Source organism: Musca vetustissima, unplaced genomic scaffold (genome assembly GCF_032173495.1).
Source record: "Musca vetustissima isolate MV318-11 ecotype Yass unplaced genomic scaffold, APGP_CSIRO_Mvet_v1 utg141800, whole genome shotgun sequence".
In the NCBI taxonomy this organism is placed as follows: Eukaryota; Metazoa; Arthropoda; class Insecta; order Diptera; family Muscidae; genus Musca; species Musca vetustissima.
Window position 1 is genome coordinate 7,906 of NW_026888464.1, and position 72,089 is coordinate 79,994.

A 72,089-nucleotide genomic window follows, 5' to 3' on the forward strand; every position below is an offset into this window, starting at 1 on the left:
AAAAAGTTGGCAATTTGCGATCGTGAGTCGTGTGACATACTGGTGGCACATGGGCTTTTTGGCTTTGGCTAAAGGAAAAAAGAAAACTACAATTGTTTTATTCATTTTATGCGGACCTTTTCGGTTAGAGAATTTTAAGGCAATTTGGAGGTAAAGGTTTTTTTTGGTTTGCAAATTATGCAAAATTTTTTGTTCGAATTTTCAATATTTTCTTTAAGGAGAAACAAAATATTGGATCAGTATGTTAGAATTTTCTTTTTTTAATAAACTATCATTAGATGATATCAGCAACGTACACAGGATTTCATTTCGGCGGGGGGGGGGGGGGGGGGGGCCGGTAGTACAAAATGTAAAAATCGCTGTGGCAAACATAAATTTACTGTGAAAAAAATTCATTTCGGGGGGGGCCCGGGCCCCCCTATCCGCCCCCCCTGCGTACGTCCCTGGATGATATTGATATTTTCTGTTGGGCTTTTTTGTACCCTTAATCATACGAGGGAGGATATAGTAATGTTAACATTACATTTGCCAACCAGCGGAATATTCGTCGGACGACGAATTTATATTTTAGATCAGAGTAAAAGTCTATGTCGACATAGGTTTATGCCGGTCGGTCTGTCGGTCTTCAGAAATTTAGTTTGAAAAAATCAAAGCTTATTGTCCTGATTGGTCTTTGAAAAGAAATATTGAAAAAATCTACTCTTATTGGTCTGGACTAGGAACTTAAAATTAGCAAAAAATTAAGGGAGATCAATGTATGGGGGCTACTAAACATAACCACATTTTTACTTACCTAGCCTGCAATACGACAGAATTATATGTGTCTGTCTTAACACAGTTTTCTTCAAGTTCATAATTTTATAGATTTACGTTTCGGTTTACCCGGTTAATGGCATTCATCGTTAATCGTGTAGTGGCTTATGGTCACCATTGTTGTCATCGCGGTCGTCGTTATCGTTGTCACAGCCATCATCACAAATCGCACTGTTTTGTCCGTTCCACAAAGGTTGTGTGGCTCCAAAGGCATTCTTTGCCAGCATTGGAATCGTGCCTTCGGAAACGGTTCATTATTTGAGTGACCAGACAACCTATTTTTCTCTTTTCTATATATTTTTCATTTTTTATCATCACAATTTTTGGTTAAAGGCTTCTCATTTCTGGTGATTTTTTTCTTACCCGAACTATTGAAAAATTTATGCATAAATCATGTATTGTAAATATGGCTAACAATATAGGTGGATAGATAGGTAAAAGCGTTAGTCTGCCATAAGCCTCAAATAATGACAATTTTTCGTTGCCGTTGTTGTTGTCCTCTTCATTGTTGTAAACTTTTACTTTTTCCAATCAGGCGTCCAGGCTGAGCTTAACAGAAAAAATAAGCTTGATTATATGTCGATTTTTTCGTTGGTGCTTTGTTGTTTGCATATATTTTTGTCGTTTGGTTGTTTGTTTGCTTTATGACACAGTGACATATTTCTCTTTCTCTGTACATAGCTGCGATGAAAAAGAATAGCTGATCAATTGCAGTTCGTTTTTTGGAGGATATTGGCTATGTCCATAACAGAGTCGTCATAAACATACATGGGGATTTATTTTAAGTTTCGTTATTGAAGATTCGTATCATATGGTCGTCTATTGGCGAAAATGAGGTTATATTTAATGGTGTCCTAAGGTCAATATGGTCTGAGAAGAATTTAGTTTGAACTGGATTATTTATGGATTGGATTATTTATAGCTTGGAATTGCCATTAAAGCATACAATGTTGTAAACTATACAAGTGTGACCATAACAACTATAAAATACGATCTATGTTATAAGTTTTGGTGCGACCCAAGTGTTTGTGACGCCACGAAATAATAATCCTTGACCAGCCTATGATTATCGATCGTCATATCTCAGTTATGGATCAATAGTCTCAAAATTGTGCATGTTAATTCGGTTCTGAACAAAAACAACTTCGGTTGATATATTGGGGATCAAATGGATCTTTTAAGAAATTTTCAAATTATGTGAAAGCTTAGATTAGTTTGGGGAATGTGAAATCCATTATTTTTTCGGCAGATGACTGTACTGATAGATTTCTCGTTAAGTATCGATCACACAATTTCAGATTTATGCTCGTTATAACACATTACAAATTGTGTTATGTTTCATACAGAAGTCGGGGTCCATTTGACCCGCTAGATATCGACCGATCCTCATGAACCCATCCAAGCTTAATCTATGACCTGATTCTCTTCCTGGTGTAGAATTTCGTGTTTTTCGGGTGATATTTGGGGTGAGCGATATTTGCACCCTCTTGACCGACTAGATGTCAACAAATATTTCTAATATTCAGTAGACGAGGGTGTACTTGTCCTCATTCGCTTTACAGTGAATTATGTTCTGATGTCGGGCTTTCAATTGTGGCCTATAGATCGACTCGAAAACAAAAACACAAAAAAAAATAGTTTTCGGTCCACTTCATCCCAAAATTATTATCTGATCATCACCGAAAATTATAGGCGCTGTCGTTAACCATAACTGGAAACTCATGGAAAATTTGAAAACGAGTTATATTTTCGCCCTCTAGTGTGGTAATGGGAAAGGTCAACCACTCCACTTCGATACACTATCAACTTCTCGGGTCTATATCCTTCAGGAGTAAATATATACGCCATACAATACAATTTTTTTAATTTTTCACACAAAAGTGAGGGTCCATTTGACCAGCTAAATATTGACCGATTTTTATCAAAACAGGTATGCTGATTCTTTTGCCCAATCTCCTTCTCCATGCAAAAATTCGCGGTTTTTGGGTCATAATTGCGGCCTCTGGAGCGACCAGAAAAACCGACAAAAATAAAGTTTATGGTCCATTTCATTCCCTAAATATTAATCGATCTATACCAAAAACAATAGGGGTCTTCATTGGCCGGAACCCTTCCTACATGAAGATTGGTCCATAACTGTGGCCTGTATCGTGTTTACAAATTATAATGCACAGAAGAACGGACAGAGACACATGACTAGATCGACTCTGCTAGTCGAGATATGACGATCGATATACTTAAAGGTGGGTCTAGGACTAATATTTCGCGGAGTTACAAACTTTTGGGGCTGCACAAAGCTATAATACCCTGACAACATAGTTGTGTAGTGTATATCAAGGAGACAAACGTCCGCATGTAAAGAGAATCCGACATTTCATACGCACCAACCTAATAGTTGCTGAGTTATTTGCATTTGAATTCAATTATGCTCCGAAATATACTTCCTGTTCGGTGTTGGGCGCATATTACCTAAAAATGAAAAACCCCACAAAAATCCATCTTGTAAAAAACACAAAACAGACACATTTCGTGTTTTGTGTCAATGTCAAAGGATGTGAAACGTCATACAAACGAACAACGCTGTTCAAATCATCGAATTTTAGTATCAGAATCCCTACAAAACAATGTTGTCTTTGTGCAGCTCCAAGAGTTGGTAACGCCGCGAAATATTGGTCCTAGACCCACCTTTAAGTATACCGATCGTCATATGTCGACTAGCTGAGTCGATCTAGACATGTGTGTTTGTCCGTCCATCCGTCTGTCAATTATAATTTGTAAACACGATACAGGCCACAGTTATGGACCAATCTACACAAAATTTTGCATGTAGGATGGGTTCCGGCCAAAGAAGACCCCTATTTTTGCTAATGATCGGTTAATATTTAGGGAATGAAATGGACCAGAAACTTTATTTTTTCTGCTTTTCTGAACGCACTTGAGGCCGCAATTATGGCCGGACATCACAATTATGGCCCGAAATTTTACATGGAGAAGGGGATGGACCCAAACTTGTACGTGAAAAATTACAAAATTGGTATTGTATGGCGTATATATTTACTCCTGAAGGTCATAGACTCGAAAAGTTAATAGTATATCCAACAGGAGTGGTTGTCCTTTAAATTGATACCAATTATATTTTCGAATGTAAATTGATACCAATTATATTATTGCCACACTAATCGGGCAAGAGGGTCCAAATATCCCGATATATTGGCCAGGCTGGGATGAAAAAAAACAATAGCATAAACAAATTTACAACTGAAACCCATATTTTAAATTAAAAATCAAATCATAACCCACACATATCTCCATAAACAAATGCCAAATTGATGCTATTACGGCACAGTTTAAAATTTATTCGTCCGACATTATTCAAATATTCATTTAAAATTAAAACATCCTCTCTTATATTAAAAAATATATATTTTAATGTATCTCTCATTTTTCTTTCCAGGTTGTTGAGAATTGTATGTGCTGGGATTTCCGTATGATGACAATCAAAATCGATTTACAAAAATTTGAAAATGTGTCAGGCCTGCCTTTAAGGATAATTAAATCTTTTGGAATTATCATGTGTCCCCAATTATAAAATACTACAAGGAAGGATTGCAATACAAAGAGACCAAATAAGTCGATTTAGTTGTTAAGGAAATTAATATTGCAATTTTTTTTAATGTATGTATATATTTTTTACAAAGAATATTTTATAAAAATAAAAAAATGAATTTACTAAAAATATTGTCTGTTTTTATTAACGGATTTCAAATATGTATCAAATATGGATTCAAATATGTATACATGCCACAACGCATGCGTCGTATATTTATGTGATGACGTCACAATTTTTCTTTCACCTGGTTTTGTGCATTTTTTGGCCAAATTTCACAAAAATACCAGGCGCCCAGAACATAATAGAAAGTAGCCCGCCAAAAATAAAATTGTAGAAAAAAATTGCATCTGGCAACGCCATGCTAAGAAATTACAAAATGTGTAGCATACTTTTAGGCGCTCGAATTTTTTGGCGGGTAGGCTGCTGCCTTTTGAAAATTTTTATTTTTTTGGCGGTAACTTGCTATTTTATTCTGGGCTCCTGGTATTTTTGTGATTTTTGCCCAAAAATGCACAAAATTTTTTTTTAACTCAGTGGGAGCCAGAATGGCTCTAAGAAACTAATTCTGATAACACCCACTAACAGATTTTTTATCCGTCTATATATATAAATAAAAAACATATTTAGTATTTGTTTTTAAATCTGTTTATTTGTTTTTTTTTATATAAAGAACCAATTGAGTACACAAAGAATAAATAAACTAAATACACTGTTAACTTAATTGTATTTAATAAAATAGCGTAGTGTACAGAAAAGAATAGTGAATCAAGTCAGGCTTAAAGTTTGGAGTGGGTATTTTCTTCCGGTATATTGCTCAAACATACCAGGTATCTTCAATTTTTATCGGAAAATAGTCTGATGGATGATTTAAAAACGTATGTTTTAAGCAACGTAGTTGAAAGAGGCCATCCCAGCACACCTATTCTTGAACTATTACACTCAGCGGAGGCAATGTCTTCCAAGAGTGTATCGTGACATTCGGCTCAATGTTTAGAAAAATGCAAGATTGAAGCAAAAAATTCAAAATTAAATAAGATTTTTAAAGATATCTTGAAAAATCCATATATTAAACTACGCATAGACGTTGGTTTCTTGAATAGCCAAAGAGGATCAAAATTTTCAAAACTTATAAATCCAATATCAGGCGAATGGAATGTCCGATTTGAACCAATATCTTGTCTACACCTAATCTGATGTAGTCGGGCCCATCCACCTTACCCCCTTCCTTACTGTTTGTTTCGGTTCAGATTTAGATATAGATCCTGTATATAGTTTAGTCCGAATTAATGTTGATGGGGACCAAAGTCCCTACATATCTTTCGATTTGCACAAAGTTTGGCATAGCGTACTGAATTACATCCAGAATGATATGTGCTAAGTTTTCAGAAAATCGGGTCAGATTAAGATAGAGCTCCCATATATATGTTCGTCCGATTTAATGTAAATGGAGCACCAAAATCCCTATATATCTTTTGATTTGCACGAAATTTGGCACAACGTAATGAGTTGAGCCTAGAATGATGTCTGCCAAGTTTCGTAAAAATCGGGTCAGATTTAGATATAGCTCCCATATGTAGTTTCATCCGATTTAATGTAAATGGGGCACCAAAGTCCCTACATATCTTTCGATTTGCACAAAATTTGGCATAGCGTACTGAATTAGATCCAGAATGATATGTACTAAGTTTCGAGAAAATCGGGTCAGATTAAGATAGAGCTCGAATATATATTTTCGTCCGATTTAAAGTAAATGGGTCACCAAACTCCCTACATATCTTTCGATTTGCACGAAATTTCGCACAGCGTATTGAATGTGTGTCAAGTTTCGAGAAAATCGGTTCAGATTTAGATATAGCTCCCATATATAGATTTGTCCGATTTTATGTAAATGGTGCACTAAAGTCCCTATATATCTTTCGATATGCGCGAAATTTTGCATTTTGGTCTCAATTGAGTTTATAATGACGTTTGCCAAATTTCGAGAAAATCGGGTCAGATTTATGTATAGCTCCCATATATATTTTCGGCAGATTTAAGGGAAATGGGTCTCCAAAGTCCCTATATATCGTTCAATTTGCACGAAATTTGGCATAGGGTACTGACTTAGGTCCAGAATGATGTGTGCTAAGTTTCTTGAAAATCGGTTCAGATTTAGTTTTAGCTCTCATATATATTTTCGTCCGATTTAATGTAAACTGAAGTTACTATAATTGAATGTTTTGTACGTTGATGTATTTCTAACAAACTCTTTTATATATTTGTTCGCTCATGACAAGTGTGTTTACAGAAATATTGTGTGTTTTCTGCATATGTATTTTTACTTGATGTTATTGTTGTTCTGCATGTTCATGGGAATTTTCGTGTCTTTGAGATGGAAATCTGTCCCTACCATACCTCGTGTGTTAAGCTTCGAGAAAATCGGTTTAGATTTAGATATAAGTTCGTTTAATTTCATGTCAATGTTCCTACGAAAAGGCGACGTCTGTTAGGATACATATGTAGAATATATCCAAAGTGGTGAAGGGTATCAAATAGTCGGTCCAGTCCGACTTTACTACTTTCCTTACTGGTTTTATTGTAATTTTGCTAAATCTACCAACAAATCACCCTTTAGATACACTTTCTCAAGTGAAGCTTCTGAATTTCCTTTAACCATTTTTGCAAAATTTATAAAAATCGGTTAAGTAGTTGCTGAGTTATTTGCATTTCAATTCATTGATGCTCCGAAATATACTTCCTGTTGGTTTCTGTGCGCCTATTACCTGAAAATGAAAAACCACACAAAAATCTGTGTTTTAAAAATGCCAAAATTTTCATAATGTCTTCCGGTTGTTTGTATAGAAAATAATAAATAGCATGATTTTAGGGCATAAACAATTCAAAGGTCCAATTTCTTGTTGCTTGATATGTAGGTGGAATTGTGTGTAATTTATCTACATATGTATTGTAAAATATATTTACTTACACATACATACAGTACATGTTATGATGGAAAAAATCAATTTTAAAAAGATAAATTTTTGTGGAGTTTTTCATTTTTGGGTAATAGGCGCCCAGCATCGAACAGAATGTATATTGCGGAGCATCATTGAATTCAACTGCAAATAACTCTGGAAATACTTAACCGATTTTTATGAAGTTTGCAGCAATGGTTAGAGAAAATTCTATAGTTTCTTCAAATATCTAAAATCTATGCTCATAAAAGAGTAAATCGATTGACAGACTGAATTAAATATTCACAAACACCCAGACGAAACTTCTGGAGCTAGAATTTTGAAGTTTGGGGTGAAGGTCAGTCTTCGGTCGAAGTTGTCCGATAAGGCTGTGGTTTTTGGAAAGTCGTATTAGAACGGTACAAAAAGTACTAAAACGTACTTAAACATGCCAGCATTTGTATTTGGCGAACCGGTAGAGCTAAAACTATTATATTTGTAATGATGGAGGATAGATATACCAAAGGGAATTTCGGAAATTTGAACCATAAGTAGTGGAAAAATACTAAAATGTACGAAATTGTCTTATAATCTCATGTGACATGTGAACAGATAAGACTAAATACTTGAAGTTGGGATGAATGAATGGTGGTGGTTTTGAAAGTGTGTATTCATGTACACATTTGGTAAGTTTGAATTTAGAGGAATGGATTGAGCTTAAATCCAGATATTCAAATATAAATTTCCGTCAGAGTGTAGTATTCGGGTAAGCAGTTACTTTTGAAAAGTTGTACCTATGTTTACGAAAAGTTCTAAATAGTATTAAATTTGGTACAATTTGAATTTGGAGGAAAGGATGGAGCTTGAATCAAGAAATTTTGAATTTAACATTGTCGTCAGAGTAAACGATTGGGATATATAGGTATCTTAACGAGTATAACTTTTAAACAGATGATTTCATCTCTACGGATGTGTGGTCCATTTCATCCCCTAAGAATCACCTGATCATCCTTCGTCGTCCTTGACCATATCTGGAACCTCCAGGAAAATTTCCTAGCCATCAGCCATCTAGTGTGATTATGGTAATATTAAACAATATCAGCATAGGAACTCCCTGCAAATATTTTGATATAACTCTCACTTCCGAGTATATACAACAATTTATAGGTCAACAACTCCTCTTGAATATACTATCAACATATCGGGTCTATGTAAGGAGTAAATATACATGTCCAGAATACAAATTTTGTCATTTTTTCACACAAAAGTCTTGCTCCATTTGATCCGCTAAATATTGACCGAACTTCATGAAAACATTCATGCTTATTCAATGGCCAGATTCCCTACCAACCGTAATATTTCGTAGCGTTCGGGTCGTAGTTGTGGCCTTTAGAATGATCAGAAATAAAATAAAGATTTTGGTCCATTTCATCCCCAGCATATAAACGCGGTCTTCCTTGGCAAGATCATGTCATACATACAAAATTTAAGTATACCGATCATATCTCGACTAGCTGAGTCGATCTAGACATGTGTGTCCGTCCGTCTGTCTATTATAATTTGTAAACACGATACCTGTCACAGTTATGGACCAATCTTCACGAAATTTTTCATGTAGGATCGGTTCTGGTCAATGAAGACCCCATTGTTTTTGGTAAAGATCGGTTAATATTTAGCGGATGAAATGGATCAAATACTTAATTCTTGTTGGTTTTTCTGGTCGCTCCGTCCGTCTGTCTATTATAATTTGTAAACACGATACCTGTCACAGTTATGGACCAATCTTCACGAAATTTTTCATGTAGGATCGGTTCTGGTCAATGAAGACCCCATTGTTTTTGGTAAAGATCGGTTAATATTTAGCGGATGAAATGGATCAAATACTTAATTCTTGTTGGTTTTTCTGGTCGCTCCAGAGGCCGCAATTATAGTCCGAACATCGACATTTTAATTGGAGAAGGGGATCGGGCCAAAGAATAAGCATGCCTGTTTTTATAAAGATACATCAATATTTAGCTGGTCAAATGGACCTGACTTTTGTGTGAAAAATTACAAAATTTATATTCTATGGCGTATAAATCTGAATCCCCTGAAGGACATAGACCCGAGAAGTTGATGGTATATCAAAGAGGAGTGGTTGACCTTTAAACTGATACCAATTATATGGTTGTATGAACTCGGATGTGGGAGTTACACTTAAATACTTACAGGTGCTTACGTATTCAGATATTATTTAATAAACCATTACCACACAGGAGGGCGAAAATGTAGCGCTGATTGCTTTGATCCATGAGGATCCAGGTATGGTACGAAAACTTATTTTTTGTATTTTTTCGAGTCGATCTATAGGTCACAATTGAAAGCTGAACTTAACAACACAACGCACGTTGAAGGTCAAGAGAGAGCAAATATTGCCCAAGATCAGAATATAAAACCACACAAAGTTAGATTTTCGTGGAAGTTGTGTAGGGTATCGTCCGACAATACTGCTCCGCTCACTGGTTTTTGAATGTGTAATGATACAGAAACAATTCGAATGGATATTAATAGCTTAGAACCGTCCACTATCTTATCGTATTGAAGAAAGTTTGTCAGATTTGCAGTGTTAACAGAAAATCGAGATTCTCTGGGCACAAGTCTTTCTAGACTTAGTTCAATACGCTATGCAAAAATTCGTGCAAATCAAATCATTTTCAGGGACTTTGGTGCACCATTTACCTAAAATAGGCCGAAACTATTTATTGGAGCTATATCTAAATCTGAACCAATTTTCACGAAACTTAGCACACATCATTCTAGACCTAATTCAGTAGGCTATACCAAATTTTGTGCAAATCGCAAGATGTGTAGGGACTTTGGTACACCGTTTACCTAAAATCGGGCGATACATTATATGAGAGTTATATATAAATCTGAACCGATTTTCACGAAACTTAGAACACGTCGTTCTAGACTTAATTCAATACGCTATGCAAAAATTCGTGCAAATCAAATGATTTTCAGGGACTTTGGTGCAGCATTTACCTAAAATCGGGCCATACTATATATGGGAGCTATATCCAAATCTGAACCGATTTTCACGAAACTTAAAACACATCATTACGCTATTCATTACGCTATGCCAAGTTTCGTGCAAATCGAAAGATATATAGGGACTTTGGTACACCATTTACCTTAAATCGGACGAATATATATATATATATATATATATGGGAGCTATATCTAAATCAGAACCGATTTTTCCCAATTTCAATAGGGTTCGTCCTAGGGCCAAATAAGTGAGCTGTGCCAAATTTCATCCAAATCGGATCATAATTGCGACCTGTACTTTGTTAACAAAAATACATGGACGGACGGACGGACATGCATAAATCGACGCAGAAAGTGATTCTATGCATATTCTCAAAAGGAACCATGGGTCTATCTCGATTATTTTTGCCTGTTACAAACATATGCACAAAGACATAATACCCTGTACCACACTGTGGTGAAGGGTATAAACACGTAAATACAGTAGATATCGGATATAAGCACACCTCATATAAGAAAAAATCGCATATAAGAAAGATTATCAAAACACCCAGGTTATACTTTCCTATATCCGATAATTCTATATAAGAAAAAAACGCATATAAGAAAGAAATCTCCGGCATTTTTTGGGTGTCTTATATCCGATATCTACTGTACCACTTTTCATATTATAACAATAAAATAATTAATTTTCACACAAAATTTTCATTTAATTATCTACAGTAGGTCCAAATTATAGGAGAAAGAAATAAAGTTTAAATTTTGCATAAGTGATTTTTGGATCCGTCCCTACAATGGTGGCCACTTTATTCCTATGTGGTTATATATATATATATATTCATATTTTGTTATCCAGCACTTACCCTTTGTATATCTTTCACAGCTATTAATCATTTTCCTGGGCAATAAAACACAAAGTATTTTTAAATTTTTGTTGAAATTTATTTTCATTTTTATTTAGTTTATTTTTTATTTCTGTTTTTTTTTTTTGATGATTGAAATTTAATTAAATACTATGTTTTGTAATTTTTATTTATTATTTGTATTTTGTTCGGTTTGTGTGTATTTAATTTATTATTTTACTTTAGTTTGGAACTTTAAGAGTTTCATTTAGTGGTTGTGTTTTTTTCTGCTCTTTTTTTGTTTTTGTTTTAATTTCATTTATTTCTATATTTTTTCATTCAATACAACAGCTGTGCTTTGTTTATATTCTATGTATGTATATATATATGTATATAAATTTATATGTATGGATGAGTGTAACGGTCCTAGCTCTGTTTGTCTGCCTGTCTGTCCGTTTGTCGGTCGTACAGTCGTTATACATTGTTATTATTGAATTTCTTATGATAAACTACAAAATGATTATTTTTAATTTTTACAAAATGTTGTAGCTATAAAACAATAAAACTTAAAACTCAATGACCACAATTATTTATACAAGTCTTATATAAATAGATAAACAATAGATGGACTTATTTATTTCATATAAACTAAAAACAAAGGGAAAATACACACACAAGCAAACAAACACAATCACACACATACAAACGGAAATATACAATAACAGGAAGAAAATGGAGAAAAAAAAATCCTACCTTTTAAAATATATTGCAATTTTATGTAAATTTATTGATATTAAAATAGTATAAAAACTCCTATACAAATAAATCGACTAATATAAATATCAAAAATAGACAAGTTGTATGTATATATATGTGTGTGTTTGCTAGTGTGTATATATGTATTATATGTAATCTAGTAAACTCAAATAAAATTTACACAATTGATATGTACAACAATTTTTGTGAGGGAATGGGGGGAGGAATGAAAAATCATATAAAATGTTTTTGTTCCTCCAAAAATTGTTAAAAAAGTATTACAACTAAATTTGTTTTTGTTACAAAATATAATATAAATTTAACAATAGATTCATGTACATACACATTATCATCATCATCAGCATCGTCAGGACATGACTAGTCTTTGGTTTCATGATATAAAATAAATAAATTACTAAATATGATTTACAATAAGCTTTCGTTTTTGTTGTTGTTGTTAATTCGTTTATGTATTCATTAGAAGAAGGACGAACGAACAATTTTTTTTTATATAATAAACAAAAAATTTGAGTTTATTAAATAAAATAAAGCCATTGTAAATGTGAATGGTATTAAATCGAGATGGGTAATTTACTATTTTTTATTGCTGTTATTGTTATTTAAAAAAACGGGTTTTTTTGAATGCAATAAAATTTTATAATAATAAAAAATATAGACAATTTATGTACTAGGAAACGAAAATTCTCAAATTACAGAGCAAATGGTAACAAGTGAAAAAAGCGTTAAGTTCGGCCGGACCGAACTTTGGATACCCTCCACCATAGGTATACTGACAGGTACTTGAAATGACAATAAAGGGAACATACCAAACAGTGGACCTATACAGACATTTCCATAAACCGATTTGTGTAAACCACATCAAATACAAGTTTCAGCAATTTTTGATGGATATTTTTCCTAAAAACACCAAAAAGTGGACCGATTTTGGCGATGCATGGTAGGTTGTAACATCCCTAAAATAATGAGACCATCACCAACGAGCCAGGTTTTTATTTCTGGTTCAATATGAAAATTGTCAATGCAGAAAAAATTTGTATAAGTACGTCCCTGGAGGCGATACCTAAAGCGGGACCAATACTGATTACATCGTGTAGGAATTATCGAACAAAAGCAGCTCAATTTCGAAAGTTATCATTATATGGGGGCTAGACCAAACAGCGGGCCAATATTGTTCATTGTCGAACATCTAGTTTTTTAACTCGATATCCTCCGCAGGTAGAATTATTACAAAGTCTTAGAACCAAACCCAAAACGTGGAACAAATCAGATAACTAATTTAATATTAACCTGTAAGGAAAGTAGTAAATTCGGATTGGGCCGACTATATGATACCCTTCACCACTTTGAATATATTGTACATATGTATCCTTACAGTTGCACGTCAATGTTCCTCGAAGGAACATACTCATGTCTTGCTGCAACCTATGATAAATCGAATTTCATATGGGCAGATTTAGAGTCGTCTGCGTACCATGGGACAAATTTATGGAAAACGATTTATAGCAAAATTGATACACGCTATTCGGTACGCCACACTGTTAATTATTTAATTTCAATAAATTTGATACGTTGTGCAAAATTTCGTGCACAATCTAAATTTGAACCGATCTTCACGAAATTTAACACACATCGTTCTAGACTTAACTCAGTACTCTATGCCAAATTTCATTCCATACTTAATTCAGTACACCATGCCAAATTTCGTGAAAATCGAAGGATATATAGGTACTTTGGTGCACCATTTACTCTAATCGGACCGATAAATCTGAACCAATTTTTCCCGATTTCAATAAGGTTCGTCCTTAGGGCCAAGTAACTGAGCTGTGCTAAATTTCATACAATTGGAATCATAATGCGACCTGTACTTTGTTGACAATTTATCATGGACAGACAGACGGAGGGACGGACATGCATAAATCGACTAAGAAAGTGATTCTATGCTTATTCTCAAAAGGAACAATGTGTCTATCTCGTTTCCTTTTGCCTCTTACAAACATATGCACAATAACATAATACCCTGTTCCACAGTGTGGTGAAGGATATAAAAATGGGGTTATATGGGACTACCCCAAAAAGGGGGGAATATTAATAACTTTTGGGAGGGAGATTTGTTACCATATAACTGTTTCGGTCGAAAAATACGACCGAAAATTAGGGGGTACCGTTATATGGGCACTACCAGACGCGTTCAACCTTAAAATGCCGAAAATGGGGGGATACCCTTATATGGGGGTTACCCGAATAAGTGTTCCTATATTTATAATTTTTGGTGGGGAAATTTACTACCCATTAGAAACTAAAAGTACTAAATTACAGCTGATTCGGGGGACAAATGCGGTCAAACCCCCGCAAAAACTGAAAATTGGAATATAAGGGGTCCCAGGAAAAGTGAACCTATAAGTGACCGAAAAAGTGAACATATATATATTCGAATTTGACCTGCCTGCAACTATATTCTAAATTATGGCGATCTATCACAATTCATTTAGATGCTAGAGTGACATGCTTGGATCGTCATAGAATTTTATGCTGATCAAGAATATATACTTCATAGGGTCGGACATTTTGGACATATTTCGATGGGTCACAAACAGAAAAACAAAACTAATATACTCTCCATACTATGTTGGAGGGTATAAAAAAACTCATAAAGAAATATATAGTCCCCCTTTTGGCGGTACCGTCCCATTTAAATAATTTTCAAGAACAGATATTTTTCAGTTTAGAATTTCGGTTCGGTTAGAATTTCGGTTCAGTTTAGAATTTTCGGTTCACGGTACCTATGTGGCTATATTTTAAAAATCCCGCCATATTAAGATCCCACAAATAGCCCACATATAAAAGGCCTGTCCCATTTTTATACCCAACAAAACTATGTTGTAAATGATTGTAGCTTAGTTTGTAACGCCACGATATGTTGCTTCTATACCCACTTTTTAGTACACCGATCGCCATATCTCGCCTAGCGGGGTCAATGTAGACATGTGTGTCCGTCTCTGCGTATGTTCATTATAATTAGTAAACAGAACCGGCTAAAGAATATCCTTAGGATTTAAAGTGTTCTGTGTGTTCTGAGCCCCAAGGTGTATCATCCGGGTGGCCCTCACTTGCGTCCCTAACTCCTGCGTTCCTTAAAAAAATAGTTCTCTCTAAGAAATATGATTCACTTATTGAAAGTATGAAGCTGATAGCTTTGTTTTAATTCAATATTTACCGTGTCCATTGCCTGTAGTTTCTGTGGATTTGTTTCAATTCAGAGTGGTCCAATTTCATATAACCATACTTGTGTATTTTTAAGTTTCGTTTTTTATTCAATTTAAATTTTCACATTTTTCGATTTAATCACTTTCACCTTTACAAGGACTTTTTTATTATTCATGCAAATATTTAATTAATGTTTTTTTATGAATTATTTCTTAGTTAGCCTAATTAAGTACTTAATTTGTAGTGTTGTTGTTTTTTTTCATTTTTTTTTTTTATTTTTATTTTAAAGATTAAGAAAAAAATCTCTTTTGAACAATTTGAATTTGTTGTTGCTATTTCATCTATATTTGAATTACTTTTTTGTTATTATTTACTATTTTATTTTTAGTTGTTGTTTTTAGCTTTCATAAAAAGGAATGCTTAGATTTGCAAAATAGAGTTGATAGGGAGATAGTTTCATATTTTCATCATGTTGTTTTTGTAGTTGTTATTGCAATTTCGTTTTCAAATGTCCATGCATGGGATTTCATGCAGTTTTTATTTATTTTTGTTATTCAAGATATCATTATTTTTTGTTAGGATGTACTATAAAGTTTGAACGTGAGTTGTTTTGTTGTTGTTTTTTGTATATTCTAATTTATGAAATGTTAGTATTTACAGTGAACGGAAAAAACTTTTAATTAGTATTAAATTAATAATCTAAAATTTTTATTATGATATGCTTTTTTTGATGAAGTTTGTTTTTCAAATATGATTTAGTTTTTTTTTCATTTGTTTGTGATAGAGAGGCAATATTAAATATTTTGGAATGTTTTCAAGTATTTATTTTTATTTTACTTTTTTTGTTTTTACTATTTTCATAATTTTGTTGTTAAACTGTGAAAATTTGTGTTTTTTCTTCACAGAGTGTAAATTCTTTCACTTGACCTTAACAACCTTTAGTGATTACGTTTTTGTTTTATTTTCATATCTTTTGTTATTGGATGAAATCAGAAAACAAAAACTTTTTATTGTTTTAGTTTTTTTTAACTATAATAGTTTATACTTTTTTTGTTTATTGTTACAAATAACTTTGTAAATTACCTGACAACAAGCAAAACCAACCAAAAAAAATTTTTGGTATGAAACTTCAAATGAGAACTAAAAATAAAAAAAAAAAAACGTAACAAGGCAATAAAGGATAAAACGTGACAAGCTTGTATTATGAACAGCAATGCGAGCTATTGGCTGGTAGTCTATTTTTCTCTTCTTCTTCTTTTAGTTTATAATTTTCCAATTGATTTTTTTGTTGTTTGGAAACATCCACCTTCAATGACAATTGTATTGTTTTGTTTTTTTGGCAGTTGTCTGCGAAATAATTTGGAATCTCAGAGCTGTTAAGAGGATAGTAATAAAGTTTACGAAAGAAATTAAAACTTTACAGACTTTATTATTTCTGCATGATTTACCAGATGGTTTTTGTATTTATTTTGGAAAAAAATGAGATAATTTTCGGTAAATACTTGAGTGTGCTGGTATGAGTTTGATTGGAATCTATGAACAAGTTTGAAAGAAACTGTCGGAAACAGGAATATGGGAATTAAATATAAATAGAAGAGGTTCGGAAAAATCAAAATTTTTTAAGGAGACTTTCATCGTAAAATTTGCTTAAAATACTCCCAAAACTTGGATTTTTATACCCTGCACTATTATGTTGTGAGGGTTTATACGTTTCTGCGGCCCTAACTCCTCGCAATGTCATAGAGGACATTATGTGGGCCCTAGGTAGGATTCCCGGAATGGGAATGAAAGCTATTTCAGTGGCGGGACCACTATATGGTAGCTATACCGATATTAATAATTTCTGGTAGGATGATTTTACACCTAATAGAACCCAAAATAGGTAGGATTCCCGGAATGGGAATGAAAGCTATTTCAGTGGCGGGATCGCTATATGGTAGCTAGACCGATATTAATAATTTCTGGTAGGATGATTTGACACCTAATAGAACCCAAAATATTTTGTATATGCCGCAAAGTTTTGGCATACATATTTGTCAACCTCCCAGAATCTGAAATATGAATTTTGCAGCCACTTTGTGGAGCCAGACGCAGAATTTAGGCATTTCATCATTATTAATAAGTTTTGGTAAGGAGATTTTCCAGCCCATATCTGAAATAACAACATTACATAAGTGGATCTATAATAATATTTTTTGCTAGGAAGATTTCTTACTTAAGGGGACCCCCCAATTCTCGGGTTCAAAATTTTTGGATATAATACGAATCTACACTAATTAAGGAATGTCCCTATAAAATTGCAAGTGAAAGTCTCAAGAACTCTTGAAGATATAGCCGATTTATTGTGTCATCAAGTGACGGCTGAAGGACTTCTTAAATTTTAAACACGTTTTTCTCTGAACTTTTTTTTGCGAATGGCGGGCAGGATAACTCAAAAACTATGTGCAAAGTTACAAACCTTAACAAGCATTGGTATTGATTGACCAGCCCATTGAAAATCTTGAAAAAAAGGGGGGGGGGTTCCCTTAATCGAAACTAAAAAGAGGAAGATTTCTTATTTAATCGAAAGTAGAAATACCGAATATCACGCTCTGACATTTTCCCAATAAATTAATCATTGTGTTGTTATTTTTTATAACCTGTGAAGTATAGTCGCACAAATACCACCAAAATATAACATTCTGTGGTTCTGTATTCTGAACCTGGGCATATTTGAAACCTCTTGACCGATTATAGGTCACAGCACCACATTCTAACCCTGGCATATTATCCAAATCTTGTTTTCCCGAATATTTACGTCATAAATTAAAAATTTGATTACTTTGGCTTTTGGTTGATTTAAACCTCGGATTATTTAGTCAGATCGCCTGTACCGTGTAAACAATGCAATTTTCTGCATATAATAATGGTCCTCTAGAGCGACTAGAAAATCTGGCAGATATAAAGTACTCGGTTCATTGCACTCCCTAAATATTATTTGATCATCTCCGAAAATATAGGGATCGACCTTGACCACAATCGGACCTTCATGTAAAATTTTATAGCGATCAGTGCTATATTTCCGCCCACTATTGTGGCCCTCTAATGTGGTTTACTGAAAATATTTATATATCAACCATATCAACCACTCCTCTTGGATATACTAACAACTTCTAGGGTCTATGTCCTTCAGGAGTAAATATATACCCCAAAGAATATGACACAATATATACCCCAAAGAATATGAATATGACATTTTTCACACAAAAGTCGGGGTCCATTTGACCAGCTAAATATTAACCGATCTTCATCAAAGCAGTCATGCTTATTCTATGATCAGACTCCTACCTCGGAGTAAAATTTCATGGTATTCGGGTCATAATTGTGGTCTGTAGAGCGTCAAGAAAAGCAGACAAAAATTAAGTTTTTGGGTCGATTTCATTCCCTAAATATTAACGGATGATCAGGAATTCATTGGCCAGAATCCGTCCTAAAAGAAAAAAAATCTTTATTGTTGTACGGACACACATATCTAGATCGTCTCAGCTAGTCGAGATATAATATGATCGGTATTCTAAATGGTGGGTCTAGGACCAAAATTGTACAAACTCATGGGGCCACACAGAGCCATAATACCTTGGCAACATGGTTGTAAAGGGTGTAAATAGCGAATATTGGAGTGTATCGTCGCTCCGACATTTGCCAAAAAAAAAAATTAATCCTATTGTCTATTTATTATTTTTTTTTTTTAATTAGGTTCTTGAATGTTATCATTTTTTTTTTAAGTCGGTGCTTGAATAGGCCCTTAAAATTAGTTTCTTTGATTCCACGATTACCACATTTGCAATAAAAGACATTATCACAACAGCCTATTATTACAGTGTTGGTTCTTCCTAGCGGACATTATACTCTCCTCGTCATTGTGCTCATTTTTATTATCCGCTTCATAGTGATCACCATCTTCGAGGCACTCATCGAGCCTTAGTGGTAGCGGCCTCCTGAGCAAGGAATTTTTTCCGTTCCATATTTGTCAGAGTTCTAAATTCATTACAAGATCGCACTTGATGCAGTGTGTCATTACCCACCCCCATTACTGGACAACAAACTTATGATTCCGGAAATGATGAGGCGGATGCTGTTATTCTAAGACTTCAGGGAGATCTTTTATTTTCAAAAAAGTACCTGAGGAAAGTTTGCTTTAAAAAATCTATCATATGTAAGTCTTTCAAATTTTCCATTTTATATTCTCAAAAAAATCTTAGAATAGTAAGATTTTTTGGAATTTTGTATAAATTCATAGGGAGAAGTACTCTTGAATATATTTATATAAATAGAAAGAACTTAGAAGGATGGAAACCCTGCTCAAAGGCTTCTGTAAATAAACGGACTTCAACGCTTAGCGGCTTGGTCTTCTATAGATAGAATACTTTAGGAGGAGATTTTCAGGTGTTTAACATAGGTCTCCTTGTACCTACATGACCGTCCCTAGATTTATCCCTACTTCCCATGTTGAATATTTTAAGGTTTCCATAAGGTCCTCTATAAATAGAATACTTTATGACGAAATTTGAGGTATTTACCATAGGTTTCCTTGCACCTAGATGATCGTCCACAGATTTTTCCCAACTTCCCATATTAAATTTGGCTACACTTTCTGCAAAAATAAAAATATTTTTTTAATCTACTTTAAATCTCCAATTTACCCATTTTGTTGTTGGGACAATTTAAACATTGACCCAATATCACAATTTAACCAACAATGATGGTCATAAATTCAAACGTTATCTGTGAGACACAAACAAAATTCGGTCATTAGTGGATCGTTAGTTCAGCTTCTCGATTTTCCCCGGTGCTACAATTTTTGTAACAAAAAAAAAAAAAATGAATTTTTGCAAACATGGTAAATCGATATTAAGCCTATAAATTATAACACCTGTCGTTAGCTCGTTACAGGTTTACTGTTCTCCATACAATTGGCAGTTTTCTCTTTCATTGCCTTCACTTCCCTTTGACGCCTATTTCTCCTATAACCTAGCATATAACTGTCATGTAATCATAATAAATTTTTAAAATTTGTTCAAAATTTTTTTTTTCGTTTGTGATTTGGAAAAACAACAGCAAAAAAAAATACAACAACTAAATATTTGTGTTTTTTTTATGATGACATACCATTAAGCGAAAGAGAGAGGCGTGGGGTGAGGCTATAGGGGCAGGATTGCTATTCTAGGTGAATGGATGTTTAGCTGCGCAATACGAATTTCACTGCCAAATCCAGTCATTATTCAGAGTTTGCCAATTTTTGGCTCGTGCCCATTTAAAATCACTTGCAGCGGCCGCAATGACGGCAACAGCCTCATTGCCAATATCACCGGGAAAATCTCCTCCTCGTCGACTGTGAATGCCATTAGGATTTTTTAGAAGAGTTTTGCTTTTGTTTGACTTTTTCGTGGGCAAACGATGCAGCTGTTGCTTGTGCTGATGCTGGTGGTGGTGGTGCTGTGGCTGATGTTGGTGATGGCTGTGTTGTCATGTAGCTGCATCATTGGCAGCCTCCTCATTTCAGCTGGTCACGAGCGATGTCGCAGTAGGCCAGTGGAACAGATTGTCATGATGTAAATCGGGTGACTGTTCCGATTGCTGTTGTTGTTGTTGCTGGTGCTGTTGTTGTTGTTCACGTTGTTCATGTTGCTGCATATGAAGTACATGTTGCGGCGCTTGGCTGCCTGATTTGAAATGTATTGTCTGTGGCTGTTGTTGTTGCTGTTCTCGTTCGGGTAATTGTCTTTGCAGTGGCATACATGACAGCGAAGGCATGGACGATGTGGATGTCGAAGACATGGACGCACCGCTGTGTTGATGCTGATGCAAATGCTGATGATGTTGCTGCTGTTGGTGTTGTTGTTGTTGCTGGCCATGCAAATGATATGAAGGCGGATGAGCCAATGTTGCATTGCCGGCATGCAGCTGCAATTGTAGCTCTTGCGGCTGATGGTATTCATGTTCATGTTCGAAGTAATGCTGTTCCTGTTCATGATATTGCGGTGGCTGTTGGTGGTGGTGGTGGTTATGCAGATGATGCGAGTGTGAGTGCGGCAGTTGATGGCCATGCTGTTGCCCGGCTGCATGATGATAGAAGGGCAATGTTGCTGCCGAATTGGGTGTGGCCGAGGGGCCCACTGTCATTGCCGTGGTCATGGCTGTCATTGACGATGACGCTGACAGGGAGCTGGGCTGTTGCAGGCCCCTTATGCTATCCACTGGGTGGGCAGTGTAAATGTTGCTTCGTCTAAGGTGATTGTTATTGCCATTTGGTCGTTTATTGCGTGACCACCACTGGACATGCGTGTCTGTGTGTGCGCCGAGCATTGAGAGGAGAGAAGAAAGAGAAAATTCACCATTTTAATTTTTTGAGAATTTTTTTTGATTCGAGTTTCATTTGTTTTGGTTTTTTTTGTATGAGTATGAATTTTGAGTTCTGATTCTAAAAAGTCACAGTCTAAGGTCGTTCCATGCCATTGCCCGAAGCAGCCACCACCACAACAGCCGTTATCGATTCCTGCATGGTTGGCTCTTCATAGACATAATGCTCGGGCATTAGACTCTCATCGTCATTGTGCTCATCCTCATCGTCCGCCTCGCCTTCATAGTGATCCACATCCTCGAGACACTCATCGGGCCTGGGCGGCAGTGGCCTCTTCAACATGGAATTTTCCCGTTCCATATTTGTCAGCGATTTGAATTCATTATGCGATCGCACCTGATACAGTGTGGTCAAACTTGTTTGGGTCGTTCCACCACTGCTACTGTTGTCATTCGACGAGGACGACGAACTGATGGTGCGCGGATGATGGGGATGATGTGATGAGGACGATGTCGTTATGGTCGACATTGTCGTCGACGAATGTTGCATCCCCATCATCGTCATGCCCAGGGTGGGACGACGGTTGTTGTGGTGCTGTTGTTGTTGTTGATGATGTTGGCTGCTTACAGGTAATTGCTTGAAATTCTGTATGGTAGCAGATGGTTGTAAGAGATATTGATGTGATGTCGATGTCATATTTGGAGGGGGATAGAAAAGATTGTGATGGTGGTTTTGGTGGTGGTGGTGGTTGTGTTCGTTATTATGATGATGGTGATCGACAGAGGGAAGTGGCAATTGTTGTTTGGGGGAATGATGTTGACACTTACCGCTGCGCTGATGGGAGGTCTTTTTTCTGGAAAGAAAAAGAAGAAGAAACAAAAGGAATGAAATTATTGTAAAGGAAATTTAGTTTTTTTTTAATATTTTTTGGGGTATTAAAAGGTTTGGAAATTAAAAAGCGTGGAAGTTCAAAAAAAAAAAATATTTATGACGGAAAACTACGAAGGCGTGGATTTTAAAAACAAATATATTTTTCGGGGTATTAAAAAGACGTGGATGATTTAAAAAATAATTGTTTAAATATTACAAAAGCGTAGATTTAAAAAAAATAATATTTGAAATATTCCAAAGCGTAAATAATTTTTTTTTTAAATATTACAAAAGCGTGGATTAAAAAAAATATTTTCGTGGTATCGAAAAGGTGTGGATGTTTTAAAAAATGTTTGTCGTGGTTTTGAAAAAGATGAGCATGTTCGAAAAATGTCTTCGGGATATTAACAAGGCGTGGATGTTTTAAAAAATATATTTTTCGGTGTATTGAAAGGTGTTGAAAAGGCGTGGATATTTTTAGAAATATTTTTCGTGGTATTGAAAAGGCGTTTATGACTTAAAAAATATTTGTTTATATATTTCAAAAGCGCGGATTGAAAAATATATATACGGAAATTCTAAATTGACCGATTCTATTGTTTTTAAAAAGTTTTTGAAAAGTATCACTTACCTTCTACATTTTACAACAGCAATCATTATAATGGCTCCTAAAATGGCTGATAATATTGAAACAATTGTTAAAGTTAGGGGCCAGCCTAACTCGGATGCTTTTTCTGAAATGAAAAAAGAGGGAAATATTATATTTTACAAAATTTTCCTTAATTAAAACAAATTTTTGAATATTCAACTTTTATATCTCTCAAAAATGTACCCAAATTCCAGAATTCTTAATTTTTTATTATTCCTCCTCATCCTGTTTTTTTTTCTTTTACAATGTTACATTTTTTTCTACTTGTCTTGGCCAGTCAGTCATGTTGTCATGTCCCATGCCTGGTATTCCCATATCAGCTTCATCTTGGACAATATCATTTGATTTTATTGGCAAATAAATTTGATTTTACAATTTTTTTATTCGTTTACTGCCGTTGCTGTTGAAATTTTCCTCATTTTTTATTACGAAGCAGTAGTCAACAGTCACAGTCGAACCCCGCCACCCAGTAGTCAGCATATTTGTATTTGATGGTATGTGATGGACAGGACAAACCTGTCCATCGATTTGTCTATTTGTATGAATGTTGTTTGCTTGGCATTTAAACAAAAAAAGAACCCTTTTCAACGCCTGACTTTCTGTCTGTCCGTCCGTTTGTCTGTCATCTGTTTGTGTCGTCTATCTATCTTCCAACATGGAGGACTTCTACTCTTCTACTGCCAGCTCCTTTGCTACTTACCCATGGTGCCTTCAAATATAAATGTACTTTTTGTTGGCATTGCCCAGGAGCACAAATCACATGTTGTCAAGCCATCACTCAATACGGGTTCGTCAACAAAGAACGGTGGCCGTGGCGGCGGTGGCACGAACCGACCATTCCACAGACCATTTTCACTGGCATCGAATGGCATTGGCGAGCCGAACAAATCGTTGTCATTGTCATCGAAAATATCGAATGATAGATCCCGAAAATTATTGCTAAAATCCTCTGCTGAGCTGGCCACTAGACTCTCAACGACAGGCGGACTATATGATGGATAAAATTCGGAGGATGCAGCTAGAATCGATGATGCGGAGGAGGCAGAGGCGGACGACAATATGCTATCACTGGCGGAGGTTAGTTCTGTCGCTGACGATGATGATGATGCTGTGTAGGAGGTGGCAGAGTATTTGGTGTCAACGGCAGACCTTGTGTCATCACTGCTACCACCACCACCGGGTGATAAGGATGCTGATGTTAAAGGCAGGAAATTCGAAACTACTACGGAAGCTACATGGGATATAGAGGTTAAACCAGTAGAGCTATTGATTTCAGAACCCAATAAAGATGATGTTGAGGTGGTGGTAATGGCTGAGGATGACGATGCTGATGATGCCGTGAATGGTTGTTCTCCATCCACCGCTGTAGTTGTTGTTGTTGCTGTTGGACTGTGTAGCCTTTCTTCGAGTGAGGGCAACAATATCGTATTATTGTAGTGATATGCCTTTGACAATGCCATCCTTGCTGCTGCGGCCACCGTCGATGATGGTGATGGCCCAGCATCGATTGCTTTCACTGTTGAGGGCATTTTTTGTTATTTTGCTTCTTTTTATCTATGTAACTACTACTTCGGTGACTGCGCTTGCTGCTGGTACTGGTATTTATTGGGGATTATGGCATTGAAGAGTTATGGGTTAACTAAAAATAGACAAGAAAGGATACAAAAAGGAATTAGATTAAATATGTTATACTTCTAAAGGAAATTTAAGATTATAAATATAAAAATACAAATTAAAAGAATTTTTTATGTTTAAAATATATATATATATATATATATATTTTGTTAATATTACACATTAGCCAGGGTTTTATAACATATTTATTCTAGGGGGGATTTTTTAGGAACATTTTTAGGGACATTTTTAGGGAATGCAGGCATAGATCTTGAAACAATACTAAAATTACTGCCTCGGATAAAAATTATTTTTTGAGATATCAGAAAATTCGTAGATTTCTTAAAAAATATTTTTTGACGGACCAGCAAAGGCGTGGCTTATTTAATAATAATTCTTTTATATACCGGCAATTGCGTGGATTTCATAAATTTCTTAAAATATATTTTTTGAAAGACCAGCAAAGGCGTGAATTTCTAAAAATTACTATTTTATTTCATTACATAGGATTTTAAAAAAAAATACTCTACTTTTTAAAAACATTTTTGTATGTATTATCCAGGATTTTTATACCCTTCACCACACTGTGGTACAGGGTATTATGTCTTTGTGCATATGTTTGTAACAGGCAAAAATAATCGAGATAGACCCATGGTTCCTTTTGAGAATATGCATAGAATCACTTTCTGAGTCGATTTATGCATGTCCGTCCGTCCGTCCGTCCGTCTGTCCGTCTGTCCGTCTGTCCGTCTGTCTGTCCATGTTAAATTGTAAACAAAGTACAGGTCGCATTTATGATCCGAATTGGATGAAATTTGGCACAAGTCACTTATTTGGCCCAAGGACGAACCCTATTGAAATTGGGAAAAATCGGTTCAGATTTAGATATAGCTCCCATATATATATTTAACCGATTTAATGTAAACGGTCCCTATATATCTTTCGATTTGCACGAAACTTGGTACAGCCTAATCATTTAGGTCTAGAATGATGTCTGCCAAGTTTCGTGAAAATCGGTCCAGATTTAGATATAGCTCCCATATATAGTTTCGTCCGATTTCATGTAAATGGTGCACCAAAGTCCCTATATATCATTCGATTTGCACGAAATTTGGCATAACGTAATGAATTAAGCCTAGAGTGATGTCTGCCAAGTTTCGAGAAAATCGGTTCAGATTTAGATATAGCTCCCATATATAGTTTCGTCCGATTTCATGTAAATTGTGCCCCAAAGTCCCTATATATCTTTCGATTTGCACGAAATTTGGCATAACGTAATGAATTAAGCCTAGAGTGATGTCTGCCAAGTTTCGAGAAAATCGGTTCAGATTTAGATATAGCTCCCATATATAGTTTCGTCCGATTTCATGTAAATGGTGCCCCAAAGTCCCTATATATCTTTCGATTTGCACGAAATTTGGCATAACGTACTGAATTGAGCCTAGAATGATGTCTGCCAAGTTTCGTGAAAATCGGTCGTGATTTAGATATAGCTTCCATATATAGTTTCTCCCGATTTTAGGTAAATGGTGCACCAAAGTCCCTATATATCCTTCGATTTGCACGAAATTTGGCATAACGTACTGAAGTGAGCCTAGAGTGATGTCTGCCAAGTTTCAAGAAAATCGGTCCAGATTTCTATATAGCTCCCATATATACTTTCGTCCGATTTCATGTAAATGGTGCGCCAAAGTCCCTATATATCTTTCGATTTGCACGAAATTTGGCATAACGTACTGAATTGAGCCTAGAATGATGTCTGCCAAGTTTTGATAAAATCGGTTCAGATTTAGATATACCTCCCATATATAGTTTCGTCCGATTTCATTTAAATGGTGCCCCAAAGTCCCTATATATCTTTCGATTTGCACGAAATTTGGCATAACGTACTGAATTGAGCCTAGAGTAATGTCTGCAAAGTTTTGATAAAATCGGTTCAGATTTAGATATACCTCCCATATATAGTTTCGTCCGATTTCATTTAAATGGTGCCCCAAAGTCCCTATATATCTTTCGATTTGCACGAAATCGTTCTGAATTAAGCGTAGAGTGATGTCTTCCAAGTTCCGAGAAAATCGGTCCAGATTTAGATATAGCTTCCATATATAGTTTCGTCCGATTTCATGTAAATGATGCACCAAAGTCCCTATATATCTTTCGATTTGCACGACATTTGGCATAACGTACTGAATTGAGCCTAGAATGATGTCTGCCAAGTTTCGTGAAAATCTGTCCTGATTTAGATATAGCTCCCATATATAGTTTCGCCCGATTTTAGGTAAATGGTGCACCAAAGTCCCTATATATCCTTCGATTTGCACGAAATTTGGCATAACGTACTGAATTGAGCCTAGAGTGATGTCTGTCTTGTTTCGTGAAAATCGGTCCAGATTTAGATAGAGCTTCCTTTTAAAATCCGCATAAAGTTAGAGTTCCGTGGTATTTGTGAAGGGTATCGTATAGTTGGCCACGTCTGACTATACTTCTCCGCTCACTGGTTTTAAATTATTTTTCTCTTCCTACACCAAATTTAATCTCTTTCAGTTAAATTCGTTAATACATTGTTTGGCTAGTAAGTAAGTTTTCATAAAATTAAAACCATCCTAATTAGCTAAAATGTGCTCATGCACAAACACACAAAGGCAGAATTATAGCACAAAAATAAAATTTTAAATTACAAACCATTCTCCTCCTACCAAATTTTAGGCAATTAGAACAGAAGCATTTACGTTACGTTCGTAATAAGTAGTGGGTCTTTCGAATTGTTTTAAAACTCCAAGGCTTGCTCCTGTCGCTTCCTTTCATATCCCCACTCCATGTGGAGGAGGTATTTTAGGTATCAACTTTTGATAAATCCCTTTTTTTAAATCCAAGTAAATACCATCACTACTCACACCCACTAGACCATTTTGACCATGGAACTTTTTCATGACACACACAGCCAATGATAATTTGGTCATAAAATAGTACACTAACACACACACACAGCCCCACAGACTTACGATAATTGTAACAATTTTATACGGGAGGGAGATTACATTAATTACCGTAGCAATAGATTCAACTTAGATTGGATGGATGGAATGGAATGGTAGCAAACAATTCTGCTATACCAACCATTTTGGTGAGGGGGTGTAAGATAGAGAGAGATAGAGAGAGAGAGAGGGGGGCGTACACAAAAATTGAGAAGTAAAATAAAAAATAAGTCTGACCGAAAAACTGACAATAGTCAATGATGTGTAAGAGGATTTCAAAAGGATAACTTGTAACTAATCTAATTTGTTTGTGGGTGGGTGTTTTGAAGTTTATCTCGGTCAAGTGGTGGAGGGGAATATATATATGTGTTTGCAGCAATGTGAAGCAGTATATCTATTTTTTTGTCCAGCTAAGTGGATAACTTTGATTAAATGAAGAGCTATTAGAGGATTTTTATGAATTTTTTAAAAGTTAAAAAAATAATATTCAGCTGAAATTGCTGGACAAATGTTGAACATGAAATCCCATGCCAATATTGGCTGGCGTATAAAAGAAGTGTAATATATGTAAATAAATTGAGAATACGCATAGAATCACTTTCTAAGTCGATTTATGCATGCCCGTCCGTTCCTCCGTCTGTTGGTGTTAAATTGTAAACAAAGTACAGGTCGTATTTATAATCCAATTTGGATGAAATTTGCCACAGCTCATTCATTTGGCCCAAGGACGAACCCTATTGAGTACTAAATTAAGACTAGAATGATGTGTGCTAAGTTTCGTGAAAATTGGTTCAAATTTGGATATAGCTCCCATATATATTTTCGTCCGATTTTATGTAAATGGTGCACCAAAGTCCCTATATATCATTCGATTTGTAGGAAATGTGGCATAGCGTACTGAATTAAGTCTAAAGTGATTTGTGCTAAGTTTCGTGAAAACCGGTTCAGATTTCGATATAGCTCCCATATATAGTTTTGACCGATTTTATGTAAATGGTGCACCAAAGTCTTTATAAACATTCCGATTTGCACGAAATTTGGAACAGAGTACTGAATTAAGCCTAGAATGATGTGTGCTAAGTTTCGTGAAAATCGGTTCAGATTTAGATATAGCTCCCATATATATATATATATATATATATTCGTCCTATCTAAGGTAAATGGTGCACCAAAGTTCCTAAATATTTTTCGATTTGCACGAATTTTGGCACAGCGTACTGAATTAAGCCTAGAATGATGTGTGCTAAGTTTCGTGAAAATCGGTTCAAATTTGGATATAGCTCCCATATATTTTTTCGTCCGATTTTATGTAAATGGTGCACCAAAGTCCTTATAAATTTCTCGATTTGCACGAAATTTGCCAAAGCGTATTGAATTCAGCCTAGAATGATGTGTGCTAAGTTTCGTGAACATCGGTTTAGATTTAAATATAGCTCACATATATATATATGGTGCACCAAAGTCCTTATAAATCTTCCGATTTGCACGAAATTTGGCACAGCGTACTGAATTCAGCCTAGAATGATGTGTGTAAGTTTCGTGAAAATCGGTTCAGATTTAGATATAGCTCGCATATATATTTTCATCCGATTTGAGGTAAATGGTGCACTTTGGTGCTCCAAAGTCCCTAAATATCTTTCGATTTACACGAAATTTGGCAAACCATATTGAATAAAGCCTAGAATGATGTGTGCTCAGTTTCGTGAAAACCGGTTCAGATTTAGATGTTGCTCAATATATATATTTTCGTCCGATTTAAGACAAATGGTGCACCAAAGTCCCTATTTATCTTTCGATTTTCTGGAAATTTGGCACAGCGTATGTCTAGATTAACGTGTGTTAAGTAAATTATGCACCCAAAGTTACGCAGATTGTCAGAAAATGTTGCGCAACGTACCGAAGTTTTTTGAGGTTTGTATAGAGCCCTCAGACTTATACCATATTTCCTACCAACTTCGTATTAATTGGGTTCCAAATATTCAACGGGTGTACGATAGATATTTGCTTTAAATCGATTTATATAATTTTGTCCTATTATAACAAACGAATGACATGTTTATGGATTGGTCCACGTCGGTTCACATTTAGATAAAGATCACTTATTTGATATCATCCAATTTCATGTTAATGGTCCTTCAAAAATTCAACGTCTATTAGGTTGCATCTGATTAATATACCTATAGTGGTGAAGGGTATAAAATAGTCGGCCTCGTCCGAATTTACTACTTTTCTTACTGATTTAAACGTTATTTTAAGGGATTTTTGTTTGCATGGATTTTAAAAAAAATTTAAATGGCATAATTTTAATATTTTCCCCTAAAAATATAACATACTGTTCAATTTAAATATTTATAGTTATAATTTCATAGACGGGCGGACATTGCTTTAAAAGTAAACCAAATACAAGGAAATGCCACAAAACATTGACCGTAATCCCTTTAAATTAAAACATTAACATTCCGAACCCCAAATCCGTTGCCACCTACCCCCAAAACCTCATGTAGCAATGAAATGTTTGAATTTTAAATCTCCAACAAATTTCAATACATTCATGCATTTTAATCTTTTCGCACATCGTTGATTTCCATGGTTCGCCCTTCCACCATGTCCCCACTAAATAGCCTTTCCCTCTTCCTTTATATTGCTTCGGTCATTTGCATGATATTATAGGTTTTGGCATATGCATATGTAGCAGTGACCAGTGGGTGAGCAACACAGCTTGAATATGTCGTCTAGCCATATAGGAGGATATATACCCAAAAGTGAGGGGTGGGTCGGTCAGGGGTTACAGGAAGACCGGGAAGTTTTAAAAGTGCATTTTACGAATATTTAACAACATTCAAACGTTATCGTTTGTGTTCGGCTATGGGCATTTTTATATGGCGGCATCAACTGTTTGTTTGTGATGAGTATGACAGTTGGACAGAAGAACGGAAGGTGGTGTTGTGTTTTTGGTCTTGAAAATTGACTATAAACAAACTGCAACAACACAACAACAACATCAGAAATGTTGGCATACACGCGACATTTGAGCCTCTACAACTTCTAAACACGTACCTCCTGCACGTTGGCTGGAATGACAGCATACAAGTCATTGCAGTTGTTTTGTAAGCCATACAAAAATAGCCAGTCAGTCAGTCAGTGAGTTAGCCGGTATTTGCAAATATTGCTTCCCATACTAAGGCACACACAATCACTCGTGCACACTCTCAGCTCGGGTATACCTAGGCCTATGTTTTAAAATTTGTTATAGCGGCGTCATTGAATGGTTTGATGGTTGTTGGCCTGGTCTCATAATGGTCAAACGGTTAGTTGGTTAAGCCAATTGTTGTTGCTGGTGGTCGTGGTGACGGTGGTGGCGGTGGCGTTTGCATTGCTAGGTGGCGTTGATGTTGCCGGTTAATATTGTCAGGCACCTGTGCGTGTGTGTGGTCTTCATTGCGGTTTTTGTGAACAATTGCCGAGCTTGTGTGTGTGTACTCACGTAAACCGGCTTGATGGGCTTTTATATCATGCCAAATGTAGGCAGACGCTCGTCGAACCAGTCGTTCCGCCAAATAATATGCATTCATATGCCGTTGTCGCCGTTTGTTTTTTATTTTTCCACACAGAAGGTACTTACACGCACAAAATATTCAAAATATGTCAAGTAGGGAATAGTATTTTCAAAATAAAAAAATTACCACATAGTGAAAACTCTTGTGAAAGCCTAGCGTATCAATCTATGTTAGGCCACATAAGTGGGATTTGTGGTAATATATAAAGAACACTGTGGGTCTTTTGACACATAATTTGTTTGAGAAGACCGGATTTTTTAAAAATATTTTTTATTAATTTACTGTTACATTTTTGTGCAAAAAATAAAAATTAAGATTTCTTAAATATATTTTTGGACAAAAAAAGCCTGGATTTTTAAAAATTTTTTAGACAAATAAAGGGGTAGATTTTTTGAAAATTATTTTTTAAGGATCAGCGATGGCGTAGATTTTTAAGCATTATTTTTTTAAAGCCCAGCAAAGAAGTGGATTTTCAAAAAAAAAGTTTTCAAAGACCAATGAAGGCCAACAAAGGTGTGGATTAAAAAAAAAAATTAAGACCAACCAAGGCGTGCATCTAAAAGAAATTAAAACCAAGGAATACGTGGATTTTTTAACATTATTTTTAAAGACAAACGATGACCTGGATTTTTTAACAGTATATTTAAAAATTATTTCTGAGTTGTCGAAAAACGCGTTGCGTTTTATACCCTACACAACAATGTTGTCAGGGTATTATAGCTTTGTGCAACCCCAAAAGTTTGTAACGCCGCGAAATATTGGTCCTAGACCCACCTTTAAGTATGCCGATCGTCATATATTGACTAAATGAGTCGATCTAGACATGTGTGTCCGTCCGTCCGTATGTCCATTATAATTTGTAAACACGATACATTTCACCATGAAATTTTGCATGCAGGATGTGTTCTGCCCAATGAAGACCCCTATTGTTTTTTATAAAGATCAGTTAATATTTTGGGGATGAAATGGACCAAATACTTAATTTTTGTCGGTTTTTCTGGTCGCTCTAGAGGCCGCAATTATGGTCCGAACATTGCGAAATTTTATATGGAGAAGAGGATCGGGCCAAAGAATAAGCATACCTATTTTGATAAAGATTTGTTATTATTTGGTGTGTATTATACTTTGGTGTGAAAATGACAAAATTTGTATTCTATGGCGTATATGTTTACTCCTGAAGGACCCGAGAAGTTAATATTATATCCAAGAGGAGTGGTTGACCTTTAAATTAATACCAATTATATTGTTGTATGTACTCGGATGTGTGAGATACACCTAAATATTTACAGGTACTTATGTATAGATATAGTATTCAGTAACCCATTACCACACTAGTAGAGGGCAGAAATAAAATGTTAAATTTTCGTAGGAAGTGATGATCAGATACTAATTTTGGGATGAATTAGAGCGAAAACTTAATTTTTGGTGTTTTTTTCGAATCGATAGGCCACAATTGAAAGCCGAACATCACAACCCTCCGCTCACTTGAATTTTTGTTTTTTTTACATTTTTTAAAAGTTAATTTTTAAGAGACCAAACAACACCGTGGATTTTTTTTTTACATTTTTTAAAAGTTAATTTTTAAGAGAACCAACAACTTTTTTTGAAAATATAGTTTTTTTTAACAATGTACTTTAAAGAAAAAAACTACTGTGTCTGGCTGTCTGTCCATCAACTCCATAGCCGTTCAAGTGTAAGTCAATGATTTGATTTTCCTCTACTTTCGATGCCACTAATACATCTCCTTCCACTCTTCATCTGCACCACCACGCTATTTATTGCCACTTAGGTATTTTTATATTCACGCCAATGTTCTGCAATGCAATTTACAGGCTTCACAGTTAGCTTGTCATTTGGCAAATTGAGTTTGCAACAAAACCAACAACAACAACTACAAGTAGCAAATAAAAATAAGAACTTCTCTACAATACCCTCAACGCCCCCAAATACACCACGATACAATAACAAAATAGCAACAAAAACAACAACATCATAGCAACAACAACAATAATAAAATTAACATGTGGCTTTTTAAAAAGCCATAACCATGATAATAATGACTTTGGTAATCCACCATGCAGAAAAAAAAACAAACAACGACAACTGTAGCAGCGACAAGACCTAGTGGAATCCGAATAACAATATGGAATTGAAGTTCATGAGTACGACCAGAGAGGAAGAGAACTATGGCTATTTGGAAATCTCATGTGATTGTTCTTGTTTGTTTTCCTGTCGGAAGGCAAAAAACATATTGCGAATTAGGTCCCATGCCATTGAAAGGACAGGCAGGCATATCATCGTCCAATTGTTGTCCATGGGGAAATTAACGAATATTATACTTATTGGAATGGCACATTAATAGCCATTTAACAGAAGGTCGTTTAGAGGAGCAAATGAATACTTTAATGATATATTATTCTCTAAGAATGATATATCCTCTTATGGAGGTCCTCTTATACCAAAAATTAAATTGTTACCAAAAAATCCACGTTACATTTATTTGCCTCTCAAAAAATAATTAAAAACCAGTGATCGGAGCAGTATAGTCGGACAGGGCCGACCATATGATACCCTACACAACTTCCACGAAAATCTAACTTTCTGTGGTTTTATATTCTGAGCTTGGGCAATATTTCGCGATATTTGCACCCTGTTGGCCGACTAGAGGTCAAAAATATTACTAATATTTAGTACAGCTCTTCTAATTACTTGTCCTGATTTCCTTCACCGTAGGTTGTGTTGTGATGTTCAGTTTTCCCGTTCCTCTTCTCCAGGTAAAAATCGTATATATCCATTGCACTGAAAGATATATTAAAAAAATCCACGACCGAAGTACAACCGTTCAGAAATATTTTCCAAATAATCCACTATGATATATACCAGCCCTCATAAGCCTGGGATCCATATTAAATAGAAAATATTCCGGAAAATAGCTATAATGGCAAATTATATTACCAAAACTAGGGTCTGCGCTTCTATATTCTGAGACTGGGCAATATTTGCACCCTCTTGCCTGATTATAGGTCAAAAGAACCACCTTCTTTTTTTCAAATATTGTTTTCCGAGGTGAATATTTACGCCATAAAATAAAAATTTGGTCGCATTAGGTTTTATTTGATTTGACCCTCGGAATATTGACCGATCATCATTTAAACAACCGTTCTAAGTTTTTGGTCAGATCTTCTTCATCGTGTAAGATACATGATGTTCTATAATAAAGGCCTCTAGAGCGACTAGAAAATCTAACAAAAACAATGCTTCCGGTTCATTGCACCCCCTAAATATAATCTCAATATCAGCGATAAATATGGGCGTTATCATTGACCATAACCGGAACTTCATGCAAAATTACATTGGTCCATAAGTGTGACCTGTGTCGTGTTTAGAATATATATATATATATATACAATTCTGGTGTTATATATAAAATATTAAACTGTCAAACCACTCAGTATTCACCAGTAATGTTTGGGCCATAACTGCGGCCTCTGGAGTGACCACACAAATATAAAGTTTTTGGTACATTTCATCCCCTAAATATTAACCGATCTTTACCAAATACAATAGGGGTCTTCGTTGGTCGGAACCCTGACAACACAGCTGTGTAGAGTATAAAAATTACTTGTTAAAATTTAATAAAATCCACTCCATGATAAATTTTTAAACAATTTTCAAAAATCTGCCCATCGAACAATTCACCGTCACTGTTAAGTTCCATTAAATAACAACATTAAATTTCCAAATTTTCCACAAAAAAAAAAAAAATAAATAAATAAATAAAAACCAAGCATCTATGATGGCTACCATAGGATTCTCCGGACAAAAAACTTGACTGGTTGTCAGTTTAGCTGCTTTAGATAATCTCCAGTGGGTAGTGGCAAAAAAAGAAAAATAAATAAATAAAAACCGCAACAACACAAGGATTTACCATTGACTCATCCCACACTAAGTGCTAGGTAGCAGGGACGACAGATATATCTGTCATTTCTGTTTTCTCTTAATATGCAACTGATGTTTTGACAATTTATATTAATTATGCAAGTGAAATAAAAATAACAACAAACCATCAACGTCAAATGGCAATTTAACAAAATCCTCCCACAAAAAAAATAAATAAACGGCAACAGAAGTACAATTTTGAATAGGGAAAAAGTCAAACAAACAAAAATTGAAATGAAGAAGCCACCTAGCCTAGCTACCAACCCACTTGCCATTTTATAGCAGCACTCAAATAAAGGTCTATAAATGTAAGCGAACCTAACCAACACATTGCGACCGACTACTAACATTAGGGAAAATGTTTGTTTGTTAGTTTCTGTCTTTACCGAGTTGTATGCTTGTTGTCATGGAAAATATCTGAAATTTCATTAGGCAACCAAAAAAACACGCGCCATTCACAATAACTGGTAGTTGCATTACAAATGCCCATGTGACTGAATGACTGACTGACAGACAGATAGGACTATGCCACCGCTGTTCCAGGTTTATGCGGTGGGTCTGAAAATCGAGCCACCAACGCAGCAGCAGCAGGAAAATGTAATGGTGAATGGATGTCTTTGCACTTCTGGCAAAACATCAGTCATTCATTCATTCGTTCGCATCGGAGAATAAAAAATTGCCCGTTTTTTTTTTCTTTTGCCGAGAGACCTCTTGCCGTTTTCATGTGTTTTTCGGAGTATAGAAAATATTTTTTTGGAAAAAATTTTCCTAACATAATGGTTATTTTTTCATGGCAGCAAAATAAGAAAATAAAACAAGAATTATTATCAGTAGTTACGAATTTTGAATACCCTTTTTAAGGATTTTATAAAAATTGTTTTTGAGCCAATAATCGAGTTGTGAATTTTTTAAAACTTTTTTTTTGAGCAACTACTTAAATCCTGGATTTTTTCAAAATAATTGTTTAAGCAACTTATCAAGGCTTAGATTAAACAATATATTTTTAGCAACTATTGGAATAACTGGAATTAAAAAACCAGTAAGGAAAGCAGTATAGTCGGACGGGGTCGACTATATGATTCCCCTTACCACTATGGGTATATTAAAAAGGACTATTAACATGAAATTGGATGAAATAAAATATGTGATATTTATCTAAATGTAAATCTACCTAGATCGATCTATAAAGTATGTGAGTCGACTTCAAACAAATATAAATAGGTCATCCGTTGGGCTATGTCTTTACATCCAGAAAACGCAACTACGTAATTCTATGCTAAATTTTGTACGTTGTGCAAAATTTGATGTCAATCTGACTAACATGGGGAGTTTGATCCCCAATTTACTTGAAATCGGGCGAAAATATATATGGAAGATCTATCCAAATATTAAGCGATTTCAAACAAACTTGTCAAAGGTTAGGTTATACTAATTTCAGAACGTTGTGTTCCTATAGCTTCTTTGGTGCGTCAATTACTTAAAATCAATCTATAATAAAAGGGAGCTATATCTAAATCTGGATCAATTTTCACGAAACAAGGCAGACATCACTCTAGGCTCAATTCAGTACGTTATGTCAAATTTCGTGCAAATCGAAAGATATATAGAGACTTTGGTGCACCATTTACATGAAATCGGACGAAACTATATGTGTGAGATATATAGAAATCTGGACCGATTTACTCGAAACTTGGCAGATATCACTCTAGGCTCAATTCAGTACGTTATGCCAAATTTCGTGCAAATCGAAGGATACATAGGGACTTTGGGGCATCATTTACATGAAATCGGACGAAACTATATATGGGAGCTATATCTAAATTTGGACCGATTTTCACGAAACTTGGCAGACATCATTCTACATCTAAATGATTAGGCTGTACCAAATTTCGTGCAAATCGAAAGATATATAGGGACTTTGGGGCACCATTTACATGAAATCGGACGAAACTATATATGGGAGCTATATCTAAATCTGAACCGATTTTCGGGAAATTTAACACACATCATTCTAGACTTCATTCAGTACGCTATGCCAAATTTCGTGCAAATCGAAAGATATATAGGGACTTTGGTATACCATATTCCTTAAATCGGACGAAAATATATATGAGAGCTAAATCTAAATATGAACCGATTTTCGGGAAACTTAACATACAGCATTCTAGACCTAAATCATTAGGCTGTGCAAAATTTTGTGCAAATCGAAAAATATATAGGGACTTTGGAGCAACATTTACATTAAATCGGACGAAAATATATATGGGAGCTATATCTAAATCTGAACCGATTTTTCCCAATTTCAATAAGGTTCGTCCTCAGGCAAAATAAGTGAGATATGCCAAATTTCTTCCAATTTGGATCATAAATAAGACCTGTACTTCGTTTACAATTTAACATAGACAGACAGACGGACGAACGGACATGCATAATTCGCCTCAGAAAGTGATTCTATGCATATTCTTAAAAGGAACCAAGTGTCTATCACGTTTCCGTTTGCCTGTTACAAACATATGCACAAACACATAGAGTAACTTCGGGTAATGTGGACCACCATTTTCTTTTTTTTTATATTGTGGGCGTAACAAAGGTAAAAAATAAAAACAAATTACTTTCACAACATGGTAGATTTGTTGGCTAATTATATTCCAGGTCAAAAATTATATATATTTATCCATAAAAATGTTATTGCATTATATTTCAAAAAACTCTAAACTGCACATAAAAATAACTTGGCGGGTAATGTGGACCAGTATGTGTGGGTAATGAGGATCAGTAAGTTAAAGGTAGGTTGTGGATTAATTGTGATAAATATCAATTTATTGCACTCTTGGGTAACAATGAATGCAAAAATATATGGGTCCATGTTTTGGAATAGCCCCTTTTTAGGGGTACCACCACATTTGAGGTATTTTGAAGGTCCTTGCTTCATTATCCAACCGAGGCACCTATAATTTCGGATATCGAGTTTTCAGAGGATAGAATACCTCCTCGCATATTAAATGCGTCCTTGTTTCGAGCTCGTCCTCATGAAAATGTCCCACTTTTTTATAGTGGTCCATATTACCCGACATTGAATATTTTTATTTAAAAATAATTATCGGCTTCAAAAACGAATAAAAATTTAAGAATAACCGATTGTAATTACAGATAAACGTGTATTTTTGTTAAAGAAAACAAGAAAACCACATGACGACTGGCAAGAAGAGCTGATAAATTATATTTCTGTTCAAAGCATTTTGAACATGCTGACCACTCACAAAGGGATGACAAGTACAACATTTATTTTATTTTTAAATACATTGATCCCTTGTGGTGTTTTCTTAAATCTACTCATACATTCTTATATAAATCTAAAGCAATGTGAGCAGAATTATTCTATCATAATACATATTACTTATCAACAATAATGAACTATTATATACTATAATTAAGGAAATAATAAATAAGATCAGCCTCTAGGTAACAGCACCCACGATTCGTCGCAGCCAGTTTTGTATGGGACCTCGATCAAAATTTCCTCCACCTTCGTCTACTGCTTTCATCATCCAGGCAACACCATTTCTCTTTGGCGATTTCTTCTTCCATTCTTCATTGACCGGAGGTTTTAATTCATATTTGATGTTTCCCCTTACACATTCGACTTCTTTAAGGCGTTCTTCTGATGTTTCCGTGTTAATTGATTTTTGCGCTTTGGCATATTTTTGTGTCAAAATCCCTCTAGTATGAAATGACTTGACTGGTTCTCTAAAACTGCAGAAGGGATTAAATTTAACACAATGAAAATTACCTTCGGGGATTAGTGGACTGCATTCATTTTTTACCCCAAACGTCACTTCGTCCTTGGCTTCCACATCCATGGGGAAAACATCACAATTTTCTTCTTCATTCAGATCTACTTCTTGTGCCAGTTTTCCTAGATCCATTCCGTCATATTCATTATTCATATGAGGGTCAATAGATTCTGCCTCGCTAAACTGCTGGGTTTCTTCTTGTTTCTGCTTTTCGTAGCCATCTGTTTCTAACTCATGTTTTTTCTCCAGTGGACTGTCTCCATCAATACTTTCTGTAACTAAATTCCCTCTGCAGTGAGGGCTTGCCGGGGGCACCAAATATTGGAAGGTTTCCACTACTTCATTCAGCTCCTTCCTTATATCCAAATATATTTGGAGCATTCTATTAAATTTGAACAATATGTCTTCGGTGAACTCCACACATCCTTGTTTTGGAAGCAATAGAGTGAGTTCCATATACAATCTCTTCAAAGACTCCATTTCAATTAGCGCCGTGTTTTTAGACATGCCAGGCAAATTATGTCTTGCATCGTCACATCTGCTAATTACATAGTCAGCTTCCATATGGATTTCCTCCAATGCAAAATCATAAATTTGCATGTTCTTGGCGTAGACCGGACAATAGAACTCCAGATTATTCCGCTTGATTCCATCTACTTCCTTCAAAATGGTTTCACAAATTTGGGTCACCTTCTCCAGATCCGCTATAATATTTTCATCTTTGATTTCCGATGCAAGTTGCTTCAGTTCAGCCAACTTGTCTTTAATAATCTTCACCCATTCCTTCAGTAGACCTTCTGGCCGGAAGGGTATTCTTTTCGTTAAATATGCACATATGGCGTTTAACTCCTGTGCGTCTCGATTAAACCGCCTGTACATTCTCGTTCTCTCCTTCTCATTCAGTCTTTTCTCCCAAGACTCTATGGAAAAATCGAACTCTTTCTCCATTTTATTTAATTTATTTTTAATAAAAAAACTGTTCACCTCGTGGAACAGAAAATTAACAATACTTGAGCTCCGCACTCAATATTGCTTTTATTTTTTTCACTTTTGCTGGTTCTACTGAGTCTCTTACCACGGGTGGGGGAAAACTCAGTTTTTCGAAGGACCAAAAATGTAGAAAAATATACAGACAGCCGCAGCTCGTCTGTATAATAAATGATAAGACACGGACAGCCGACCGTATGTGAGTGGTTGTAAGTCACTCTGTGGTTGGTGTAAGGCACTAATTTTATTTTAAAATATTTATCCTTAGGTTCTACTTAAACAACTCTTTCTTAGCCTAATCTCAAACACACAATACTTATCAGTAAACTATTTGTTCTAATAATAGAATTTGATCTGTGGAGAGTTTCCCATCGTGTGCGTCATAAAATCTCACCACCAACAACAACAGTCTTATCAACGCTGCATGTGGGATTTTAGGCTCTTATCTTAAAACACTCCAACGATCAAATCTTCTGTACTACAAAATTCTGTTCAAAGTATTTTGAACATGCTGACGACTGGCAAGAAGAGCTAACCAATTAAAATTCTGTTCAAAGCATTTTGAACATGCTGACCACTCACAAAGGGATGACAAATACAATATTTATTTTATTTTCAAATAGATTGATCCCTTGTGGTGTTTTCTTAAATCTACTCATACATTCTTATATAAATCTAAAGCAATGTGAGCAGAATTATTCTATCATAATACATATTACTTATCAACAATAATGAACTATTATATACTATAATTAAGGAAATAATAAATAAGATCAGGCTCTAGGTAACAGCACCCACGATTCGTCGCAGCCAATTTTTTATAGAGCCTCCATTAGAATTTCCTCCACCTTCATCTATTGCTTTCATTATCCAGCCATTGTTTTTGTTAGAACATTTCTCTTTCCAATCTTCGTTAACCGGAGGTATTTTCCCGCGACGATGTAAACGTTCGACTGGCTTGAGGCTTTCTTCTTTGTTTTCCATTTTGACTACAGTTTTTGCTGTTTTCTTATGCGCCTTCATCATTCTAAAACTGGAGAAGTGATTAAATTTAACACAATTCAAATTACCTTCGGGGATTAGTGAACTGCAGTCCTTTTCAACCTCAAACATCACTTCTTCCTTGGCTTTTACATTCATGTAGACAACATCACTATTTTCTTCTACATTGCTTTCTTCAGGAATTTCTTCGTCTATGGAGTAAACATCACAATACTCCTCCTCATTCTGTAAATCGACTTCTTGTTCCTGTTTTTCAAGATCGGTGCCATCATCTTCCTTTTTCATAAGCGGGTCAAACTGCAGGATTTCTTCTTGTTTCTGTTTTTCGTAGTCATCTGTTTCTAATTTATATTTCTTCTCCAGTGGACTGTCTCCATCACTGCCTTTTGTAACTAAATTCCCTCCACAGTGAGGGCTTGCCGGGGGCACCAAAATATCATTGGATGATTCCAGCTTATTACACAGCTCCTCCTTTACATCAAAGTATATGTCCTCCACACGATTCAATTTGAAGAACATATCTTCAGAAAACTCCACATTTGAATTTTTTGGAGTCAACTTTCTGATATCCATATATATTGCCTTCAAATATTCCATTTCCGAGAGGGCTTTTTCTTTGGACATCGTAGGCAATTCCTTTCTTACGTCGTCGCATCGCTCAATTACGTAGTCGGCTTCATTATAGATTTCCTCTAATGCGAAATCATAAATCTTCATGTTCTTGGCGTAGATATGACAATAGAATTCCAGATAATCCCTCTTGATACCATGCACTTCCTTTACAATGGCTGCACACATTTGGGTCACCTGCTCCAGATCAGCATTTACTCCTTCATCATTGATTTCGAATGCAAGTTGCTTCAGTTCAGCCAACTTGTTTTTAATAATCTTCACCCATTCCTTTAATAGACCTTCTGGCCGGAAGGGTATTCTTTCCATTAAATATGCACGTATGGCGTTTAACTCCTGTGCGTCTCGATTAAACCGCCTGTACATTTTCGTTCTCTCCTTCTCATCAAGTCTTTTTTCCCAAGACTCTATGGAGAAGTCTAACTCCATCTCCATTTTATAAAAAACTGTTCACCTCGTAGAACAGAAAATTTAGCAATTCTTGAGCTCCTTACTCAAAATTGCTTTTATATTTTTTCCACTTTTGCTGGTTCTACTGAGTCTCTTACCACGGGTGTGGGAAAACTAAGTTTTTCGAAGGACCAAAAATATGTAGAAAAATATACAGACAGCCGCAGCTCGCCTGTATAATAAATAAAGACACGACACGGTGCTCCCGACCGTACTGTTTGAGTGGTTGTAAGGCACTAATTTTATTTTAAAATATTTATCCTTAGGTTCTACATAAACAACTCTTGCTTAGCCTAATCTCAAACACAAAATACTTATCAGTAAACTATTTGTTCTAATAATAGAATTTGATCTGTGGAGAGTTTTCCCATCGTGTGCGTCATAAAATCTCACCACCAACAACAACAGTCTTATCAGCGCTCCGTGTGGGATTTTAGACTCTTATCTTAAAACACTCCAACGATCAAATCTTCTGTAGCACAGAATTCTGTCGCTGGTTCAAATCCGGCTCGAAGGACCAAAAATGTAGAAAAATATACAGACAGCCGCAGCTCGTCTGTATAATAAATGATAAGACACGGACAGCCGACCGTACTATGTGAGTGGTTGTAAGTCACTAATTTTATTTTAAAATATTTATCCTTAGGTTCTACATAAACAACTCTTGCTTAGCCTAATCTCAAACACAAAATACTTATCAGTAAACTATTTGTTCTAATAATAGAATTTGATCTGTGGAGAGTTTTCCCATCGTGTGCGTCATAAAATCTCACCACCAACAACAACAGTCTTATCAGCGCTCCGTGTGGGATTTTAGACTCTTATCTTAAAACACTCCAACGATCAAATCTTCTGTAGCACAGAATTCTGTTCAAAGTATTTTGAACACCACATAACATCTTTATATTCGAGAAAAACATAATGTTCGACTATTTTACAAAATCGTTCGACGATTGTGCTAAAAAATTTTCAAATCACACTTTTACAATCAGAGCTACATTTTCACCTACTAAATTTTCAATATTGCAATTATTTATTAAAAACCAAGTTTGATGTTTGTTTTCACTATTTGGGAAACCATTTATCAAGGCGGCATTGACATATTTCAAGCATTTTCTTAGATATGGGGGGTGGTCCACATTTGACGCATGGTCCACATTACCAGAAGTTACTCTAATACCCTGACAACATAGTTGTGTAGGGTATAAAAATTGTAAAACTTTACCACTAGAATCGAATTGTTTTTAAAGATATTTGTTCAAGATCAAGCAAATCGCCCGATAAATTTAATATACCTTAGAAATGACATAGTAGGTGCTTCACTATATGCTGCAACATGATGATGATGATGTAGTACCATTGCGTCCGCCTGGCCTAGACCATGTTGTTATTATGCCAACCAGGCTGCCTGTCTAGCTAACATTTTTAGCAGCAGGCCCAAACAACCGCAAGTACAAACAAACATTTCATGCTACTCACGTTTTCTCATTTACCAAATGACTAAATATCATTTACTCGTAATGTAAACTCATCTATTAAATATTCATCTTGTGCAGGCTGGCTGGCTGGATGGATGGAAAAAGTATACAGTACCATAACATCAGCAACAACAACACAAATATCAATGTACTTGCCCAAAAAAAGAAACAAAAGAGAAACCTATGTGTAAGGATAGGGTTAACGTACCGAAGTGGAATATAGGAGAACACTTAAAAGAAATTGGGCTTTGAGGCACTCATGTTTGCTGGCCTTGGCTTGGTCTCGGAATGGAGCAAGTGCCAAAAGACAAATTGTGTGCAGGTTTCTAGAGTGTGTATATTTTAATATTATTTTTGCAGGCATAATTTAGTTGGGTTATCTTTTACTAATTTCCCCTAGGTGTTGCCGAAAACAATGAGAGAAACATTTATATTTATCAAAATGTAACCAAAAATTGAAAAAAGAAATTCGGATATTTTATTAAGTTTTGAAGTGCTTATTTTTATACATAAAAATTAATGTGAATTTTCGCAATGATTTGAAGTTCATATATTGTAGTATATTAAACTCCATAAGATCTTTGATGTGTGATTTTCGTTTATAGCAAAGCAACGAACCTACCATGTATTTGAATAAAACACCAACACATAAAACACCTTATCAAACACTCAAAACAAATACTTTTTGATCCTTAAATAAATAAATAAATCAATACAGATGATATCCTTCAACATCAATATGCTTTCAATATTCTGCCACATCAATGAAACTTGAATAATTGCAAGCAACCTAATGGATGTTAATTAAACTTTTGGTAATTCTCGTTTCAAATCTCTCTCACTCTTTCTCTCTCAACCAAATGATGAATTGCCTTTAATCCCCACAATTTACTTCTCCTCCGCAACCCCGCATCAGAGTAGGCAACAGCAAAACATAGCCTGTGTACTTACCTTCACTTGAAAATGTTATTAAGCTTTGAGTGAACATTTCCTATCCAACAAATCAATCAAAGAATTTTTGTATAATTCTCTAATTTGCCTTAAGTGCCAAGACTAATTTATTTATTTAAATGCAAATGGGGAAAAAAGAAAATAAATAATCTAATCTATAAATACATATCTAATTAAATTAAGTTGATTTGATTAATTCATTTACATGCAAGAGATATTTGCATGTGGCAAATTGATATGGATATGTGTATGCGGGAGTGTCAAGACTATCTGACTAGAAGAAAATATTTTCTAATATATATATATATATATATATATATCAATTAAAGAAATATTTAAATAATAAAACCAGTGAGCGGAGCAGTATAGTCAGAGGGGGCCGACCATATTATACCCTACACACGAAAATATAACTTTGTGTGGTTCTATATTCTGAGCTTGGGCAATATTTCGCGATATTTTCACTCTCTGGGCCGACTAGAGGACATTAATTGTGATGTTCGGCTTTCAATTGTGGCCTATAGATCGACTCGAAAACACACAAAAAATTAAAATTTCGGTCTACTTCATCCCAATATTATTATATGATCATCATCGAAAATTATAGGCCATACATGAATCCTTGACCATACATGAATCCTTGACAATACATGAATCCTTGACCATACATGAATCCTCATGGAAAATTTCAAAGCGATCAGCGCTATATTTGGGGTTACTAAAAATATATGAATACTTAAGCACCTGTAAATATTTAAGTATATCTCCCACATCAGAGTACATACGAGAGTATAATTCGGACCAATTTAAAGGTCAACCACTCCTCTTGGACATACTATATTCTTCTTCTCGGGTTTATGTCCTTCAGGGGTATATATTTGCCATAGAATACAAATTTTGTCAATTTTTACACAAATTCAGGGTCCATTTGAACCGCTAGATATTGACCGATCTTTATCAAATCAGGCATGCTTATTATTTGGCCCGATTTCCTTCTCCCTGTAAAAATTGCGACCTCTTGGGCGACCAGAAAAACCAACAAAAATTAAGTATTTGGTCCATTTCATCCCCCAAATATTAACCGATCTTTACCAAAAACAATAGGGGTGTTAATTGACCAGAACCCATCCTACATGCATATTTTCGTGAAGATTGGTTCATAACTGTGGCTTGTATTGGGTTTACAAAATATAATGGAAAGACGGACGGACACACATGTCAGCTAGTCGAGATATGACGATCGGTATACTTAAAGGTGGGTCTAGGACAGTGATGCACACGGTGAGATGATGACAATTTGTAAATGTATTTGTGAGCCTAGTACACAAAGTTAAAGCAGTCCACACACGCCAAACATGTGCCTTCCATCGGTGTTAATGAAATTAATATAATTTAATTAAATAACAAAGTTCGGTCTTTTTTACGTCGTCACTATCGCTGTCCATCTTCAATCTTTAAAAACCAAATTCAAAACGAAGTTTTGTTGATTCTGTTGTGGTCTAGGAACTTCACACTGATCAAACATACATGTGTGACGTGTTTGGGCCGCTTAAGCGTAGCCGCAAAATGATGCACACCACCATAGACATGTTTACTCGTTGAAGTCTCAACGAAGACTAAACAAATGAGCGTAAAAATCCGTGTGAGTTGAGCTGACCGCTAGAGTGCAAGGGCGTGCATCCCTGGTCTAGGACCAATATTTCGCAGCTTTACACACTCTTGGGTCTGCACAAAGCTATAATACCCGGACAACATAGTCGTCATAAATATTTTCCAAACAATCCACTATGATGTATACCAGCCCTCATAAGCCTGGGATCCATATTAAATCGAAAATATTCCGGAAAATATTTGTCACTCTCCGTGTAGCCCTCTTGCTCGATTATAGGTAAACAGAACCAACTTCTATTTTTCCAAACATTGTTTTCCCGAGGTGAATATTTACGCCAAAAAATAAAAATTTGGTCACACTAGGTTTTATTTGATTTGACCCTCGGAATATTGACCGATCAACATTTAAACAGCCGTTCTAAGTATTTGGCCAGATACCCTTCACCGTGTAAGATACGTGATTTTCTGCATATAATAGTGGCCTCTAGAACGGCTAGAAAATCTGAGAAAAATAATATTTTCGGTTCATTGCACCCGAAATATCACCTCAACATCACGGAAAATTATGGGCGTCGTCCTTGACCATAACCGGAACTTCATGCAAAATTTCAAAGCGATTAGCGTGACATTTCCTCGCTCTAGTGGGATAATAATAATACTAAACAATATCATAACACATATATAACTTTAAATATTTATGTATAACTCCCACACCCGAGTACATTAAAGAATATAATAGGTATCCATTTATAGGTCCATAATTTCTCTTGAATATTCCATCAACTTCTCGGGTCTACGTCCATCAGGAGAAAATATATACGCCCCTGAATACAAATTTTGTAATTTTTCACACAAAAGTCTTGGTTCATTTGACCCGCTAAATATTGACCGATCTTCATCAAAACAATCATGCTTATTCTTTGGTCAGATTCTCTTCCAGGTGTAAAATTTCCTGATGTTCGGATCACAATTATGGCCTCTAGAGCGACAAAAATAAAGTTTTTGGTGTATTTCGTCCCCTAAATAATAACGGATCATTGCCAAAACAATAGGGGTCTTCTTGGACCAGAAGCCATCCTTCATGTAAAATTTCGTGACGATTGGTCCATAACTGTGGCTTGTTTCGTGTTTACAAATTATAATAGACGGACGGACACGCATGTCTAAATCTGCTCAGCTAGTCGGGATATGACAATCGGTATACTAAAAGGTCTATAACTGTGGCTTGTATCGTATTTACAAATTATAATGGGAAGACGGACGGACGGATACATGTGTCTAAATCTGCTCAGCTAGTTGGGATATGACAATCGGTATACTAAAAGGTAGATGTAGGACCAATATTTCTCGGCGTTACAAACTCATCGGGCTGCACGAAGCTTTAATACCCCGACAACATAGTTGTGTGGGGTATAATTAAAGCCAATTTTTTGAAAAACTGAACGAATTTCGATAATATTTGGTAGGTACCCAATCAGATTCCAAGAATATCAAATTGGAGCCAATTCGGTTGAAAATCTACCTAAAGTCAACAAATCTATCCTAAATAGCAGGCCCTAAAAGTGGACCAATATTGAACATGTTTAGTAAGAAGATTTGTTACGCAACAAGAACCGAATCCCCAGATGTACCGTTATATAAGCATACAAAAAAAATCTGTTATGATAGAATTCAGTTTTTTTCTTCTCCCTTTCTCAAAAATTATGAGCGATTAACTGTCTCTTTACACCCTTCAAAGTCTACTAGTAGACCAGAAAAAAGGACATCAAAACACTGATTGGAATATTAAGTGGTTCGGCGAATAAAAAAGGACACTTGTGCAGACACTCAAAAAGGGCAATATAGAAAATCAATAGTCCTTTTACTTTTTTACGAACAAATAAAAAAGGACAACATTTGTTACTCTAGTCTAGGGGAAAATCTCTTGAGTAGGATTTGTCGCAGTCAGTCTAAGCTGTTTTTATACCACAAAACTTAGAAAGTTTCCTGCAAAGAAGCCAAGCAAAAAATTCAACAAAACACAACAACAACAACAGACATGTCCATAAACATCAATAACAAATGTTGTCTTGTAATGCCAAAGTAATTAAAATGGAAATCCATTTTTGGGAAAAATGACAAATCGTTTATTGATTTCTTGCTCAACGAGCAGATAACTGGTGGTGGAAAGAGCGAGAGAGAAAAGAAGGAGGGAAGAAGGTATCGTAGGAATTGGCAACAGAAGCGGCCACCAGGAAAAAAAATGAAGACATTTAACTCATGCTGCCATTAATTTTAATTATAATTTGCCAATTTCTTTGCAAGGAAACAACTGAGACCGAAATCCAACACTCATGGCCATATGTGACACAAAAGCCAGAATGTCTGTCTGTCTGGCCGGCCAGACGTAGACATTGCCAGTATGATAAACCACAGAAAACATTGTTGAATGTATGTTTCCTGGGCTACTTACAAGCCACCACCAGCACCAAGTGCAGTATTCGCTTATGGCTTGTCATGCCAAAAAATTGTGTCTTGGCTTTGCTTGAGAATTTTTCGTCCTCCCCTCCCCACACCATCCTTTCATAGTCAGCAAAATGCGTATTAGGTGTTTGTTTTTTTTTCTCCAAGCTGCTGATGATTGATCATTATCTGTCCATAGCCCAGACAATTACAGATCGTTTTACAATCAAATAGTGAAAGATAAAAATCAATATGTATCGTTTGGCCCGAAAATGGTCGGATAGATGGACAGACGAATGAATGAATGAATTGCATGGCGGGGGGTGGGCGATATCCATTGCCCGAGCTAAGTATTTTGTGTTGTTGCGTAAATACGCCCAAAACCCGCAAATGAATAGCCAAATTTGTTGTTTTCATGTTTTCCAAGCTGGGTAGATATGTTTTGCTATTGGTCTGGCCTGGCTAATTTGAGTGTAAGCGTTCGGAGTTTGACAACCATATAAACAACACTAAGCAATGGTTAATTGGTCAAGTTTGTTTGTTTTTGCGTTTGTTGGTCAATTGACTTGGTTTTACTGGATTGGCGGGCCGGCTGTTTGGTCACATCCATAAAGAAACACATGTTTTGTGTCACTCAAATCAAAATTCGACAAAATTGGAAGTGGGTTGTATTCCGCCTTGTAGTTTGACAAAATATTACTATTACAAGTTTTGTTTGTTATATTAATTACCGGATTTGGTTTTGTGTTGGCAGTTTTTTTTATAATTTTTGCAAACTGAAAAAAATTTGGTATTTGAGAAAAAAATAAATAAGAAAATATTAAAAAACAAGATCTCGTAAATGTATTTGAAAAAAGGCCCTTAAAAATATATTAAAAACCCCTTAACAATATATGATACCCTTCACCACTTTGGGTACCAAGCTCAAATTTATGAAAAAAATTGAATGTCAATCATCGAGCAAAAAAATGTAAAAGATCTATAATAAACGGACACAGTGCGCTATCCAAAATTTATCTCGACACAAAATCTAATACAAAGCTTGATATGCATCAATCTAGACCTAATTCAGTACTCTATGCAAAATTTTGTCTCAATCGGAAAAACATCTATAGTGTGGTGCACCATTTATATAAAATCGGAGAAAACTATATATGGGAGCTATATCTAAATATAAACAGATTTCAACACAACTTGGCATACATCAATCTGGGCCTAATTCAATACTCTGTGTATGGTGCTTCATTTACATAAAATCGGACGAAACTATATGTGGGAGCTATATCTAAAGCTGAACCGATTTCAACAAAACTTGGCATGTAACAATCTAGACCTAATATAGTACTCTGTGCAAAATTTTGTCTCAATTGGACAAATACTGGGAGTTTGGTCCACCATTTACCTAAAATCGGACGAAACTACATTTGGTAGCTATATCTAAATCTGAACCTATTTCAAAAAAAAACTTCGCACACATCAATCTGGGCTTAATTCAATATTCTGTGTAAAATTTTGGAAGCATTGTTCCCCATTTACATAAAATCGGATGCAACTATATATGGAAGCTATATCTAAATCTGAACTGATTTCAACAAACCTTCGCAGACATCAATCTGAACCTAATTCAGTACTCTGTGCAAAATTTTGTCTCAATCCGACAAATATTGGCAGTATTGTGCTCCATTTACATAAAATCGGATGAAACTATATATGGGAGCTATATGTAAATATAGGCAGATTTTCGGGAAAGTTGACACACATCAGTCTAGACCTTATTCATTACCCTATGCCAAATGTCGTGCAAATCGAAAGATATATAGGGACTTTGGTACACCATTTACATTAAATCGGACGAAAATATATATTGGAGCTATATCTAAATCTGAACCGATTTTCAGGAAACTTAACACACAGCATTCTAGACCTAATTCAGTATGCTGTGCCAAATTTCTTGCAAATCGAAAGATATATAGGGACTATGGTACACCATTTACCTTAAATCGGACGAAAATATATATGGGAGCTATATCTAAATCTGAACCGATTTTCCCTATTTCAATAGGGTTCGTCCTTGGGCCAAATAAATGAACTGTGTCAAATTTCTTTCAAATCGGATCATAAACGCGACCTTTGTTTGCAAAAATACATAGACGGACGAACAGACGGACAAGCGTAAATCGACTCAAAAAGTGATTCTATGCATATTTTCAAAAGGAACCATGGGTCTATCTCGATTCCTTTTGCCTGTTACAAACATATGCATAAATACATGTACCGCAGTGTGGTGAAGGGTATCAAAAATATTTTTTAAGGAATCCAAACTTGCCATTTTCAGTCAAGATGGCCACACATAATTTCAGTGCACACCAACACACAGATCCTTTATTTCAACTGCAGATTTTTTTGAAGTTACCAAAACATATATTTGTATTTACGTGGGTTTTGTGTACAAATTGACATTTTCTGTTAAATATTTGTTTTGTTGCTGTCAAAAGAGTTGAACTTTTTCGTAAGCAGAAGGCTGGCAAACTTCAGGTTTCGCAAATATTAAAAAAAAAAAAAACAACAACAACTACAATAATATCATAACTCAAAACACACCCAGTATAATATTGTTGTTAACTTCGTTGTTGCTGCTGCTGTTGTTGCCCTTGAAATTGAAATAGTCGTTGTCGTCGTCATACGTTTCGGTATTTTGTTGTCCATTATTTCTGCTGCAAAATGTCTAATATTACACGCGGTGTCAACGAATGATTAATTGTTACAAAATCAAGTGACACTTCAGCCATATACAATATTCCCATTCCGGAGAAGTTTCTATTATGCGGGACATGGACATAGTCGCAGCAATTGGATGTGAAATAACCAAGCTGCCGTCAGGGCAACAATTCTTTATTTAGTAGCCGAGACAGAGACGGTATGTTGGATCTGGTTTCCCTTTTATCTCCATTCGGAAAAAGACCAGTTTGAAATGAAACAAAATTTGTTACAGTCACTTAAATGCCACCATTTAAAAAATTATTATTTTTAATGAATCTAAGAGTACGAGACAGAGGAAACAGAAAAATAAAAACAACAACATACAAAAACAAATTAATAAAATTAATTGTTTCTTATCAGAGGTTATTGTTATTAAGATAAACGTAAAACGAATGTGTTTTCAAAGTGAATATTTGGTTATTATTTTTTTTTTCAAAGACAAATGTGGGATTGGAAAAAAATTTAGAAAAAAAAATAAAATTGAGAAGTTAAAAAAATATTTTTAAGGTAGATTTATAAAAATATATACTTTTCAATTTTTTATTTAATTTTTGTAACTATCAATACAAGAGTTGTTTTCGTATCCTTTACCTGGCATACCCATATCTACATATTTATATTTTTCCCCCTGCAACTATACGTCCACCACTTTTAGCATATTTTCGATATGCGAAGCCACCCATGCGGATAATGTTGTAATTGCCAATTCATCTCAGACCTCCATCTATCACAGTATTACATCTTGCAGTTTTTTTCAGGAGGGGCATGGCTCAAACTATTCATAGTTTTTTTAGTTTCGAATAAATTTTCAGTTACAGAATATTAAAGGTATTGTTGTTGTGTACATATTTTCCCCTGTCTTCCCTGTGGCATTCCCTATTTGCGTATAATTTAATAATGTCACGTAAACCAACGATTATTTATCTTTTCAAAAGACCACCCAGTCAGGTGAACAAAATAAGAAGAAGGAATTTAAGGAACGTACAGGTACAGGCGAGGGTGTCTCTGCGTCTGTCATATTAGCTGTTTTTGTGGTTATTTTTTGTGGAATATATTAAAATACAGATTTAATCGATAAACGGTAGTTTCGCTATTAATATTCATAAATCCTTATGCCAAGGTAGAATGGGGATGAATAATAAATTATCTGGTGGGAAAAGTGTTAAAAGTAATTTAACCAAATGATAATTGTGATTAAAATAATAATACCCTGTATAAAAAACCAAAACCAAGGTAGTTTCTGATTTCCACGAGTCGCCCTGATGGCCCTATATTGTCTAGGGCCACAAAAATTTGCAGAGGGGTTGAGGAACACCTAAATAAGATACCAATAAAAAATAACTAAAAAAGCTTAACCCATTCGAACACTAAAACGAATTTATCATGATTGTTTTAGATAGATTATCATATAAGCATGGATTTCAATATATATTATTTTAATGTATATATAATTTTGAGTTCCTACATCTAGATCAGATCCGTATAGACTAATTTCAGACAAAAAACCTCACGATAGTCCATTATTTAATGAGTTACAGAGCTATCTTTGGATGGGTCAAATGTACCACGGTTATTGATCTACGTAGGTAATATCTTTAAAAAATTGTAAAAATTATATATATGGAAAATTTTTATAATTTTTTTCTTCGATTATGTGTGAAAATACCTCAAGAGTGATTCCTCAAAATTTGATCCAAATATCTCCATTATTAAAAATTTTACAGCATTTTTATTCAAAAAAAGGCACAAATGTACCCGGTTATTGACCGTAGGGTTAACAAAGTACAGGTCGCATTTGTGATACGATTTGGATGAAATTTGGCACAGTTCACTTATTTGGCCCAAAGACGAACCCTATTGAAATTGGAGAAAATCGGTAAAGATTTAGATATAGCTCCCATATATAGTTTCGTCGGATTTTATGTAAATGATGCACCAAACTCCCAATATTTGTCCGATTGGGATAACATTTTGTACAGCGCACTAAATCAGGTCCATACTTATATATGCGAAATTTTGTTGGAATCGGTACAGATTTAGATAAAGCTATCATATATAGTTTCGTCCGATTTTATGTTAATGATGCACCAAACTCCCAATATTTGTTCAATTGGAACAAAATTTTGTACAGCGCACTGAATCAGGTCCATACTTATGTATGCGAAATTTTGTTGAAATCGGTTCAGATTTAGATATAGCTCCCATATATAGTTTCGTGCGATTTTAAGTAAATGGATCACCAAACTCCCAATATTTATTCGATTGGGACAAAATTTTGTACAGCGCACTGAATCAGGTCCATACTTGTAAATGGAGCACCATACTGCCAATATTGGTCCGATTAGAGAAAATTTAGCACAGAGTACTGAATTAGGTCCAAATCGATTTAAGCGATGTTTTGTTGGAATCAGTGCAGGTTTAGATATAGCTCCCACATACAGTTTCGTCCGATTATATGTGAATGATGCACCAAACTCTCAATATTTGTCCGATTGAGACAAAATTTTGCACAGAGTACCGATTTAGTTCCAGATTGATGTCTGCGAAGTTTTGTTAAAATCGGTTCAGATTGACGAACAAATGATGTGTTATAAGGTGTGTTGAAATCAATTCAGATGTTTATACCCTACACAACTATGTTGTCAGGGTATTATAGCTTTGTGCAGCCCAAAAAGTTTGTAACGCCGCGAAATATTGGTCCTAGACCCACCTTTAAGTATACCGATCGTCATATCTCGACTAGCTGAGTCGATCTAGACATATCCCATTATCACTCTAGCCCATTATCACTCTAGGGAGCGGAACTATAGCGCTGATCGCTTTGAAATATTCCATGAGATTCCAGTTATGGTCAAGGACAACGCCTATAATTTTCGGTGATGATCAGATAATAATTTTGGAATGAAGTGGACCGAAAACTTAATTTTTTGTATTATTTCGAGTCAATAGACCACAGTGAAGGGAATTTGGACAATAGCTGTACTGAATACTCGTAATATTCGGAAAATATGTTAGTGTGAGGAAGAGGTGCTGTTTACCTCTAATCGGGCAAGAGGGTGCAAATATCACGAAATATTGCCCAGGCTCGGAATAAACAACCGCAGAAAAATTTAAATTCCGTGGTAGTTGTGTAGGGTATCGTATGGTCGGCCCCGTCCGACTATACTGCTCCACTGACTGGTTTTATATATTTTTTCGTTCGATTCTATGTAAATGTTGCACCGAAGGGCCTATGTTTGTTACACGAAATTTGGCAGGAGGGAATTAAATTGAATTTAGAGTGGTAACAAAAAATAAATGGTGCATGCAACGGCAGCTAAATTGTCCATGTGTTTATATATAGCTCCCATACATAATTTTAGTCGATTTCATACAAATGGTACACCAAAGAATTCAAGTCTGCCCGTTTAACAAGCAATTTGTCATTGATTTCAGAATGGTATGTGTATGGAGTTTTTTTTTTTTTAAATTGGTTCAAATATCTATCTAGATAGCACATTTAATTTCGCCCGATTCCATCTCAATAGTCCTCCAAAGATTCTATGTCTGTTCTATCTACAGGATATTGTAGATATTAACATCTCTTGTATGTACCCAAAGTGGTGAAGGGTATGATATAGTCGGCCTATCCGACTTTTCAACATTCCCTACTGGTTTAATATATTAAGGATATCCGTGAAGTTTTTTAAATATTTGGCTAAAACCGCCAATAGAGTGTTGATTTTTTTTTACATTTTTCAAAAGGGATTTCTATAACCGTGAATGTTCTAAAAATATTTTCTAAGCCAAGTAAACAGGCTTGGATTTTTTAAGGATGGTGTTCTTAGGTCTGTCGTAATGCTTTGATTTATTAAAAACATTTTTTGCCACCCTAAAGTCTTTAATTTTTAAAACAAGGTTTCTGAGGTCAGCCAGACGGCGCAGATGTTTTAAAAACGTTTCTCTAAGCCCAACCAGTAGGCTCAAAAAAGCGAAGTCGTTAATAAAAAATTACCCTATAGACCTTAAATAGACATACATTTTTTAAAAATTATTTTTCACCATTAATTATGAAAATATTTTTTCTCAGTGTATATATTAGCCAACAATTTCTTATAGTTCCAGCTATAAATTCTAATAATTTCAACAACTTTATAAAACCACCTAGAATTATCTTTCATAGCGCACACACGCGCATCATATCTATCTATACCGGTAGTGCGTTTTTTTTTAATATTTTATTCTCTTAATTTCGATACTTGATTTACACCCAGACCTAAATGATGGCACCGTAGATATTCTGACTCCATGCTGGATGGAACATCAATTTCAATTGATGCCAGCAATGATGATGATATTGATGAAGGTATGCGAATATACTGGTGGTAGAACAGCGCACCAGTGATGAGGTACCTGGTTGGCGGCATTAAAGCCGGTGCTGATATTGCTGCTGGTCATACAGACGATGTATGGCCAATAAAAAAGTATCAGAAGTGTGGTTAGCGATTTCCTGTATCTCTTTTACTGTTTTTTGGTTGTTTTGCAGGAATCATGCCAAGAATGCTGAGCTTTCAATACGCGAAATTTCATTGCAGGTATTTTTTTGGGATTCTTTTTATGTTTTACTTCTTTTTTTCCAGCTTGTCGTACTTGGTGTGTCTTCATCAGCATGGATCTTAAAGAATACAAAAAAAAACGAGGGAGACTCTTAAGAGCCACATATTAAGTAATCTCGATACACTTAATTGCTTTGGACGGTTTTTTTGAACAGCAAAAAGAAGAAGAAGAAAAAACGAACAACCACCTTCCCACAAAAGGAGTGTGCTATGGGCAATCAAAAGGATATTTTATTGTTGGTGTTATTCTTCTTGCTTGTATTCTTTGAAAACCACGACCAATATCTTGGCATGGTCCAGAACAAAGCTACAACAACGTAACAGTAGAAGTTAATATCGCCCAGAAAACCACAGCAAAAATAATCGAAACGCAAAAAAACGAAGAAATTCTGAAGGCCAAGAATGAAGTTAAGACCTGTAATTAAGCGACAATAAGTGAGCTTAAGCAAATGTTTGGCAAAGCTAAGAATTTATGTTTTTTAGTGGACCATCAGCAAGCAGCAGCATAGTTATGAAGAAAATTGGTTAGTAGTTGTTATGTGGCAGTGGTATTTTCGGCCGCGTTGTATGAAGACAATGCCTGAGCAGATTATCAATTGAAATGTGTTATAGCTGAGGGTATGGTGTGTTTTACTGGCAAATAAATTAAATGTAATGAATGAGAACTATTTGGAGACAGTGGAGCAAGGATATGGGGGACAATTAGCAAAGCCCTAAAATATTGAAAATAAATTGCTTTAAGAAGTGGGTTTTAAAATTATTTAAAAATATCACACTTCAAGATGGGTATAGAAAAACAATTTAAAAAAATCCAAGCCTATTAGCAGACCCTTTAAAACCAGTAAGGACAGCAGTAAAGTCGGACTGGGCCTAACAGACGTCGCGTTTTTATTATATACCTATATCTGAACCGATTTCAAGAAAAACTTACCAGAGACTAATTTATATTACTTCAGTAGGTTTTGTCAATCGGCCTAGCTATGGATCTTTTCGTGAAGCTTAGCAACATCATTCTAGACTTAATTCAGTACCCTATACCAAAATCCGTGCAAATCGAAAGATGTATAAGGACTTTGGTGTACCAATTACATAAAATCGGACGAAAATATATATGGGAGCTATATCTAATTCTGAACCGATTTTCACGAAACTTTGCACACATCATTCTAGACTTAATTCAGTACGCTATGCCAAATTTCTTGGAAATCGAATGATATGTAGAAAATATAGAAAATATATATGGGAGCTATATCTAAATCTGGACCGATTTCCAGGAAACTCAACACACATCATTCTAGACATACTTCATTACGCTATGCCAAATTTCGTGCAAATCGAACCATATATAGGGACATTGGTACACCATTTACAATTAATCGGACGAAAATATATATGGGAGCTATATCTAAATCTGGACCGATTTTTCCCAATTTCCATAGGGTTCGTCCTTGGGCCAAATAAGTGACCTATGCCAAATTTCATCCAAATCGGATCATAAATGCGACCTGTACTTTGTTCACAAAAATACGTGACAGACAGACGGACGGACATGCATAAATCGACTTAAAATGTGATTCTATGCATATTCTTAAAAGTAACCATGTGTCTATCTCGTTTCCTTTTGCCTGTTACAAAAATATGCACAAAGAAATAATACCCTGTACCAAAGTGTGGTGAAGGGTATAAAAATCCAGTCCTATCAATTGACTCTTTAAAAAATGGTGTGATTAAACACAATATTTTATAAAAATTCTATTAAATCAACGCCTATCTAATATTGACCGATCTTTATCAAAACAGGCACGTTTATTCTCTGGCTCGACCCCCTTCTCCATGTAAAAATTCGCGATATTTGGGCCATAATTGCTGCCTCTGGAACGACCATTTCATCCCCTAAACATCAACCGATCATTACCAAAAACAATAGGGGTCTTCATTAGGAAGAACCCATCCTACATGCAAAATTTAGTGAAGATTTGTCCATAACAGTGGCCTGTATCGTGTTTACAAATTATAATGGACAGACGGACGGACACACATGCCTAGATCGATTCAGCTAGTCGAGATATGACGATCGGTATACTTAAAGGTGAGTCTACGACCAATATTTCGCGGCGTTACAAACTTTTGGGGCTGCACAAAGCTGTAATACCCTGACAACATAGTTGTGTAGGGTATAAAAATTATGCCTAAAAAAATTTTAATCGATGCCTATTAAGAGCCTTTAATAAGATTTTTTATTCTGGTATTTTTGAGACCTTAGAAAAAATATTAAAATAACACGCCTTGAGGGTGACCTCAGAAAATCGTTATTTTACACCTTCGAGCCACTGTGTGTATGAAGAAAAGTCCAAGACATCGAGTGACTAAAAGCTGATTGCTAACCCAGATACCAGCGAGTAATGTCATTTGTTTTGAAGACATAACATATTTCAATTTGGCCTGGTATTTGTTTGATCTGCTTTCCGGCCCAGACACACAAAAAACAGAAGACTTGTTTTCCCCTTCTGTAGGTAGGAAGTTCACAGAGGTTGGCATGCAAAATATCGCAAAAACTAAAACACGTGTGTCCACAAATAAATTTCAGCAACAGGAGAGGAACCACAAAAACAAAACAACAGAAGATGCACTTCATCTTGGTTAAGACTTACTGACTGACTGACTGAATGGTTAATTTTCGATATTTATCTGGTCATAAAATAACAAACGAGCATCATTGTTCTTTAGGCTGTATTTTTTGGGTTTGGATTTCTTTTTTCCGCTTGGCCCTACTCCTGAGGTCCAGCAGCCCATAAATTGTGATTGTGGCCAGGCAGTGACACAATAAGAATCCGATATTTTTGTGTTGTGAGAAATTACTTCTGTTCTGTGAGGTCATATTTCAATGGTCACTCGGGGCTCAGATAGCCAATCAAATGAAATACTTACCTCACATCAAAGTCAGACGAAGAAGTTCTTAAATAATTTCGCCGTATTTGCTCGGGCCAAAAGATGCGACTTTCAAGATAATGTTTTACCCCTTCAGTTGAGTGACTAACCGAGCTTTAAGTGTAATAATTTAAATCAGAAATATCTTACGAAATGAATGTACTGTTGTATGTCGTATCGGGAGATACCATCATTTGCATAAGGATTGCCAATTTTTAGGCGTACTTGGATTAGTATTCATACAAAATTAAACATTTTTTCTTGAACATGGCAACCCTTGTTGTCGGATACACCTTCCCCGAAAAAAAAGAAATAATGCAAATGCAGCCTCCTTTTTTTCATTGTCATTCTGATATCACAATGATTTTGAAAAATTAAAACACTGAGAATTCATTTTTGGTAAATTGAATTAAAAAAAAGAAATCCCACCATAAGTTCTGGGCCCTTAGGGCTGCCATGAACACTTCAATGCTCCAAAATCAAAGTCATTTTTCAAAGTAATTTTTCTCCGCCGTGCTGTTTTCTTTTTCTGCTCTTCACAATCATATCATATCGGTGTAATAAATGGTTTTGTTAAATTTGCCTGAGACTTAAATTAATTTACTATGAAAATGATATAAGGAGAATAAGAAAAAAACAAAAAGAAAACTCTCCCAGCTTATTTATGAGCCTTAAGACACAGTGAAACGCCACTGCCTTCTCTTCATCTTCTTTTAAAAAGGACAACATTTTCATTTGCCATTAATTGAATTTCATTCTTGAGTATTTTTTTCTTTTTCTTTCGATGCTGTTGGCTTTTAGATACAACGTCTGTTTGCCAGAGATTAAGAAGCTCATTAACGTTGACCCCAATTGAAATCGACACAAAATGTGAATTTCTTTTTGCAGACTTCAAAGAGATACAAATCTAGCCAGGATTTTTATGAAGTTTATGTTGATTTTATTCAAAGACTTTATGTGTCATTTCCGAAATAGTTTAAGGGCATTAAAGCACAGACAGATATAGAGTGGCATACATTGTACACACACCTACATAAATACATATAGAATTATTTTATAAGAAAAGTACAGAAAATATAAATGAGGAATAATGATAAAACTTTAAAAATATTTTTCTGAGACTTTAAAATTGGGAAAAATTGGTTCAGATTTAGATATAGCTCCCATATATATTTTCGTCAAATTTTAGGTAAATGGTGAACCAAAGCCCCCATATTTCTTTCGATTTGCACGAAATTTGGCATAACGTACTGAATTAAGTCTAGAGTGATGTGTGTTCAGTTTCATGAAAATCGGTTCAGGTTTAGATATAGCTCCCATATATATTTTCATCCGATTTTATGTAAATGGTGCACCAAAGCCCCTATATATCTTTCGATTTGCACGAAATTTGGTATAGCGTACTCAATTAGGCCTAGAGTGAAGTGTGTTAAATTTCGTGAAAATCGGTTCAGATTTAGATATAGCTCCCATATATATTTTCTTCCGATTTTATGTAAATGGTGAACCATAGTCCCTATATATCCTTGGATTTCCATAAAATTGGGCACAGCGTAACGAATAAGTCCTAGAATGATGAGTGGTAAGTTTCGGGAAAATTGGTTCAAATTTATATATAGGTCCCATATATATTTTCGTCCGATTTTATGTAAATGGTGCACCAAATTCCTAATGTTTGTTCGATCAATACGAAATTTTGCACAACGTATCAAATTGAGATTTGAATGACGTTATTGCGTTTTGTTGAAATTGGTGCAGATGCAGCCATAGCTTCCAAATGTATAGCGAACGGGTGCCTAATTGAAATTAAAATTTTAACAGTGCAGCGTACCGAATAGCGTGTATAAATTTAGTTATAAATCGTTTTCCATAAATTTGACCCATGGTACGCAGACGACTCTAAATCTGCCCGAATTAAATTAAATTTATCATAGATTGCAGAAAATCATGAGCATGTTCCTTCGAGGAAATAGTGACATGTAATTGTACGGATACATATGTACAACACACCCAAAGTGGTGAAGGGTATCCTATAGTCGGTCCAGTCCGATTTTACTACTTTCCTTACTGTTTTTTTTTTAAATTCTATCTATGAAAACAAGAAAACGTTTTTGTGAAAGTGTATCTAATATAATGAAATTGTAAAATGAAAATTTATGGCTTGCTGTGTCCATTGACCCCTCTATCTAGGCTTCAATTAATTCACAGGTTCTGTTTTATAGCCCAAGAGTTTTCCTTTCATTTTTAATTACCAATACCTTATATCTTCTGTCGAGGCCTATCTATTATTTACAAGGGAGAAACCAACCAAATAATTCGAATTACGTTTAACAAGCGTGTTAAACATGAAAAAAATAACATAACATAACATATTTACAATTACTTTATTGAGGATGCCATGAAAAGAGAAAACCAAAAAAACAAAGAAAAATTGGAAAAAGGTCTAGCTATTGACTTTGGGTAAGCCATAGGACCGCACAGCACCGCTATCTTCTATTCTTTTGAGATAGGGTGCTAAGCCATGTAGTTGGCTGCTGGTTGGTTGCATGTATGGCAGTGGTCTTAAGACAATAACAACAACAAAAGTCGATAGCATACATATGTTGTTGTTATTGTTTTACAGACAATGAATATGTGTCCGTTTTTTTTCGGAGTAGCAAAAATTTATAAACGATATCCCGCTGATTTACATTCAATGGTGTTATTTTGTAGAAATTCATTAAACCTCTTGAGAAAACCTTAATTCTTACAACAACAGCAACAATAAACACACCATACAACAACAATTTACACACCAATCCGACAAGAAAAAAACATTTTTATCGTAATCATAAAGAAATTGTAAATTTTAAATTAATAAATATGAAGATTCAAAATCCAGTTTCTTTTTGTGGTTTGGGTGGATGTGTGAATAATCTGAACTAATCTCTTGGAGGCAAGAGTTCAGATTCCATATTTAGTATGGATATTACCAAGAGAATTGATGTACTTGTTATCTGGAATTGTTGTTTATTAGTGTGTAATATTAATGTTCATAATATCGACAATATCGGGACGACTTGTACAGATTTTAATTGTCTTGTTAACATTAATGAAAAAAAAATTGAAAAAAATCGGCATGCTGGTAAAGATGTTGCCAGTCATCATTGGAATTGGGTTGTGCGTAAATAATTTTTTTTGTAGTTAAATATGTGTTCTTTTCGGAATTCCTAGACAGATGTGTGTCCCTAGGTAATAAGATGAATGGTAAAATAAATTTTGAAAATATGCGTAAAATTAGTCAAGTACTAATTATTTGATTAATTATACTGGGAATGATTTAATACATTTTTTTAACAAATCCGCCCTATAATTATCAAGGATTACAGCTTACATTTTAGAAAATTAATTACCTGGATAAAATTCCACATGGATGAGGGTATTCCGTAATGCCAAACGTAGGTAATCCTTTAAATATCTGTAAAGCAAAAATAAAAACAAAGGCGATTAGTAAAGGAATTTTTCGAATTTGTTTTTCGTTGATAAATTTTTTTTAAAGATTTGATTTTTAAAAAGAAATTTAGGAGAAGGGTGAAATAAGCGTACGTTTTTTAATTAAACATTTTGAGGGCTGCATTCTAAACAAGGATTTAAAAATAAACCAGTAAGGAAAGTAGTAAAGTCGGACTGGGCCGACTATATGATATCCTTCACCACTTTGGGTATATTCTACATATATATCCGAAAAGACGTCACCTTTTTGAAGGAATTTTGACAAGAAATTGAACGAACTTAAATAAGTGATTTTTATGTCTTTCTGGAACCTACGCTAAATTTCATTTCATTTGGGCAAGTTTAGAGTCGTTTGACACAGTGGGACAGATTTGTGTAAATCGATTTCAAGCAAACTTGACACACTCTATTCGGTAGTCTGCACTGTTTAAAATGTAATTTCAATCTGACACATACTGATTATATGGTGTACAGCAATAAATAAGTCGAAATTATATATGGAAGCTACGATATATCTACATCTGGACCAAATGATTCAAAACTTGCACAGAGATTAATTTATATTAATTTCGGTACGTTGTGTCAATCGGCCTAGCTGCGGATCTTTACTGCACAATTTACTTAAAATCGGATGAAAATATATATAGGTGGTGTACTCATCATTGTAGACTTAATTCAATACGCTATGCCAAACTTTGGTGCATCATTTACCTAAAATCGGGCGAAACTATATACGGGAGCTATATCTAAATTTGAACCGATTTTCACACATCATTCTAGACATAATTATTAAGTTATACCAAAATGCATGCCAATAAAAAGATTAGCAGGACCATTTACCTAAAATCGGGCGAAACTATATATGGGAGCTATATCTAAATCTGAACCGATTTTCACGAAACTTAGCACAGGTCATTCTAGACTTAATTCAATACGCCATGCAACAATTCGTGCAAATCAAATGATTTTCAGGGACTTTGGTGCACCATTTACCAAAAATCGGGCGAAACTATATATGGGAGCTACATCTCAATCTGAACCGGTTTTCACAAAACTTAGCACACATCATTCTAGACCTGATTCAGGAGGCTATACCAAATTTTGTGCAAATCGAAAGATATATAGAGACTTTGGTAGACCATTTACCTAAAATCGGGTGAAACTAATATGGGAGCTATATCTAAATCTGAACCGATTTTCTCCTATCTTTACACACGTCATTCTAGACTTAATTCAATACACTGTGCCAAAATTCGTGCATATAAAATGATTTTCAGGGACTTTGGTGCACCATTTACCTAAAATCGGGCGAAATATAGGGGAGACTGGGGCACCTTCGGCATCGGGGCACCTTCGGCAATCGCGTTTTCGATATGAAGCTCTCACCGTACATCACTAGTTTCGATACATAGGTATCGAATATCAAAATAAATAACTGACACAAAGTTTGAAATTTCTAGCTAAAAAGCTTATTTATATATATGGGTTTTTGTATTTTTATAGATGTTTCTGTAATATTTCAATTCCATTTCGTAAGTATTTCGTGTATAAAACTTTTTAAATTTTTAAGACAATATTATTAAAAAGTGGTTAACTACTATGTGCATTATAATAGAAATATTTAAAAATATAATGTTTTTACAAAACTGAGAAAAAAATGAGAAAAACTATAAAACGTACATTCGGGGTACATTCGGCATTTTAAAGTGGGCCACATTCGGCCATATACTGATTGTGCAATTGTAGCAGTCCATTTCATCAACAACTCATTATTTATTTACATTACATTATTGCACTAATATTGCAATCGATATTTATGCTAAATACATTATTATGTTAACTAGACTGTTAGGTTACATCCTGTAAAGAAAGCTATGTTAGCCAGTAAACAACACTAACACTAGTATAACAGTTTATAATGTTTTCACTCAAAGGAGCAACTAACACATATTCTCTTGCTCTCACGATAGTTATGCTTCTTCTATCGCTTAACGAAGAAGGGCAACTTATTGTTGTTGTAATTGCTCTCATTTATTAATATTTTTAACGAAAATCAATATTTATTACTCAATTGATCTCAATATTTAATTTTACGCTCACCCACATATACTTAAATGACTCTCATGTTTTTTATGCAAATTATGCTCTCGTGTAATGATTATGCTACAATTTTAAGTTAAGTTCTAGACGATGTAATTGATTTGACTAATGGTTAGCTGGTCACAGAAATGATGTTGCATCGTTCTATTGCGATCGAGCTGCGAATAAAAAAGGTTTGGATTGAAAAACAAAGTGTTTTATTTTTGGAAAAACCAAATAAAATAAAATATATGCTAGACTTTGGAAGCCTTAAGGCTACAACAGCAAGCATCCTGTAGACGAATACTGTCAGAGTTTGACTTATTCCGTCTCAGCATAAATAATAAAATTAATAAAAATATAATAAAGGGCGATTTTTCCAAATCTGGAGATTTCTCCCCTTACATCTGGCGCCCAACGTAAAATTTTTGGAACTGTGTGGACAATTTGTTGGAATTTTGAAATTTTAAAATATTGGCTTTTAACATCGTTGTTGTGTATGGTTGTTGTTTGGCTACATCACAGCGATTATTGTTTTCACCAGCAAGAAGTACTTAAAGGAATTTGTCCGGATTTTTATTGTGGAAAAGTGTTGAAAAAGGGTGTTAACTAGTATAGCATCCCAAGAACAACAATGAATTCTTTGAGTGCTATGGCCCCTCCTGTAGGACAAGGAATAGGTCCAGATCAAATGAATTCCCCAATAAATTCCCCTAACCCCCAATCTACTCCTTCTACTGCACCATCTGGTAGCAGACAAAGCCAACCAAATACTCGTCCGTCCAGTTCGGTTTCAAACAATGCCCCTGCAAGCCTTAGTATGTCAGAGAGCCAACTGTCGACGCTTATAAGTAGTTTAAATGCTCGTCAAGAGATTAGAACAAGCTTTAGCTCATGCAGCTCACGCTTTAATGGAGGTAAAAACACCGCCAAAGTTGAAGATTTCATTGCAACAATTTTGATTTTTAAAGAAGCAGAAAATATTTCCGATGAAAGAGCCCTTCGTAGCCTGCCACTGCTTTTTGAAGGATATGCATCCTCTTGGTGGCAAGGTGTTCAACATGAGGCCAATACATTCGAAGAAGCTATTGAACTGCTTAAAAATGCATTTTCACCACCAAAACCTGATTGGAGGATATACTCCGAAATCTTTCAAGATAAGCAAAGACCATATGAGTCAACTGATGCATTTGTGTGCCGAAAAAGGAGTCTTTTCGCACAATTAAAAGAAAGACTTCCAGAAAGCACCATCATAAATATGATTTTTTCCCAAATTTCTATCCCAATTCGTGAAAAAATTCAAAGAGAAAGTGTAAAAACTTTCCAAGAGTTGCTTTATAAAGCAAGGGACATTGAAATGTCGATAAACGAAAATAAAATGGCGACATCTTCAAATAAAATTGAGTCTCAGACAAAACCTCAAATGCGTTGTTCGTATTGCAGGAAGAAAAACCATACAGCGGACGCTTGCTACAAGCGCATTGAAATGGAGAAGCGGGGTAAACCCGAAGAAAATAACCTAAGATGTTATGGATGTGGTGCTGTGGGATACTATAGATCAAATTGTCCCACTTGCAATAACAATAACGTTATGGAAAGCCCAAAACTTTTGGACTTCAATAGTATCCAAACTACCATAATAGGTCATAATGTTGCTACAGTGGACATAAACGTAAACGGCCTAAATGGAGAAGCGTATTTAGATACTGCCGCTAGGACTAGCGTTGCAGGCTATCACCTTTTCCGGAAATTGGTGGAAATGAAGGAGGAATTTCAAAACGTACATGCTGAGGTAACATTGGCTGATGGAGTAGTACGAAAGGAGGTTGTTTGTTCTACGGTGGTCAAAATATTGATTGGAAAGAGATTGAAGAGGATTCGTTTTATATGCTTTCCAAATGCCAAAAATAATAGAACGCTATTAGGTATCGATTTCCTTGAACAATCCGGAATTGTGATGGATTTGGCTCAGAGAACATGGCATTTTAAAGATTCTCCAAAGGAGATATTTTCATTCAAATTAAAGCCATCCAAAGTTAAGGACATTAAAGTGAACCAGGCAATTATTGAAAATGAAGCACCAAGGACATCATCCAATATAAATGATTTCATGTCCTGGTTTGAATCCAATTACTCGGAAGAACCTCCAACTTTAGGAGAAATATATTCAAAGCCCGAAAACTATTCACCTGGTGGATTATTGAGAATGTTTTCGGATTCATTACCCAATGATTTCCAAATGCCTAGCCAGACAGATATTTTCCCTCCACTAAAAAGATCTCGCAAAGAATCAACTCCACCACCAAATGGCATAGAATTAAATTCCATTGATATATGCCGAGATGGAAAATCAAATTTTGAAAATGTTTCGAAACCACTATTCAATTCTTTTGAGCAGTGGAAGAAAATGTTTACATCCCCAATAGTTCTGCAACAGATAAAGGAAAATCAGCAATTTTTTCTCGGAACTGACGCTAGTAATGACGCGATCGGGGCTGTATTAGTCCAGGGGGAGAAGGAAAATGAGCATCCAAAAGATTACGCAAGCCGTCTCCTATTGCCTGCAGAAAGAAATTACTCTACATTAAATTCATCAGCACTAATTCAATATGAAGTCGAAAAAGAATTACCTCTTTATCCTAAACGTAGGAGAGGACAACAACAAAATCATCAACAACGTCAACAACAACAAAGCCAACAACAAAAAGGTCAACGTCAACAACGACAAAGCCAACAACAAAGGGATCAACAACAACAAAGCCAAAGCCGCATTTCACAACAACAAAATCTACAACGAGACGGACAACAAAGTCATCAGCAACAAGACGGAATACGTCAGCAACAAGATGGACAACGTTATCAACAACAGCAAAGCCAAAACCGCGCTCCACAACAACAAAATCATCAGCAACAAGACGGAAGACGTCAGCAACAAGGGGGACAACGTTATCATCAACAAAGCCGTCAACGCCAAAATTCCAGAAATCCAAAGCAAGGTGGACAACGCCAAATACTACAAGGAGAGGTACAAATCCAATCACAGCAAAATTGGCATGAACAAACAAACCCACATTCAAAACCACCAGCAGTAAGAAGATCTTTGCGTTTGATGAATCGGAAGTGATAGATTCCTGTTCGCATCATCGGGACGATTAATGCAACAGAGGGGGAGGTTGTAGCAGTCCATTTCATCAACAACTCATTATTTATTTACATTACATTATTGCACTAATATTGCAATCGATATTTATGCTAAATACATTATTATGTTAACTAGACTGTTAGGTTACATCCTGTAAAGAAAGCTATGTTAGCCAGTAAACAACACTAACACTAGTATAACAGTTTATAATGTTTTCACTCAAAGGAGCAACTAACACATATTCTCTTGCTCTCACGATAGTTATGCTTCTTCTATCGCTTAACGAAGAAGGGCAACTTATTGTTGTTGTAATTGCTCTCATTTATTAATATTTTTAACGAAAATCAATATTTATTACTCAATTGATCTCAATATTTAATTTTACGCTCACCCACATATACTTAAATGACTCTCATGTTTTTTATGCAAATTATGCTCTCGTGTAATGATTATGCTACAATTTTAAGTTAAGTTCTAGACGATGTAATTGATTTGACTAATGGTTAGCTGGTCACAGAAATGATGTTGCATCGTTCTATTGCGATCGAGCTGCGAATAAAAAAGGTTTGGATTGAAAAACAAAGTGTTTTATTTTTGGAAAAACCAAATAAAATAAAATATATGCTAGACTTTGGAAGCCTTAAGGCTACAACAGCAAGCATCCTGTAGACGAATACTGTCAGAGTTTGACTTATTCCGTCTCAGCATAAATAATAAAATTAATAAAAATATAATAAAGGGCGATTTTTCCAAATCTGGAGATTTCTCCCCTTACACAATATTATTTCCGTAAAATGTTTTCGAGTTTGTCTTTAAAACTAATCCTTTAATATGGTTCGAAATTGTATATATAAGATCAAACGTGCTTGTATTGACGAAAATGCGATAGAAAACCTCTATTTCTGATGGTGTGTGCGACCTTGAGATGTAAACGTCCGCCGCTAGAAAATAAAGTCCTATAATTCAAACATTGTGTGGCGTATTAAAACCAAATAGAGCCTTTAGGTGATCAGAATTTCAACCAGACTGATAGCGATGACAAATACCCGGCTATGACTATGGTGCCGAATGTGCCCCATCAAATGCCGAAGCTACCCCGGGTTGGGGCACATTCGGCAAATTTGACTTTTTTTACAAAACTGTAAAATTTTTTAACTAATACTATTTTTTTATATCTTTTTGGTACTATTTTTTATAATTACGTGTCAGAGGACAATAATCAGCAATAAAATTGTTATATATGTTGAATATGTACTGAGATATAGAGCTCTAAAAAAAAGTGCCGAAGGTGCCCCAGTCTCCCCTATATGGGAGCTATATCTAAATCTGCACCGATTTTCACGAAAGTTAGCACACACCATTTTGTGCAAATCGAAAGATATATAGAGACTTTGGTAGACCATTTACCTAAAATCGGGTGAATCTAAATATGGGAGCTATATCTAAATCTGAACCGATTTTCTCCTAACTTTGCACACGTCATTCTAGACTTAATTCAATACACTGTGCCAAAATTCGTGCATATCAAATGATTTTCGGGGACTTTGTTGCACCATTTACCTAAAATCAGGCGAAACTATATATGGGAGCTATATCTAAACCTGCACCGATTTTTACGAAACTTAGCACACATCATTCTACACCTAATTCAAAAGGTTATACCAAATTTCGTGCAAATCGAAAGATATATAGGGGCTTTGGTACCCCATTTTCCTTAAATCGGAAGAAAATATATATGGACGCTATATCTAAATCTGAACCGATTTTTTACCAATTTTAATAGGGTTCGTCCTTGGGAGAAACAAATGAGCTGTGCTAAATTTCATCCAATTCGGATCATAAATGCGACCTGTACTTTGTTTACAATTTAACATGGACACACGGACAGACGGACGGAAGGACATGCATAAATCGACTCAGAAAGTGATTCTATGCATATTCTCAAAAGGAACCATGGGTCTATCTCAATTATTTTTGCCTGTTACAAACATATGCACAAAGACATAATACCCTGTACCACAGTGTGGTGAAGGGTATAAAAATAAGACTTTATTCTGAGCGCGGATGTTTTTAAAAAAAGAATTTTTAAAACTTTATTCTTAGCATATATTTTTAAATATTTTTTGAAGACTGTACTATAGGCGTGGATTTTTTAAAACATTTTGGAGAAATTGGATTTGGACTTTTCAGTGGCCCATAAAGTATGTTTTTTTTTAATATTTTTTAAAATTCTTTCAATATATATTTTTTAATTTAAATATAAGAATGGGTCTTCGAAAGTAATTTCAATTTTCTGGAGCCAATCTTTAATTAATTTAAATCTCTTCATTATAAAAGCTTGTTTCGAAGCAATAAAATAATCCCCCAATGGACAATTTTCTAATTTCTTACATTAATCAAAGAATTGAGACATTTGTTATAATTTACGGCTTTAAAATACGAATCAAGCAATAAAAATAAAATCAAGTTTCTTTCCAAAATTGTTTGTTGTATTTTTAATGTCAATAATTTGTCACCACAAGAAAATCGTATAATTTTCAAAGTTATTGTTTTAGGTTTTTGTTTCTCCTCCCACCCCATTCACTATTTCGATTCTAATTCTTAGAATAACACTAAAATGTCGAGACAGTGTTGAAATATTTAATGAGCCAATTTCAATGCACAGTATTCAAAAGATTTTCATGTTAGCTGTGTTCGGGTCATTATTGAAATGGAAATCGTGATTAAGATCAGTAAAAAAAAAACATCGAACAATACTCCAACAACAATAGCAACATAATGATGACATTTTTGTAATCAATTTTATCTTTACACCCTTCTGAAACGAAACGAAATGAAAATGAAAATTGAAATGAATTTCAATTTTAGTGTTTCATTTCAATAAAGTGAATGTTTGTTTGTTGCTTTTGTTTTTGTTCTTGTCGTCGTCCATTGAAATTGATTGACTCACATTTGAGATCAATAAAAGAACCAACAACAAAAACAGTGTAACCAGGTTTTTGTATTTCAAACAATCTCAACCAATTCTGGGTTTTCTGTAGTTTCCATGGACTCATAAAAACTGTAACAGTTTTCCACTGAAAACTATGGACATGAAAAGTTACTTGAAAAAAAAACACAGCAGATAGTTCAACAGTTGGAAAATTAAAAAAAAAATAAAACAGAAAAAAATGAAAAAAGCTACAAGAGGATTATTTAAAAGTAAAAACATAAGCCGTAATTTTTTAAAAATATTACTCGTGTTTTTTTAAACATTTGAAAATAATATTAAACCAGTGAGCGGAGCAGTATAGTCGGACGGGGCCGACCATATGATACCCTACACAACTTCTACGAAAATCTAACTTTGTGGCGTTCTATATTCTGAGCTTGGGCAATATTTCTCGATATTTGCACCCTCTTGGCCGACTAGAGGTCAAGAAATATTACTAATATTCAATATAGCCCTTCTAATTACTTATCCAGATTCCCTTCACCGTGAGTTGTGTTGTGATGTGCCGCTTATAATTGTGGCCTATAGATCGACTCGAAAAAACATAAACAAATTAAGATTTCGGTCCAGTGCATCCCAATATTATTATCTGATCTTCACCGGCGTTATCCTTGACTATACCTGGAACCTCATGGAAAATTTCAAAACGATCAGCGCTACATTTTTGCCCTCTAGTGTGGTAGTGGGTTAGTAACTAATATTTGAATACGTAAGCACCTGCAAATATTTAAGTGTAACTCCCACATCCGAGTACATACCACAATATAATTGGTATCGATTTAAAGGTCAACCACTTCTCTCGGATATACTATAAACTTATCGGGTCTGTGTCCTTCAGGGGCAAATTTATACGCCATAGAATACAAATTTTGTAATTTTTCACACAAAAGTCGGGGTCCATTCGACCCGCTAAATATTGACCAATCTTTATCCGGCTTATTCTTTAGCCCGTTCCCGTTCTCCGTGCAAAATTTTGCGATGTTCGGGCTATAATTGCGGCCTCTGGAGCGACCAGAAAAACCGACATTTCATCCCATAAATATTAACCGATCTTTACCAAAAAAAATAAGGGTCTTTATTGGCTAAAACCCATCCTACATGCAAAATTTCGTGAAGATTGGTCCATAACTGTGGCCTGTATCGGACGGACACACATGACTAGATCGACTCAGCTAGTCGAGATATGACGATCGGTATACTTAAAGGTGGGTCTAAGACCAATATTTCGCGGCGTTACAAACTTTTGGGGCTGCACAACGCTATAATACCTTGACAACATAGTTGTAAAAACTACATTTATTATACCCTACACAACTATGTTGTCAGGGTATTATAGCTTTGTGCAGCCCCAAGAGTTTGTAATATTGGTCCTAGACCCACCTTTAAGTATACCGATCGTCATATCTCGACTAGCTGAGTCGATCTAGACATGTGTGTCCGTCCGTCCGTCTGCCCATTTTAATTTGTAAACACGATACAGGCCACAGTTATGGACCAATCTTCACGAAATTTTGCATGTAGGATGGGTTCTGGCCAATGAAGACCCCTATTGTTTTTGGAAAAGATCGGTTAATATTTAGGGGATGAAATGGACCAAAAACTT

At 35.2% G+C, this 72,089-nt stretch overlaps 1 protein-coding gene across 1 annotated transcript; it reads right to left on the minus strand.

Moving 5' to 3' along the window:
- Positions 1-21,684: 21,684 nt before the first annotated feature.
- LOC133336317 (lateral signaling target protein 2 homolog) lies at positions 21,685-24,597 on the minus strand. The gene is made up of 3 exons (XM_061544608.1): positions 23,769-24,597; positions 23,051-23,153; positions 21,685-22,402 (listed from the first exon to the last, which is right to left on the minus strand). The coding sequence occupies exons 1-3, from the start codon at positions 24,595-24,597 to the stop codon at positions 21,685-21,687; spliced, it is 1,650 nt and encodes a 549-aa protein (XP_061400592.1).
- Between the last annotated feature and the right edge of the window lie 47,492 nt (positions 24,598-72,089).

Excerpts from the sequence above, each read along its gene's own strand:
- LOC133336317 (XM_061544608.1), bottom strand. The coding sequence starts at position 24,597 with ATGCCCTCAACAGTGAAAGCAATCGATGCTGGGCCATCACCATCATCG. Across the intron at positions 23,154-23,768 it reads TATATTTGAAGGCACCATGG|AAAAAGCATCCGAGTTAGGC; the intron begins GTAAGTAGCAAA and ends TTTTCATTTCAG. Across the intron at positions 22,403-23,050 it reads GCTGTTGTAAAATGTAGAAG|AAAAAAGACCTCCCATCAGC; the intron begins GTAAGTGATACT and ends TTTTCTTTCCAG.